We start from the raw sequence: 72,089 nt of genomic DNA, 5'->3' as shown, positions 1-72,089 counted from the left end.
CAGCAGTTTGTAAGTATCACATATATAGGTGTACCAAATTCTAGCCTGAGGATGTGATAGACAGGAATGAATAATGCTTGTTTTTCTCCCCTACAGCTGCAGCAGAGAGGGCTAGTAACATTGAACCCCATGCTGACAGACTACTGAGGCTGCGCTGACAGGCTAGTGAGTAAATATCTATTTTGCAGTATATTGTGCAAATAACTAAGAAGGAGCACATTGTTTTCTGCTAGTAGGTATATTGTTACTGTGTTAACTGAATAAATAAAGTTTGTCCAACTAATATTGATCTGTAATAAACATCTATAGCACAAACTGTTGTGTTTACTCTGGTATGTTGTTGTAGACTTAGAATGGAGCTGTAAAACAAGATATAAATGAAATGTGAAATATATACTGCACTAACCACTGAACCCTGCATCATAATGTGTAATGTATCAAAATGTGTTCCATGCAGCATTGCCATTTGTTAATCTTTGCTTTCCAGATTGTAGTAATCCAAAGGATTAATGCACAGTACATTAACTATCTGTCATGCATGCATCAAAGGATTACAAGTTCAAACTGGCTAACCAAGGGCTATTAGGCAGAAACCAGTGAAGCAAGACACAGCAGTTCCCCAGTAGCTCAGTGTGATTAGAAATATCTTAGTCGTTAATTTTGCACACCCAGACATGGTTCAGATCCAGGGAGTGGTACTAAGATGTGTGCATATCTACACACAAGGAATCAGGAATAAATGTAAAAACAGTCAGGTAGTGTTAACAGATATTTTCTCTACAAGTTTTACAAGTAAGGAAATGTTGGTAGTAGCTGTATGAAGGTTATACTAACAAACTGTGAACAACTGTTCAACTGTCCCACCACATGCTTGCAAATGACAGCAGGATAGGTTCATACAACATGCACTCTTCCCGATACATGACTCTCAAGTGTCACGCTGTCAAAGCTAGTGGTCATTGCTGCAATAACTCTGGACACAGCTAGGAAACTAGTTGAAGTATGCCAGTAGCACAGTCACACAAGAGCAGTTCAAGGTACCCCTTCTGTGCCAGATATGTAATCCTGACATGTATGAGTCCCATCTAATCATGTATCCAGAGGGTTTCACAGTTTGACCGATACCTTTCCAGGATGACAGTTTAATAGGTATGTTTGTGCTACAGAAGCTATGAGCCATAGGTAGATGTAAAGTGAGGGCAGACCCATAGAGCATTGAGCAGTACTGTTGTGGAAAATAGAAGCATAAACAGTTGTTAATAGACTTTTTGTCTCTCCCCTAACCCCTTATCTGGATCAATACTATCATTCATATACTACGGGTATGTTGCTCTCTAAACTTAATGTTCGGACTTGTGTTCTATTATTGTTCATATTATTGATTGGTTGTATGTTAACATACCTTGTTCAAATACCATTGTTGGTGGCCTGTTGCTGTCAATGTTACTGGCATGCTGTTGCAATGCATACTGTTGTTCCATTTATGCATGTGTTCTGTTTGCTATGCAACTGTTTCACATCTGTTTTATGGGGTTAATTGGGACACCAACAAATGCTGTTATAACTAATCTTGATACGTGTTGTTCATGACTAACATATTTTGTAAAATCTCAACACTATAGCATGTTTGAAAAGGCAGATCCCAGCAGATCTGCTTGTCTCGCCTCATCTGGCCATGACACCGGGCCCAAGCAAGTCTGAGACCCAACCCGGAACTTCCTTGTCCATTGGTCCTGCACTAACTTTGGGTGGAACTGCCTCAGGGGATAAGGCTCGTCCAGCCGGGAGTTGGCATGAACAGGAGACTGTCACCCACAGCCAGTTCCAGCATATGGTGCACAGCATTATCCGAACAGAGTTGGATGACCGGCTGCACCAGATGCAGAACCGCCTGGCATAGCTCCACCGGCAGGGTGCCCCTTCTGGCCAGCCCCCAGCACAGTCACCTTCAGGGCTGTGAAGGTGCAGTGGTGACTGCCCATGGATGGGTACCTCAGTTCCACTGTATCCATTTGGGGGCTCATGGGCTTCGGATTCCCAACCACCCTCCCAGTCAAAGTCATGTACTGCCCTTGTCTGCTGTCTTGTCTGTCTTGTCTGTCTGCAAATGCAACCTATCCTACACAACCTACCTCCCTAAACATACCTAAAGCTCTTCCCCAACATCCCACTCTCACCTTAAACACAAAAAAGGCATCTGTCCCACAAAAAGGCATTGCCCCATGTCCAGTGAAACAAATCAATCTACCCTCAGATTATTCTGCAAATGTCTGTCACCAACACCCCTCCCTGTAGGGTGTGAAACTGTAAATTCCAAATTCTACACATTATTCACAGCTGTTGCTGCATTAAAAATGTAGAGCTATGGTCCTTTCCTACACCCATCCTGCACATCCCTAGCTGGTTTTCCTAATGTTTTACACTCTGCTTTCACCCATTTCACCACTTACCTATCACCCTTTTTTCTTTTCTTTAATAAAAATGAGTACAGGTCTAAGTGGGAGTAAGCAGTGCTAAGCAAAGCAAAGACAAGGTAACCATCTGTTAGCATTGCTTAGCTTCATGCAAAACCACACAATCCCACTTACAACTGCATAAAAGTGCTTTAATCACTCTGTCTTCATCAGCCCTTGTACTACCCAGCAACAAAATAATCAGCCCCTCCCAAATCTTAAACCCAGGATGCTGTGCACTACAATCACAGTAACATTCCACTACACCATCTGAGTTGTGGGAAGCTGTAATGCTTTTACAAACATATCATGCATTCTGGCCATTCAACATTAATGAGGAAAGTCATAACTTCCAAGCCAGGACTCTGTGCACTACAATCACAGCAATGTACCTCTACAGCATCTGATCTGTAGTAATTTGCAACGTTTTAACAAACATATCATGCAGGACAGTCATTTAACATAAGGGAAAAATATATATCCGTAGTACTCTTATATACATATATATATATATATATATATATATATATATATATATATATATATATATACATACCAATATATATATATATATATATATATATATATATATATATATATATATATATATATATATATGTAGATGAGGAAATCAAGAAATCTGCAAAAAGCCCAAGAAAGTGGGGGGATAAAGGGCAAACTATAGTGGCATCTTTGAAATATGGCTATAATACATGATTTGCTTTAACATATAATTCCAGATAGATTCCAGGTCTGAAACACAAATGAATGTCATTATTTACTGATGTCAATGCTCACATCATCCCAGTGGTTTGTCAGAAACCCACAACTGTTATTCGCAACAGCCCAAACATATGAGCCACACATCTGAACAGTGTCTAAATGCCTGAACAGTGGAGAGGTATGACTGCCGTCATGTAACATAATAGAAAAACCCATGACAGCTGCCAATCATGTCACGCAGCACCTTCTGAACCACAGTAAGACCAACATGACACCACCCCAAATCAGCTCTGGGGAATTACCCATGTATATCCAAATATATCATGCAATACAGGGATGGAACTGTAAGAAATAGCAGATATTGGTGCAAAACTGTCCACCCACAACCATTTGCACCACAGTCACAGCAATATACCAGTACCCTAAATGAACCCTAGAGTAGTAGAATGACTGTTTGAGCAAACATATCCTGATTGTCAGTCACACAGTACACCAACATATACTGGCCAAACTCACAGTCTACTGGGAATTATGAGGTGTTACATGATATTTCTCTGTCTGCCCCTACAAACATATACATTTGAAAGACCATCAGCAACCATAGCAGCATGCACAGATAGAAAAAGGATCTATGACACTCACATCTGCTACCATCTCTACTCAGCCCAACAAACATTTACACAAAACACTGCTACATAATCTTGGCAATCTGTTAACAATGGCCAGACATACATAATTCTCAACAGTACAGATTTCTACAGAATGTCCAGGGTGTGGGACCATATTCATGACCACTGCTGCATACCAATTCCAGGAGTCTGCTAAGTCACTGGGATGATACCTGGAGTGCAGTCACTAAATAATGATATACCATACCTCTGAACCTCTTACTGAAAGACATCTGGATAAAGCATGACATACCTGGGGGCCAGGGGGCCAGAAAGAGGGACATATCTCACATAATGCTATTATAAACTGAAACAGTTGCTGGTGTTACCGGCTTTGTTGTAACATAACATCCCTGAAGGATATGATGTCTGAAACACCAATGGATGTCAACATTTACTGACTACAATCCTCACATTATCCTACTGATTTTGCAAAAACAGACGTTGTCTAAAGAATAGACCAAATATAACAGGCAAACCTCTGGGCAGTATGTGGACATCAGGACAGTTGATAGATATGTCAGAAACATATCACTGTCAGACATCAAGTGACACAGAAAATTCATATCCAGACAAGCCCGGTTAATCTAGCAATCCTCTATGTGTATAACAACACTACTTACCTACAATCTGTACCCAGTTCTGGAGCTTTGCCCCCCATGTTATGATGTCTCCACATGTCCTGTCCCGAAAGATATTCCCACCTACTGCCTGTGAAGCTGTAGCCCCCACACCTCCATAATGTCCTCCACACAGGCAAGGAAAAAGGGCAAGGCCCACATGAAGGACATAATTATAGCACTGTGTTGGTATGGCAATGGCTAATTGAAAGACAGCACAGCTGCTCTGTATGCAAGTGGCAAGTGTGAGATGCCGATTTGTGCACAGGCCATCACCTGCTCATTAGAAGTACCCACAAAAGGCAAGCTGCTGCCTATGCAACGCAGGTCTCAACCCATCTACACAAAGACAGACTGCGACTACAGAAACCTAATCATTTGCACTGTTGTGAGGAAACACTTCAGCACTATAACAGGTATGTCAATCATTTAATCTTGTAATGGAATGCAGAAGGGGGATGCAATAATATCAAATGGGACTTTAAACACTAGGCCATAACAAGATATGCAGGACCCACATGCTGCTGTCTGGCAGCTATGGCTGTTCCTGCTTGCCCTGTCTGCATTAACATGGAGCACATCTCTGGCCCCTGAGTCACCCCCACAAAGGTCAGCTCATGTATGACTACTAATGGAGTCTCTGTTTTCCAGTACTGAATGTATCACTGCTAGGCCAGCTACCTAGGATGTTGCAATTATTCATATGTCACCTGTAAATGTTACTCTGATACATATACTTGTCTTACAAATGGAAGACGCTTGTATAGGGTATGTGCATAGTACACAACAGGTGCAGATGTGTGTGTGTTGAACTATATGTGATATACTGAGCCCATACCTGACAACTGTCCAAAATTTTGCAGACTGACCACATGTCTGCCTCATATTTGTAGTCAATGCTTCATACATTTGTGTATTGTCTGGCACATTACTGGCAACTCATTAAAAATGGAAGTCATAACATATTAGCATACATTTGATTTTCAGATGTCATATCCTGCAGAGTAGACCTGTGAATGCAACACTGTCTTTGCTGGCAACTAAGTGTGTTTCAGCTAGATTCATAAAGTGACACAATTTACTGGCCTTTTCCCACCACTGATGTGTGCTGTTGTGCAGATGTCTTGCTCTAACCAGAGCTAAGTGTCTTACTATAAAACCCATGTCAATACAAGCGTGCCTTGTCCTGTAGGATGCTGACATTTGTGCAGTCACTGACACCTGCTTTGTAGCTGTGGATAGTTCACCAACTTTGCCAGGTCACTCAACCCATCATATGTTTAGACCCCAAATGGAGGTCTGCAAAGTCACAGGAGGTGGAATGTTCAACATTAGCATACACATACACAACTCCAGGGTGGGCAAACAGTATGACGCATGGGAGACATCCTGAGTGCAGTTAACAGCTGACAAAACACCTACTCAAATCATAGCTAGCTAGCTACAGGCCTCTAACCATGACCATGGACACCCACCACACCTATTGGGACCTGCTGCAATCTGTCAGGATTCAATCATCTACCCTGCACCTGGGTGACTTTAAATACCGAACCATAGTGTGCATGACATATGCCACCTGAACATGAACGCTCATAGATTCCTTTGATTTGTCAATAGCAATGCAGTGGATCAGCCAGTCAACATTCCTACAACAGATGGAAATATCCTGTACCTGGTCCTAACTAACATGTGTAGCCACGGTAGCATGTCTACAGTGCCATCTTCCTTTGCAATATCTGACCACATAGTCATCACAGTGCAGGTCATCATCTTCCCTGCCCCCCTTTACAGTGTCAAACAGAATTAACTGTACACAAATGACTATAACTCTCCTCAGAGCAGGTAGAAGTAGCTGTACAGCCAATGTCTCATTTGTTGGAACTAGCAGCAGTGTCCAGGCACACAGCACAATACTATGTGGGCACCTACATAGCTGTATGGACTCAGCAATACTTGACAGGACAACATTATCTCCCTCAAGGTAGGGTTAATGCCAATGGTGGACAGCGGCAATACACAAATGCCATAATAGGTGGAAATAATTGCTGGATGGGCCAAGGAAGAACATGTGCCTCATTGGAAGCAATGCCACCTTGGTCTGCACAAGCAGATAAGGTCACAGGTGATTTACCCTAAGGCTGTCTTTGAGTGCAAATTGGACACATCCACTAAGGCCAATCACTAGGCCTTCCACACATGTGTCTGCAATTCCAGACACAACACACAAATCTGCTCTGTAGTGGTGGTCAATAACACCACATACACATATGGAATAGATATAGGCAACCGGCTGCAGACAGATGAAGTGTACACAACACCCCCCTGACCCCCCCATTAGTACACATGTGTATTAACAGCACCTGCCCCCTCCCCTCATCACCAGGAAGCAGGTCTGTAATGCCTTCTCAAAGGAAACACACAGAGGTCTCCATAGGCCTGATGCCATCCCTGGCTGTAGCCTACATGAACACAGGCATGGGCTCTTATAGCCACTCTAAACTGTAGTCAAACACAGCCTGAACACTGGTGTCATCCCAATCTGCATAGAGGGCAACCACTGTCCTCCCAATACACAAAGGAGGAGGAATCCACTGACTCAGGTAATCATATGCACATCAGCCTAACTATCCTGTTCTGCAAGAGCATGTAAGGCAATATCAAGGACATTATGAACAGGGACATTGGCAACTTCAAAATGCCTGAGCCCACACAGCATGGTATTGTCAAAGGGAGATCAGGCCTGTTAAACCTGGTCAACCTCTCTGAAGTGGTCAATACACGCAAGGCAAAAGGCAGTTGGTGAACAATGCCTACCTTCACCTAGCCCAATTCTCTCAAAACAATCTCCAAGTGGCCAGGATACATACACCTACACAGCTAGGCACCAACCTGTATGTTACCAGATAGGTAGCTAACTGGTTCAATGATAGTACCACCTCAGCCAAAGTAGTGGAACCTACCTCTAGTAGTAGATCCTTCTAAAGTGGTGTACCCCAAGGATCAGTCTGTGTGCCTCTACTGTTTAAAATACACATATCTGAGGTACAGGACAAAAACAGTGGTCTTTAGCTGACCAGGTATACAGATGCTTGCAAGCTGGCCACTGTCTTACTTTCCCCTACTGATGTGAGCATCCTCCAAGAGGCACTCACCCAATTAATAACTGGTGCAAGAAGCATTACTGCAGAATGAATGCCAGGAGAGGCATCATTCTCCCTGCTGTGGCAGATGTCATCCACACTAAGTATGACAGTAATAATGTACTGAGCATGCAATCAGGTGTGAGGTGACATGTGCGCCAAGTTTGGTAGCAACCCAAGAGTTCCCACCATGTGGGCACTTTTGTACGGAAGGCTGTTTACATGGCACACCTCACAAATATGGATTTGTCATCCAGGAACCGGGAGGCAACAACATCCCTGTACTCCACCCTTATCAGACACATTACCAAGTAAAATGGCTCCTTTGGCATGTACTTTGCCATGCAAATGCAGCAGTTGCAGAACCCACAAAGGTTCCTGACCAGGCAATTCCAGGGTATGCAACACCTATCCTATACAGGTAGGCTGAAAGCCCTGTCCCTGCAGTCGGTCTCATACAGACTGATCATAGGTGACCTGTGTCTGGCATACAAGTCCATGTGCAAACCAGACATGATGGCATCTCTGCATATCTGTAAGACAAATTGCACTCATGCATCATACATGCAAGGCCCTCACCTGGTCTGTGAGATGTATAGTACTTGTTGGCAGGATAGTGTGGTGTCCCACACAATACATTGTCTGTAAAATACACACCCTCCCCATGTCCAGCAGTGTATATGTATAGCCCTCTGGAAGAGGAAGCTGGACGGCTGTATGGGAAATGGATGAGACACCCCTAGGATCCTGCGTGTGTTCCAGATGGACAGGGGGAAATAGGTGCTGCCTTGGAAGGGGCATGGGCGAACGTCTGGGCAAGGCTTAAGAGGCCGTCAGGGCCAAAAGCCTGGTATCATCTTATGAGTCTATGCACTTAGTACTTTACATGTGCCCTGTATGTATTGCAGACTGTCCTGCAATGTTGTCTGAAATGAATTCCTGTGAGTCTGAAGTGTATATGTATTGCAGTGATAGTGTATAGTCCTGTCCCCTCATCCATTATCATCACATATCGTTACACCTTGTCAGTGTGTGTGATCTGTATAGCAGTAAGTCAGCTCCTACATTAAGTGCATTTGCACATGGTGACACTGTATAGCTCACTCCAATAGCCTTGGTCTCTGCCACAATTACCATTCTGCTACTAGGCCCATCACACAGTAGGATTTTCACCCTTTGCTGTGGGCCGGACAGTAACAGTGATAGAGATGGATTGTAGCAGACAAAACTACCATAAGGTCTGCTCTGACAGGCCCATAGGTGTCACAGTTGTGTCTGACTGTACGAGGAGTGTGTGTGTGTGTGTGTGTGTGTGTGTGTGTGTGTGTGTGTGTGTGTGTGTGTGTGTGTGTGTGTGTGTGTGTGTGTGTGTGCGTGTGTGTGTGTGTGTGTGTGTGTGTGTGTGTGTGAATATATATCTCAGCAAACATAATACTGCAAGGTATTACTTTATATATGTTGTGTTCCCCTCACAGCTGAACACAGGGGGTTGGTGTTCCTCCCCTTCACAACCAGATGTCAGTGTCTTAGCAGACTCCCTTGATGATGGTGGTCATAGCAAAGCACAGGTGGGGTCATCGGTGCATGGAACCGTGCCATTGTTTTGCATCCCACTTTCACATACCATGTCTCCACAAACAGTCAGCTTGCCCACACATGCCCAGTCCCCAGCAGCCATGGATAGTGGACAGGGTAAGGGTGGTGGCATGGAAAGCCTAGTATGTTGAGTATGGTGAGTGTAGACAACAGGCATAGGCAGAGGGCAGGTGAGGTCACACACAGACAGATGGACAAGGGTGCTCAGCAGAGGACTGCTGGCCATCAAACCCCTGTCACAAGTGCCACGGCAGGTGTCACCAGATGCATGTTATGATCCATCATGGAGGCATAGGCGTGTACTGACTGCAACACCAGACAGATGCTCAGGGTCATGCATGCAGTGCTCCCCGCCATGCGTGGTGACCTCCACTGTAGTTGTGATTCCATACTTCATCCTGCCAATGTTGGGGATAGATAGTGGAGTGAGACATTGTCACTGCTTGACCGTACATTGTCTGTGCTCGAGCATGTGGTGGGAATAGGGCATTGGCCATGTGAACATAGGTCAGTGACATGATCAGCTGTGAGCCCAGATGGCCATGCACATTCGTAGTCCCATAGTGGCAGTACCAACAGCACTACTGAAGGAAGGGTGCTGTCCACACCACACTGGGGCAGGCCATACACATGTTTTCCTGTCAAGTCCCATCAGTGAAACAGGTCCACCAGACAGCAGTCACCATCTGGGAGTAGTACTGCATCTGTCCTTGGGCCTGGTGATGCCAGTGATTATCCTGGCAGAACCAGTTAACGCATCTGCAAGGGGATGGTGAGCCATACATCCTCCCATCTACGGCCCACAGCTGTCCAACATATACCTATGTCAGGCATCCAGATTGCTTGCAGGTGTGCAGACGAACACTCACACATCCCTATCCCAGGCCAGTCACCACCAGACATGCACAGCTCATCTGCATGGCCCAGGTAAACATCACCCCTCCAGACACACACACACACACACACACACACACACACACACACACACACACACACACACACACACACACACACAATGTCAGCAATATGGCTCAGCATAGGCATCTGGCAATCCAACACCACACCCTGTGCATGTGATGATATGTGTGCCACAACCCTGTTATCCATACCATCAATGCACAACCATGCTCATATGGGTCTAATTCACTGGTTGACTATGGTACAGTGTAGCAATGTCTTGCTGTGTAAGGTGCTGTCTGCTGGCAATAGTTATGGGTACACATTGAGGTGTATGTACCTTGTTAGCCATGATGCACTATTGCTGTTAGTACTGCTGACTGACTGAAGTGTCACATACTGTATTCTGGTTGTGTTCCAGGTGTCTGTGTGTCTGCAGGTTGTGGGCCTGCTGGCAGTAGCAATGTTGGGTAAGGCAGAGTGGTAACACAGTCATCTTGTCATAACCAAGGTACAGCTGTACATGTACATGTTTACCAGGTGTGTTTACATGTAATAGTGCGTGAGGGGTAATAGTGGTAGACAGTGTGACATTGCATAAATACCCTTGATGCAGCCACCTAGCCCACATACATGTCACCTGGATGTTCTGTAGATCCACAGGCTCACACATACAGAGGAGGTTACCTGAGTACTGGCACTAGGTCCGTCCCTGCCATTTCTGTCACATCCACTTAACCATCATGCAGTTGATGAGGGTTTGCCTGGTACTGTGTATGACAGGTTTGTGGTATGTATTCCTGGCACAGAACAGCCTGTGTTCGTCTATACTGACAACCACCAGCATGTGTGTCTGTTATCTGATATTCATGTCTGGCTTCTCATGCTGGTAGTGCACAAAGAGTCATAGTCCTGTACATGGGGCAGCTGATGAAGGGCTGAGCACAGCCCCTACCTGCACAGTCGTATGAATGATAGCACTAGATACATAACACAGATAGTGCAGCAGCACTGTAGTGTGGCAGTGTCTGCCACTACTATTGAAGTGGGTGACAATTGCAGGAACTGTTAGGATCGGTAATGGTGGGTTCAGAGAGGCCCTTAACATGTTAGAACCATCTCACACCCACACACACACACACACACACACACACACACACACACACACACACACACACACACACACACACACACATACCACTGCATGGGGACATGGATTGAGACACACATGCACATGGAGGTAACACTTAGAGTTGATGACCTACCCATCTATTAATGTACAATACACAGTGATATAACCATTGCACCACTGTGGCTTGGTGTTAGAAACTGTGTAACTGTGCTGGTACAGTGGATGACATCTGTATGGGCTGACACTAGTTTGCCAATGGGGGAGTTCACAGGGTGGAAGAGACACAAAACATGGTATAGCCATCACATACACACACTCAAGACAGCCACAGGGGCTGTGCATATGGAAGCCCATATACAGTTGCCAATAGACATATTAGTAACCTTACCTATCCACTTGTAGGTACTATAGTGCTGCATACATATTCCATGCTCCACATATTATACACACTATTACATGCCAGGGACATAACACACATCTTCTTACAACAGGTAATTTTGCAAATGCCTTCATGAATGCTGGGATAACCAACCAAACATAGTGATTGGTCTTGTCTACTTCTCCTATATACCTGCACAAGTGATAGTGTGACAGACTTTGTATCAGCATGATGTGTCAGTCAGGAATGATGTCTGATGCTGGCATGTCTGTCACTATGGTAACTGTGACATCTGTGGCAATGTTATCACAGGAATGATAATTATAAGGGGACACAGACAGCATATAGGTTGCAAACATGTGGATATCCCATGTACAACTGTACAGATTACTGGTATGGGCTGTATAGTGTTACATGGTGTATGTGAGGCAGATGCCATTAACAGGGTCTTTAAAGTAATGATATGGGTAGGGGGTCAACAGGCCTTAAAATGGTATAACCTATACACACAACAGCCACAGGGGATAATCTTCACACAATACTATAGTTGTCAGTATTGAGATTAAAACCCCTACCTATCTGACTATTTCCACTATAGTATTATGCAGTTATTGCACACGCCACAGAGCTTAGATGACTGACAGTTGTATACAGGTACATCTAGGTTGAAAGAAATCAGCAGGCCTTGTAAAGTAGGGCAATGGGACATGTACTGGGTGGTACACACCTCAAAATGGTATAGCCCACCCCCCAAAGGATATGATTCTCACAGACACACACACACACACACACACACACACACACACACACACACACACACACACACACACACACACACATACACACACACATACACACACACACACACACACACACACACACACACACACACACACACACACACACACACACACACACACACACACACACACACACACACACACACACACACACACACACACACACACACTCAGTTTTACAGTCGCCAGTATTGAGATTAGAATCCCTATATAGTTATGTATACTACAGTGTTACCCAGTTATCCCACGCACCATGGAGCTTATAGGATTTAACAGTGTCACAAGATATGTCTAAGGTGATTACATAAAGAGCCTTTGTAAAGTATGGCAATGGGAAATGTACTGGGTGAGAAGGATATCAAAATACATTACGCTACAAACATACACACTTACAAACACTTTACACACACACATTTGCAACAATGGTGTGTAGAACCCTTACCTATTTAGTTATCTATACTGTTACGTAGTTATTACACACACCGTGGAGCTTATACAGCTGAGTGCTGCCCAAAGGTACTTCTAAGGGCAATGACATCAGCAGGACTGCTAAAGTGGGGTACTGGGAAGTGTCATGGGTGGGAAAGTTCTCAAAATACTTCACCCTACAAACTCTTGCACATACACTTATACACCCACAAATTTGTCAGACCTGAGAGTAGAACCCCTGCCTATTTGGATATTTGTACTATATTGTTACACAGTTATCGCACATGCTAGAGCGCTTACATGGCTGACAAATGCAAAAAAAGGTGTTTCTAAGGGGAATGATATCAGCAGGACTGTTAAAGTAGGGCATTGGATGGGAAAGTCCTCAAAATACTTCATCCTACAAACATACACACGTACATATACACTAATACGCACATTTGCCGGACCTGAGAGTAGAACCCCTGCCGATCTAGTTATTTGAACTATAGTGTTACACGGTTATCACATGCACTACTGAGCTTACTGGGTTGATAATTGCCCAAAGGTGCTTCTAAGGGGAATGACATCAGCAGGACAGCTAAAGCAGGGCACTGGGTGGGAATGTCCTCAAAATACTTCATCCTACAAACATACGCATACACTTATACACATACAAAAACACATTAATGAGACCTGAGAGTAGAACCCCTGACTATCTATTTATTTGTACTATAGTGTTACAAAGTTATTGCACACTCTACAGAGCTTACTGGGCTGACACCTGCCGAAAGCTGCTTCTAAGGGGAATGACATCAGCAGGACTGCTAAAGTAGGGCACTGGGAAGTGTTGTGGGTGGGAATGTCCTCATAATACATCATCCTAAAAAGATGCAAACTTACACACATTTGTATACACACACACACACACACACACTCACACACACACACACACACACACACACACACACACACACACACACACACACACACACACACACACACACACACACACACACACACACACACACACTCAGTTTTACAGTTGCCAGTATTGGGATTAGAATCCCTATCTAGTTATGTATATTACAGTGGTACCCAGTTATCACATGCACCATGGAGCTTATAAGATTTAATAGTGTCACAAGGTATGTCTAAGGTGATTACATGAAAAGCCTTTGTAAAGTATGGCAATGGTAAATGTACTGGGTGAGAAGAGTATCAAAATACATTACTCTACAAACATACACACTTAGAAACACTTTACACACACACACACACACACACACACACACACACACACACACACACACACACACACATTTGCAACAACTGAGTGTAGAACCCCTGCCTATTTAGTTACCTATACTGTTATGTAGTTATTACACACACAATGGAGCTTATCCCGCTGAGAGTTGTCCAAAGGTACTTCTACGGGCAATGACATCAACAGGACTGCTAAAGTGGTTTACTGGGAAGTGTTGTGGGTGGGAAAGTCCTCAAAATACTTCACCCTACAAACTCTTGCACATACACTTGTACACCCACAAATTTTTCAGACCTGAGAGTAGAACCCCTGCCTATCTGGTTATTTGTACTATAGTGTTACACAGTTATTGCGCATGTTAGAGAGCTTACAGGGCTGACAACTGCAAAAAATGTGTTTCTAAGGGGAATGATATCAGCAGGACTGCTAAAGTAGGGCATTGGATGGGAAAGTCCTCAAAATACCTCATCCTACAAACATACACACTTACATATACACAACACAATTCCAGTATCACATAGTCCCACCACATCAGCGAACCAAACACATAAATACACAAAAACATACTCGGAGGCTCTAAATAAAAATCTACCTAAGCAACAGAGACCTCCAAAGCAGACATCCAAGCAAACGCTACCTCAAAACAAAACATCACAAGACATAACCCACAAAGTCAGTGTGCCAAGCAGCCACAGCCCTTAAGGCTGAATAACACACCTGATACTCTTGTAATAGGTGACTCTATTGTCAGACACACTGACGTCCCGCTCACCAGGCTGAATAAAGAGAAGGTCACGGTGAGCTGCCTGTCGGGTGCTAGGATGCGCCACATAATGCAAGCACTCAGGTCACTCCAAAGCAAATACAAATATGACTCAGTCATTGTACATGCTGGTGTGAATGACCTGAGACGGACCTCCCTGGACTACATGAAAAGAGACATAGAGGAGCTCTCTGATCATGTAGCCCAGACTGGTATGACCCTGACCTTGAGCAGCATCTTACCCTCACCTAGAATGATGCCACAGTACAAAGACAAAATGATCAATTTTAACAATTGGCTAAAATCTTGGTGTCATTCAAAGGGGATCCAGTGTCTGTCAGCCTGGGATGACATGCTCGACAAGCCACGGGGCTTTGCTAGGGACGGCTTGCACCTGTCACAACTGGGCTTTCGGATATTGGCAAAGGCTCTTGCCACCCCCATAGTGCCTTTTTTAGGCAAGGCTCAAAAGTCAAACCCACCCCATAGACAGCACAAGGAACAAGAAACTAAGGGTAATGCTGCTAAACGCCAGAAGTCTTAACCTCAAGATGCATGCACTCGAAGCTCTCCTCAGTATGGAGAACATCGATATCTGTGCAGTGACAGAAAGCTGGTTCAAGTCTCCAGAGAGCACCCCAGCACTACCAGGCTATACCTCATATCATGCTTTTCGGCCCCAAAACCCGGACCGAAACACAAAAGGAGGGGGAGTTTCCATATTTATCAGGGATATCCACACCTCCAGGTTAGTGGCATTGCACGAAGTTTCGGAGACCATCCATGTGCAACTAACAGTGGGCAAGACTGCTTTTCAGTTTATAGCATCCTACAGACCACCCTCTCAAAGTCAGGAATCCCACTCGGCTTTCCTGAAAACATTGGAGAACATGAAGATCTCTCCGAACACCATTATATTGGGCGACTTCAACTACCCAAACATTGACTGGGAGCACTACTCAAGCCCCAGCACCTTAGGCCAAAGGTTCCTGGAAATTATAAACTCAAATGCTATGGAACAACTAGTCACCATTCCCACAAGAGGGGACAACATACTAGACCTGATCATTACCAACATGGGGACTCTGTGCTCCACATCAGAAGTATATCCCTCATTGGTAAGATCAGACCATAAATTAATTTCACTGGATGTCCACATCCCAACCCCACCCCCAGCCCAGAAAACCACAGTGAAAAACTTCTCAAAAGCGAACTTCTCACTTCTCAAAACCGAAGTGGAATCCTTCAAGGCCCCAGGGCCAGTGGAAACTACAGCCCAAACTGCAGAATCCTATATAAACGCATTCTACGGACATTTCCAGGAATGCATGGATCATGCTATCCCAAACAAAACCAAGACCCAATCATCCAAAGGCAGGCATACAGTCTGGTGGACCCCTGCCATAAATAAACTGTACAACAGAAGGAGGAAGCTACTACGTGATAGAGCAAAATCCCTAGTAGGGAAGGCATCTCTGATCAGTACTAGCAAAAAATTACGATCCCTCATAAAATCCTCCAAGGCCAGCTTCGAGAGAAAAATTGCACAGGACACCAAAGACAATCATAAGGCTTTTTTCAGTTATGTTAGAAACCTGGGATGCAACTCCCAGACTTGTTCTGAGTTGATTCTAAATGACAAAAAATACACTGAACCCACAGACATCGCCAATATCCTGGCAGACAGGTTCAGTGCAAACTTCTCCACCCCCCAAAAGAGCAAGTATCTATCCCGGCAGAGGGCTGCCTCCCAAACATCTCTGATGCTCAGGTGAAGGCTGCCCTCTCCAAAGCAAAAAACACTGCTTCCATGGGACCAGATGGCGTCCCAGGTTGCGTCCTACATGAACTCCAAGAGGAACTAATCCCTCAAATAAAACAGCTATACAATCTCAGCCTCAATACAGGATATGTGCCCACAGAATGGCGTACAGCAACAGTGGTCCCACTCCACAAAGGTGGAGCCTCTACGGACCCTGGAAACTATCGCCCCATAAGCCTGACTAGCTTAGTCTGCAAGGCTATGGAGAGGATCATCATGAAACTCATAAACAAAGACTTTGGGGACCTACAGACACTAGATCCTACCCAGTTTGGCTTTGTCAAGGGCAAATCCTGCCTTTTGAACCTGGTTGACTTCTTCGAAACAGTCACCAAAGCCATAGATGAAGGGAAGGTGGTCCACACAGCCTATCTGGACCTTGCAAAGGCATCTGACACAATACCCCTCTCGGGCATCATAGATAAGCTATCCAGCTTAAATATAACCCCCTATTTCACAAGATGGGTTGCAAACTGGCTCAAAGACAGAACCCACAGAGTGAGAGTTGCTGGAGCCATGTCCGACTCGAAACCAGTCACAAGTGGCATCCCACAGGGTTCTGTCCTGGGACCACTCTTGTTCAGTATATACTTTTCCGAGGTACAGGCAAACGTGGGAGGACTATGGCTCACCAAGTTCACAGACGACTGCAAACTGGGCGCCATAATCAACTCTCCAGCTGACACAAACATCCTTCAAAAAGGTCTGACAGAGACAGATAACTGGTGCCAGCGCCATGGTTTAAAGCTAAATGCCAAAAAATATATAGTCATACCCTTTGGCAAAAACAATGTGCCCACAAATTACCACATAGGCGGAAACCCATTAAGTACAGAGAAAGTTATTAGAGACCTGGGGACCCAAGTTGATAGCAATCTCTCCTTTGAAAACCACATTGCCAAAGTGGTTAGAAAGACCTTCTACATAGCCCACTTCATCAAGAAGGGTTTCACATCTAGATCAAGAGAGGTAATCGTGCCCCTTTATTCATCCCTCATCAGGCCCATCATAGAATACAATGCCCCTTTTGAGATGTACCTTACCCGACACCTGCAGCAATTAGAAAGACCCCAAAAGTATCTCACCAAGAGGATCAAGGGTCTCAAACAGATGCCATATGCTGCTCGGTTAAAAAAACTCCAGCTCTACTCAGTTGCATACCGCCTACTTCGAGGCGATCTATGCCTGACATACAAAGCTATTTCATATCCAGAATTAATGGACATGCTCCACCTCAGTAAATCTAAATCCCTTAGAGCCACACGCTCGAGGGACTTGAACCTCAACACAGAAATAAATAGAACTTGCTGGAGGGACAGGTTCATAACCCAGAGGCTCCCTTCGCTCTGGAATAGAATTCCAATTCATGTGAGGCAGAGCACCTCACTGAATCTCTTCAAGAAGAATCTCGATAGGTGGATGGGGGATCATAGGTTTGTCCCAGGGATTACACCCATGTCACTATTAGACAGAGGCACAGTAAACTAAACCTTAAAAAGGGCACAGTATACTCGAATCAAGGGGTGGTGTAAGCCATACAGAATCGGGCTAGGCTTATAATTGCCCCAGGGCAGATAGCCTAGTATGAACCTATGAACCTATGAATATGCACATTTGCCGGACCTGAGAGTAGAACCCCCTGCTGATCTAGTTTTTTGAACTATAGTGTTATGCGTTTATCACATGCGCTACAGAGCTTACTGGGTTGATAATTGCCCAAAGGTGCTTCTAAGGGGAATGACATCAGCAGGACTGCTAAAGCAGGGCACTGGGTGGAAATGTCCTCAAAATACTTCATCCTACAAACATACGCATACACTTATACACATACAAAAACACATTAGCCAGACCTGAGAGTAGAACCCCTGCCTATCTATTTATTTGTACTATAATATTACAAAGTTATTGCACACTCTACAGAGCTTACTGGGCTGACACCTGCCCAAAGGTGATTCTAAGGGGAATGACATCAGCAGGACTGCTAAAGTAGGGCACTGGGAAGTGTTGTGGGTGGGAATGTCCTCATAATACATCATCCTAAAAAGATGCAAACTTACACACATTTGTATATACACACACACACACACACACACACACACACACACACACACACACACACACACACACACACACACACACACACACACACATATATACACACACATACACACACACACACACACACACACACACACACACACACACACACACACACACACACACACACACACACACACACACACACACACACACACACACACACACACACACACACACACACACACACACACACACACACACACACACACATATTTGCCAGAACTGAGAATGAAACCTCTGCCTATCTAGTTGTTTGTGGTATATTGTTACATAGTCATTGCATGCACCACAGAGCTTATAGGTTGGGGTTCTTCAAAGGTACTTCTAAGGGGAATGACATCAGCAGGACTGCTAAAGTATGGCACTGGGAAGTGTTGTGGGTGGGAATGACCTAAAACTATTTCACCTACAAACAAACAAACACACACTCCCTCACTCTGACACACACACACTTACATTTGGCAAGACTGACATTAGAACCCTTACCTATCTAGTTATTTGTACTACAGTGTTATGTAGTTATTGCACATGCTACAGAGCTTATAGGGCTAATAGGTGTTCACTGGTATTTCTAAAGTGAATAACAGCAGCAGATCTTGTGAAGTAGGGCAATGGGAAGTGTACTGAGTGGGAACAGTCTCCTAATACTTAGACCTATGGACACACACACACACACACACACACACACACACACACACACACACACACACACACACACACGCAGGTGATGGGATATTGTAATCCTCACCTCAGTACTACTACACAGTGGGGCTCTCCTTTTATGCTGGCATGTGCGTCTGGTTACAACTGGTATGGTACTGTCCACAGCAGGACATCACTCTATGCCATTCAGGGTATCCGTGTGTGTGACTCACTCTGTGTTTATCCCCCCGTGTCTCTCTCTCTCTTTCTCTATCACTGTCTGTTTCTCACTTCCCTACATCTATGTGTGTGTATGCTTGACATATTGTTATCTTTTGCCCACATATATGTGCGTGTATCACACGCAATGGATGCAGATATATCACATATGGGCCACTTACAGCTAGCTGGGGGTAATCCTGTCTGATGGGTGTGTGTAGGGACAATTAAGGTGAACATAGCTGTCTGCATGCACAGACATATATACACAATACAGTCATATAGTCCGATGTGGTGTCCAACATTTCCTGTGATTCCCTTAGTGTAGTAACATGCCCAATATGATCTTCTATGGTGAGAGTGGGACTCCATTCCAGAGATAATTGCACTCTGGTCCGGGGTTTTGTGTGCTACAGTCATACGTCTCAGGAGTAACCAGGTCTTTCCTAGGGGTACTGGGTTTGTTTAGAAGACATTTTCTGACATATCTGTAGTCTGACACTGCAATGTATTGTGTCATTACCTAGTGACAGACATCCTCAGATCATCACAGTACTTTACCAGAGGAATACAAGATGTATGATGTACAGACCAATATTGTAAGCCCAGCTGTGTACATTTTTGCCCAACAAGGCAAGTTGGGAGGTGTGGCTACAGCCAATTGACTGATAATGTTGTGTAAACAGTCCAGCAACTTGGTGATATACTGGTTGGGGATCACCTGTTTGTGTGGTAACTTTCTTACCTGAGATGTCATATCCTGGTATGGCCATACTTTTCAACTGTATATTTTTTGGCAGATTGTCCAGGTGTTTGCTTAGAGGTTTCATCCAGTCTACATAAATTTGCATTTTTAGTTAGTTGCATATAATTAAAAACTGATGTTGCAAAATAATGACAGACATTACTGTTTCAGACTACATAACCTTCAGACAATTCCCGCTAAAACAAACCTTATAACACATGCCTATCACTGTGACTCTGTCCCACTTTTATTTCTGACCTTGTCCAGATGTCTTGCTGTCAGAGGTTGGGCGGTATGGGTGTGGGTACAGAGTGCGAACCTACTGTGCAGACATGTCCATTATATGTGTAGTATATTTCACATAGCACTGTGACTTCCAGGTATGTCAGTGGCAGAGCAGTAGGTGTAGCTGATATGCATAATAGGTGGCACTGCAGTTATCTGCACATGGCCCTGTTAAATATAGCACTGTACCTAGACCACTACAACACAACAGCCAGGAGTAAGTGCTGGCCAGATGCTGACAGCATTAACCACATATACACATAGCTCATTTACCCCTGCATATTGTGGACATGCAACATGTTTTCATGTGTATTGTGACAGCCCTGGCAATGTGTGCTCTGCTGCTATTTCCCTGAAAACATACATGTTACTCCATTTCTTTGGGAATATGGGGAGCACACCTGTCAACTGTACACATTTGCACAGACTGTGCTGATATTTGCTTTACATTTTGGTTCCATTTAGCATACTATTGTGCCCTGTCTTGGGGACTAGAGGCATATCACTAAAGTCCACAGGTCAGACTGTAATGGCATACATTTAAGTTTCAGACTTCTTAACCTTCAGAGCCTTACTGCAACTGCAAGACCTGCTGTGTTATCACTCTGTAAGTCTGTAGGGGGGGGAGGGGGTAATTCAACATTGTTGTCATTTGTGGGCCTTTGCCAGACATTTCTTTATGGTTTTCTACAGCTGACATGCTCGGTGAGGCTGAGGGGTAAGTATGGGAGCCCCACACTGACATCCATGCCTGTGACCTATGACTCCCCAGTTAGTTGGCCCTCCACATATACTGCATTGGTAATTGTCACCTTGGCTTCTACTGCATGGTGTGAGGAGGCCAGTATTGGTCAGTCAGTTCCTGGTGTCCCACATAGCTGTCAGCTGTCTGCTTCTATGCCAGTAAGCCACCCCATTCCCTTGCATGCATGCAGCAATACCATAGATATGCTACCAGAACATACTGATGCATTCACTTATTGTTAAGAAGACTAACTTACCTTGTGCCTGTGGCAGTTGTGTGGACAGTGCTTGAGGACTGCCTATGTCAGATGCATGCAGTACACTGCCTATACTTGGTAAGTTACAGGTAGCATGATGTGTGTGTCATCCATTTTTACAATGTATGCATGTCAGAGAGAGGTGTCAGTTCCTGGGTGCCTACAGTGTCAGTGTGTGTGCTATGCATTGCCTTTTTGCCAAGGCCGGGCCATATTGGGCACACCTCCGTCTGCCTACAGGGGCTGGCTCAGGGGGTTCCTCCTCCGAGTACCTCTGTGCCTTTGGGGACCTTGGCAATAGTGGGGGGCTGTGTGGCCCTTCCCCGTGCTGTTCCTGCTGCAGCTGTTTCTACAAGATCATGTTGTGTAGTATGACACATACTATGAACATGTGTGCATGTGACTGTAGAGTACTGCAAGGCTTCGCCAGATATATCAAGGCAATGGAACCGTAATTTGAGCATCCTGAACACATGCTCTATAATGCTCCTGGTTTGTTGATGTGCATCATTATGGCATTCTTGAGTGTGTGTGTGTGCGTTTCTAATGGGTGTTATCATCCACGGCTCCAGTGCATAGCCAGGTAGGTTACCCTGGGTCTGAATACTCTTCTCCTCCTCCTCTTCAGTCTTGGGCAGTTGCAAGCATTATACTCCTCACTGCCACCAGCCTCCAGCACATACTGATGTATCAAAGCAACAGCAGACCCTAACATTTTGTTAAAATTCCCCCCCGGGTGTGTACACCAATGGTGCAGAGTTTGTGGGAAAATCCAGACTGAAAAGTGTTTGCACAATTTATAATATACTGCTGTGCTACAGATGCTGCCTGTATGATTGCTTTTATTCTGTTAATTCCCTTTATTTTCCCCTTCCCATTTCCACCCCTTTTAAGCCCTGAGGCGTGCCATGCAAGCTCTGTGCCCAGATGTAAACAGTTCTGCTACTTCCTGCTATTTCCTGGCTTTTTCTTTTTGTTTTGCTTTGTTTTAGACCTGGTGCATGCCATGCAAACCCATTTAGCTAAGATAAACAATGAGAAATGGCCCTCCCCTGGATATGAACATGCTCTTCATTTCATGGAATAAGTCAATACAACCTCAGACACACCCCCCTTGCTTAGCTGTGCTTAGCTAAGCTCAAATGGGAGCCATGGAGCTCCAATGTGCTTACACCAAGCATGACACATACCCTTTTCATGTTAGCTGCTTCTCCTGCTTACACCGTTGCCTTATAGCTCCTACATGGTTAGGTGCAGCCAAAGAATGGTCTCCCATTTAGTGATTCAGTAAAATTTGCTCATTTGCATACCCCACTGACTTAGTCCCTGGTTACACCACAGCCTTCCTCCTTACAAACCAGTGTTACCTGTTATTGTTTTGATTCTGCATGCCATCACTTAAAATTACTTTCTCACATTTTTTTTTTAAATTTCCGGCACAATCCCATTTGTGCACCGCTGCCCTATGCTTAAACAGCTGAAATTGGCCAAAAAAATAAACTTTGATTTTTATAATTTTGCCACACTTTTACATGCCAATGGCCATATATTTGGCCATTGGCATGCCTAAGGATTATAATACATGGTTTACTTTGAGCTGTCATGCCTCTGTTTTGATTTTTGCAGAAATGTATGCAGCTAGCAGGTAAATACATTTCTGCACCTCACACTGTTCTTGCACGGATACCTGCTTGCTTACTGAATCACTAATTCACCTCATTTGCATGGTTTTCACCAGCAAATGAGGTAATTAGCATTATTCAATGGTGTCCATGCAGGAATAGTTCAGGCAGGCTTCTTCATGCTCCCAGCCTTTTTATTGGATAGGTTGGCGGCCATATTCCGTGCAGGAGCTGCTACACTATTCCTGAATGAAGAAAACAGGTTATTGAATCCTGGGGATAGTCTGTTTAGTCAAACAAGATTCAAATTGTTAACCTGTAAAATAAAATAAATTAAAGGTAAGCAAACATGTTAACATTCTTTCCCTTGTATATGCACTCAACCATAACAATAATTCAGCATAATACAGAATGTATAATCACTGACCAGACAACTCATCATACTGTCTAATAACATCTAACATAAAAAAAAGTCATACTTTTCAATTAAATTTCTGTATGGCACTCTTCTTGAAATTATATATGATATTTCCCAGAACAGGATACATATTACTTAAACACATCTGCTAAAGTCGACATCTGTGTTCAAGTGAAAAGAATTTATCTTGCCTAACATTGTTTATTACACACAAAGGACTGAGACACTAGGGGTCCGAATGGAGAGATGATAAGTTAGCAAGCAAAGGAGACTACTATTGCTGAAATTGAATTCATCCTCAAGTCTTGATGAGTACCTTCATGAGGTGCACCCTGTTTTTTTCACAAAATATCACCAAGATGACACTGATATATAGAGTAGATATAGACACATATGTCCAAACCTACACCAAAGTACTATATGAGCATTTATATAGCTGCATAAAATCAAAAATACCAGACAGGAAGAAATCCTCCTCCTCAAGTGAAGAGTAAACCTGTATGCTGGACATCTATAATAAATAAACTCTATAATAAAAGGAAAAAATTGCTGTCCAGGACCAAGAAGGAACAGGTGCCTAATTGGAAGCAATCTCTCCTTCGCCTAAACAAGCAAATAAGTGCACTAGTGAAATCCTCCAAAGCAAATTTCAAGTCCAAATTGGCCACATCTTTTAAAGACAATCAAAAGGCCTTTTTCACATATGTCTGCAGTCACAAGAGAAGCACCCAGATCTGCTCAGAACTGGTGGTCAAGGACACCACATACACAAACCCTGTAGATATAGCCAAACTGCTGGCAGACAGGTTCGGTGAAAACTTCACTCTTTGTCCCCTCACCAGTAAAACAGGACATACCCAGTACCTGCCCCCACCACTTATCTCTAGGGAGCAAGTCATCACTGCCCTATCAAAGGCAAAAAAATACAGCCTCCATGGGACCTGATAACATTCCAGGCTGCATCCTATATGAACTCAGGCAGGAACTTGCAGCACCATTAGGCACCCTATTCGACCAAAGCCTGAGTACCGGCTTCATCCCAGCTGAGTGGAGGACAGCTACTGTCATCCCTTTGCACAAAGGTGGAGCATCCACCAATCCAGGAAATTATAAACCCATCAGCCTAACTAGCCTGACCTGCAAAGCCATGGACTGAATTGTCATGAACCTCATTAACAAGGACATTGACAATCTCGAGACACTTGATGCCATACATTTGGTTTTGTCAAGGGGAGGTCATGCCAGTTAAATTTGGCCGACTTCTTTGAGACAGTCACCAAGGTCATAGACGAGGGGAAGACGGTGCACAACACCTAACTTGACCTGGCCAAAGCCTTCAATACTATTCCCCATTCAGGTATAATAGATAAACTCTCTCAACTAGTCATCAATCCATATGTTACCAGATGGGTATCAACTGGTTCACTGATAGTCCCCACCAAGTCAAAACAGGGGAAACCAGTCCACCTCAGGTAGTTCATAGGTTCATAGGTAGGTACTAGGCTATCGGCCCTAGGGCCTATACAAGCCTAGCCAAAAGGTACCCTGGCTTTCACCACCCAAGAAAATTATTTTCCTGTACCCCTATCGAGCAGAGACACAGAGGTGATCCCCAGGGTGAATTTCCTATTTCCCATCCAATTATCAAGATTTTTCTTGAAGAGTGCTAAGGAGGAGCTTTGTTTGATATAGATGGGTAGTTTGTTCCAGAGTATGGGAAGTCTCTGGGACAGGGATCTATCCCTCCAGCATATTCTGTTTATTGTGGTGACAAGGTTTAGGTCCCTAGAGCATATAGCTTGGAGGGATTGGGATTTCTTTAAGTGGAGCATGTCCAACAGCTCTGGGTTTGACTTAGCTTTGTATGTTAGGCAGAGATCACCTCTGAGTAGGCGATATACGATGAGTAAAGCTGGAGTTTTTTTGAGACAGTCTGCATAGCGCATCTGTTTGAGGCCGGTAATCATCTTTGTGAGGTATTTCTGTGGCCTTTCCAGTTGTTGTAGATGTCCTGTGAGGAACATACCAAAAGGGGCATTGTACTCTATAATGGGTCTAATGAGTGACAAGTAGAGGGGAACAATTACCTCTTTTTTTCCAGGATAAGAAACCTTTTGTGATGATGTGTGCCACTTAGAAGGATTTCCTGACTACTGTGGTGATGTAATTATCAAAAGAGAGAATACTGTCCACCTGCATCCCAAGGTCTCTTATCACACTTTAGGTGTTAAGTGGACTACCACCTATGTGGTAGCTCATGGATACAGAGTTTTTACCAAAGGGGATGACAGTGCACATTTTGACATTGAGCTTGAGGCCATGGCTTTGACACCAGGCATCTGTCTCAGTGAGGCCCTTTTGTAGGATGGCCACATTGTTAGGAGTTTCAGTTATGGCTCCTAGTTTGCAGTCATCTACGAACTTCATTAGCCAAATACCTTCGGTGTTAGCCTGTACTTCAGAAAAGTAGATACCAAACTGGAGAGGACCCAGGACTGAACCCTGTGGTACTCCACTTCTCACTGGTCTGAAGTTAGATTTGGAGTCTTCTACTTTCACAGCGTGGGTTCGGTCAGTGAGCCAGTTGGCAGCCCATATTGTGACATAGGGATTTATACCTAGTTTAGTATGTTTATCTATAATTCCAGAGTGGGGGATGGTGTCAAAAGCCTTGGCAAGATCTATGTAGGCTGTGTAAACCACCTTACTCTCATCTACGGCTTTGGTGATTGCTTCAAAGAAGTCAATCAGGTTTAGGAGACATAATCTGCCTTTTAAAAACCTGAAATGGGTGGGGTCCAGAGTTTGGAATTTATCAATGTCTTTGTTTATAAGTTCCATGATGACACATTCCATGGCCTTACTGACAAGGCTCATTAGGCTAATTGAGCAGTAGCTCCAGGGGTCCGTGGTGGCTCCCCCCTTTGTGGAGTGGGATAACCATAGATGTGTGCCATTCAGTGGGCACAAAGCCTGAAGCAAGGCTATGATTGAACATGGTGCTTAGGTGGGGTGCCAGTTAATTCTGTAGTTCATGTAGAACGCAGCCTGGGATGTTGTCAGGTCCCATGGATGCTGTGTTCTTGGCTTTGGAAAATGTGGTTTTTACCTGTGCAGCTGTGATTACAGGAACTTTGCATTCTTCCGATATAGAGATGGGCCCTTTAGGGGGTGAGGGGGGGTAAAGTTAGCACTGATCCTTTCTGCCAGGATGTTGGCAATATCAGTTGGTTCTATATATTTAATGCCATTGTGCTGTAACTCAGGGCAGATCTGAGTATTGCCATTGAGATTCTTGACATAGCTATAGAACGCTTTGTGGTTGTCTTCAGAATCAGTGGCAATTTTGTTTCCATAACTAGCTTTAGTGGATTTTATGATTATATAGTAGACCTGTAACAAGCAGTGTACCCCAGGGATTGGTCTTGGAGCCTCTGCTGTTTTATAGTAGACCTGTAACAAGCAGTGTACCCCAGGGATTAGTCTTGGGGCCTCTGCTGTTTAGGATATACTTCTTGGAGGTGCAGGCCAGATCTAGTGGGCTATGGCTGACCAAGTTTGCAGATGACTGCAGGCTGGGTGCTGTCCTCAATTCCTCTAGTGATGTGGACATCCTCCAAGAGGTTAACACCCAAACAAATGACTGGTGCCAGAAACATGGCCTCAAACTGAATGCCAAAAAAATGCATCGTCATCCCTTTTGGGGAGAGTGACGTCCCCACCAATTATCTAATTGATAATAAGGCACTAAGCACGCAATCAGTTGTGAGGGACTTGGGCACCCAGGTTGATAGAAAACTGACTTTTGACCATCATACTGCCTCCGCTGTATGGGAAGCTTTCTATATGGCCCACCTCATTAGTAAGGGTATCCCATCCACGGATAAGATGGTCATAACATCCCTGTATTCTGCCCTTAAAAGACCCATTATTGAGTACAATTCCCCTTTTGGCATGTACCTCACAAAGCACATGCAGCAGATGGAGATACCACAGAAGTTCCTCACCCAGAGAATCAAGGGCCTCAAACATCTACCCTACAAAGATAAACTAAAAGCTCTGTCCCTCTGCTCAGTCTCCTATACACTCCTCAGAGGTGACCTCTGTCTGGCATGGGTGTACTTTTGAAGAACGAAAGTTCACTACTTCGAACTTCAAAAGTACACCCACACTAACGCAAAAGTGCACTTTCATGAAAGTGCACTCTCAAGAACCCGCTAGACTGAACAGGCTAGCAGTCACGGACCTTAGGGTTAGAGCATGGGTTACGGTAAGGGGATAGTTAGTAGGGCTATCCCCTTACCTTGACCCGTGCCCTAACCCTGAGGTCCGTGATTATCACACCAAAGTGGAAGACATTCCAAATCGGGCTATGTCCTCCACTATGGTGCAATAGTCATGGACCTTAGGGTTAGGGCACAGATTAGGGTAAGGGGATAGTTAGTAAGCTATCCCCTTACCTTGACCAGTGCCCTAACCCTAAGGTCTGTGACTATTGCACCACAGTGGAGGACATCGCCCATTTTTCAATGTCCTCCATTGTGGTGTGGTAGGTTTGGTCTAGTGAGCTTAAGCAAAACTGCACTTTCGTTAAAGTGCACTTTCGCTTATGTGGGGATGTACTTTCCCATTTTGAAAAAAGTGAATTGTGAATTTTCGTTGTAGGAAAGTACACCCGTCTGGCATACAGAACTATCTCAGACCCCACTCTGATAGGACTGCTGCATATCCGCAAGTCAAGCTCCACTTGATTAACCTGCACATGTGACTCAACCTGGTCTGTGACATAAGCAGGACTTGTTGGTGGGAAAGATTTGTGTCCCAGAGACTCCCCCTTTTGTTAAATAGACTCACTCTTCATGTAAAGTAGAGTACCTTATTAAATCTTTTTAAGTGCAACCTGGATAACTGGATGGGGAACAGAAAATGCACCCCTGGGATTCTACCTGTGTCCCTGCTGGGTAGTGGGATAGGGTGCTGACTTGTTGGAACAAGAGCTAAATTCTTGGCTAGGCTTGTAAGGGCCTCAGGGCAAATAGCTTAGTAACTTCTAATGATTGTATGATATTTATATAGCATGTATCATGGACAGAAGTAGGTCAAAAATTAAAAAAGACAGCTGGGTGCACAAAAACCAGGATAAAAAAGTGCCCAATCATAGTAGGTGCAGTGTTGCCAGGAATGGAAAAAAATGACAGTATAGAATGCTCAAAATACAGAAACATTCCTGCAATGGGACCTGGCCAGACCCAGCGGGAGGATGGCCCCCCTGTTGTAGAAGGAAGTAGTAGTCCACAAAAATCACAAAAACTAATAGGCCAAAGAAGAGTCATAAAGACGACAGAGTAGACTATTGATATGGATAAGAAAGAAATTATGTATTGTTACTATTATACAAAAAGCCCATAATTTACAAGACACAAGATATACAAAAAGATTAAGAAAGAAAATAGAGGAAAGAAGTACACTTCCATAAAGAAAAAACTGTGAGAAGCCTCAAATAACAATGTGTGGCCATTAATACAACAGATTTGTGAAAAACAGTATATAGACCAAGAAACTTTGATCTGTTTGGAAAAAGAAGCATCTGAGGAAGTGTGAAAATATAAACAAAACCTAGAGATTTTTGAAAAGTACAAAAAACAAATATGGACATGGGAAAGAAAAAGAGATTTGATATGGTGCAATATTTATGCAAAGGTAAAAGCCAAATTAATCAATATAAAGAAAGCAGCCCCAAATATATTTGAAGAGAAATACAGGCAGAGGTATCCAGATATGGAAAATGTCACATTAAAAAAATTATATCACAAAAGGGGGAATGCAGAAAAAAAGATTATTAAAGTAGAAGTTAAAAAAATAGAAGTTGAAGTTATGGAGTGGCTGTGAAGTGAAATATTTGGTATAGAAGGCCTAACACAGGTTACATCACAGCATGATGGAACCAGTCCCCAAAGTAAAAAGAAACAGGAAGATCAGGAGATTTCTGAAGAAGATATAGAGACATGGGAAAGAAAAAGAGATTTAATATGGTGCAGTATCTATGCAAATGAGAAAGCAAAACTAATAAATACAAAGAGCAGTGCCAAAGATATTTGAAGAGAAATACTGGCAAAGGCATCCAGACATGGAAAACTTTACAACACAAAAAGTAAGAAGACAAAGAGGAAAAGTAGAAAAGGAGATTAGTAATGGAGAAGTTAAAGAAACAGAAACTGTGGTTATGGAGTACCTGCAAAGTGAAAGATTCAGTGTAGAAAATCTAATTTAGAAAGCACTGCAACAGGATAGAGCAATGGACATCCAAATTAAGTGTAAACAAGTGGAATGGGAAGCAATTGGTCAGGTGCCATATGAAGATATTTTGGAGCCTTCCACAGGAAACCAGTATAAACACTGACTTGAAGCTGGGCAGCAAGGGAAGGAACAGGAAACTGTGGAAACTCTGACACAGTCAATGTTGAGGAGTGACAGGACAGTGAGTTCCCATATGACAGATCAATGGATGGCACAGGGTTAAATTGAAGAGAATGTGCCACATGAAGCTGCTATAGAACTTTCCATAGAAAGGCCTCAGGAAATGGAAAACAAAAAATGTGCCCTCAGTTTAGAAGAAAATGAGCTAAGAGAAGAGTTGCTTGATTTAACATAGATAGATAGATAGATATATTAAGATCAATGAAAGAAATCGACTGCAGAAGGTCAATAAAATCCAAAATGTCAGAGGTCTGATAAAATAAATAATTAGTAGTGTCTATAGAGATCTATGCGATATACCAGAAGTAAACAGGATATATTACTGTGCAGCTAAATTAATATAGCAATAACCCACGCCTGGGTGTGGGTAATGCGGGATTTACCCACGGTTGGCGTGGTTTGGTCCCGAGGGCGAAGCCCGAAGGACCAAATAAAGACAACCGTGGGTAAATCCCGCATTACCCACACCCAGAAGTGGGTTATTGCTATTATACTATGACATTATTTAAGAAAAGAAATAATTACTTTTCTTAAATAATGGCATTGTATAATGCCTCTTTGCTGCCCTTCCGCAGCCGTCTGGTATCCGCGGCAGTTCTGATGTACTGCGCATGCCTACGCAGTACATCAGAGCTGTGGCCGAAAGCAAGATCTCCGTTGCTTTTTACTGTTTTGCTATGTTAAATGGGTTTAACATAGCGAGACAGCTTTAAAATAAGCAACAGAGATGTCCGTTGCTTATTTTAAAGCTGTCTCGCTATGTTAAACCCATTTAACATAGCGAAAAAGGAAAAAGCAATGGAGATCTTGCTTTTTCCATTGCTTTTTTTTAAAACCTGTCTCGCTATGTTAAATGGGTATAACATAGCGAGACAACTTTAAAATAAGCAACTGAGATCTCTGTTGCTTATTTTAAAGCTGTCTCGCTATGTTAAACCCATTTAACATAGCGAGACAGGTTTAAAAAGAAAGCAACGGAGAAAGCAAGATCTCTGTTGCTTTTTACACACTGTGTCGCTATGTTAAAGGAGTTTAACATAGCGAGACAGCTTTAAAAAAAGCAACGGAGATCTCCGTTGCTTTTTTTAAACCTGTGTCGCTATGTTAAACTCTTTTAACATAGCGAGACAGTGCTTTAAGAGAATTATACTAATGGAAAAAGTCCGGGCGACCGGACCTTTTTCCATTAGTATAAGTCGATTTACAATGTGCATGCTGGCCAATCAGCGTGCACGTTTTGGAATATTAATGGGGGGTCATGGTATAATAACTGATAACGTTCTACCACAAGAACACAGGATAGTGAGGGAAAGGAAGGGGAAAAATCAAATACCATCATGGAAGTATTGAATAGAGAAAACTTTAAAGCAATTAGGACAAGAAGTGTCACTGTTAGAAGAGTATAGAAGAGGGAACAGATCAACAAAAATACTTAGGAAGATAAACGTGATAAAAGCAATGCTCAGTATTAGAACAGTTCAGGATCTATTATGCACTGTTACAAATAAGAAAATAAAAATCTCAGCACAGGCTGAAAAACTTAGAAGATAACATAGATAAATATAAAGGAAAAGTACAAAATAAGCAATTTATTGATGATCCAAAAAAGTTTTATAAAGAACTGGCAAACAAGGTAAAAGAAATTGAAAGACCACCAAAAAAAAGAAGACATAAATATATTTTGGAGAAGCATTTATGAAGATCCTGTGGAACATAACAAAGATGCTAAATGGATAGAAGAAGCAAAAGAAAGAATAAGAAGTTTAAAGGTACAGGATATGAAAAAGGATGAAGTAACAGTCAGAGAGACTGAAACAACAGCCAGAGAGAAACAATGTTAAGAAAAGCCTCTAACTGGAAAACCCCATCCCCAGGTGCAGTACCTAACTTCTGGTTAAAAGTATTGACAGCACCAAGATTTAGCGATGAGTAAGAACTATTTATATGTGCACCACATACAGACACCATCCTTGTTAACAACAGGAAAAACAATGCTCCTACTTAAGAGTGAACCTGCAAGCTACCCTAAAAATTGTAGACCAATAACTTGCCTTCTGACGACATATAAACTATACACTGGAATTGATGCGGACAGAGTTAATTAGCCATTTAGAAAAAAAACTCAATTGTGGCGATAGAACAAAAGGGCAATAAAAGAAAGTTATCTGGTACAAAGGATCATTTGTTGTTAAATAAAGTCATAGTGGAGAAATGTAAAAAGGGGAAGAATCGTATGGCATGGACTGACTACAAAAAAGCATTTAATAGTATCCTACATTCATGGATTAAAGAGTGCTTAAACATGTATAATATATACCCTACCTGATTGACTACATTACAGTAACCAAGAAACAGTGGCAGACCACTTTGCAATTACGTGATAATAAAGGACAATTTATTATACAAGAGATAAAAATTCAAAGGGGGATATTTCAGGGTGACTCTTTGTCACCTCTGCTATTCTGTCCTACCCTTAACCCAGTAAGCTGTCTACTTAACCCCTAAGGCCATGGCTATAATTTGGCTCCTAGAAAACAACAAAGCGTAAAGACTTCTCATCTTCTCTTTGTCAATGATTTAAAACTGTATAGCTCATCAGATTAGGAACTAAAAGCACAACTGCAAATTGTCAAAACTTTTTCAGATGATGTAAGAAAGTCATTTGGTCTTGATAAATGTTCAAATGCAACCTCTAAAGCAGCAACACTGTAGCACCAAGAAAACACCACTTTAGGACAAGAATGTGATATAAAAGAACTTGAGCAAGAAGGAGTGTATAAATATTTGGGAAATGATGAAGGATCAACAATAAAACATGAACAAATGCGAATAAAACTTAGTAAGGAATACTTTAGAAAACTTAAATTAATCCTGAAAACAGCATTGATATCTAGGAAAAAAATCAAGCTTCAATACAGTTTTGGAGTTATTGACTGGCTCCAAAATGGGTTGGCTAGATTAGACAGGAAAACAAGAAGGATGCTTCATGCTTACCAAATAAAAATCAGTGCATATCAAGATTATATATTCCCCGTTACAAAGGAGGGATGGGCCTCCTTGAAATTGATTACATGTTTAGATCTGCAGTTGTGGGACTGCACACATATCTGCTGACCTCACAAGACTCAATCATAGTGAAAGTTTTGAAACATGAGGAGAATAAATCTAAGATGACTTCTCTGCTTAATCTACCATAAACATATCAGTGTCAAGCAGGAATAGAAATCAAACCAGAAGTAGATAAAAATCAGGCAGCAACTGAATGTGTCAAAAAAAAAAGAAATAATAAAAGGTGAAGGACCAGATGAGAAGGCAAGAAATGTGGAAAATGCATAAATATAGTTGCAAGTATAGAAAACTTCTAGAAGAACCTGATGTTGATCAGGGTTGAACTCAGGAATGATTAAGGAGAGGTGAATTCAAACTTAGAGATGAAAGGTTAATAATGGCAGCCCAAGATAGTGCGCTACGTACACATTGGTTTACAAAGTCCATTGAACATGTGAGAGAAACAGACAAATGTAGGTATTGTAAAACAGAATTGGAAATAGTTATACACCTTTTTGCTGGTTGTGACATACTAATGAAAGAAGGAATCTATACTGAAAGGCATAATAATGTGGCAAGACTGTTGCACTGAGGATTGTGCAAACATTATGGTACTGAAGTGGCTGAAAAACACTAGAAACATGATCCACAAAGGATCATAGAAACCAATGAAGTCTATATCACATGGGATCAATGATTATCAACAGTTCAAAAGACAGATGCAAGAAAGCCAAATATAATGGTCCATGAAAAGAAGACAAAAGTAGCATTGTTCATTGAAATTGCTACACCCAGTGAATACATGTCTTGTGTACAGAGTGACACAAAGTCATAAGATATCAGGATTTGAAGGCAGAAATGAGAGCAACATGGAAAAAAGATATCCAGGCAGTTCCACTAGTAGTAGGAGCAACGGGTCTTATAACAATCATATTTAGATATGTTACTGATTCATGTAACTCCGTACGAATTGCAGGAATCATTACTGGGCACATTGCGGGTGCTGGAAAGAGCACTTCTTGCCAAAATAAAAGATTGAAACAATACTAATTTCATGAACCTTAATCATACTTTCACTTAGGAATGGGGTCCATTCCCATCATGGTATTAGAAACCCAAAGGATATGAAGAAATTAAAAAAAAGAGCTAAAATCAGTTGAAAACCCATTGAATCTAAAGGGTTATGTGCAGTAATTTGTTGACAATATTCTTCCCTCAGTTCTGCAAGGGATGTTGTCAGAAAACAGCCTCACCTCCTCCTCCCCTCAATCATAGGAAATGATTTCCTCATCTCCATCAGAGATGTCACACCTTTCTTATGTGCTCTCTGTGAACCTTCAACTCTCCCACCTTGAGGAGAGGTGAGTGGGTTATGGCCCTTCAGTCTTCTTCTCCCTTGCTTAGCTTCTCCAATATCAGGGTCAATATTTGAACCCTTGACACCTGGTTTAAAGTAAGAGCTCCATTCCTCTTAGTCATAAAAGCAAGGCTCATACTATATGTTCTAGAAATGTGTGTTCACATAAACTGTTCTGACTGATTCGCATTCATAATGTGGCAGAGACTGAGAAAAAGTTAGTTAAATGAAAGTGCTTTGAATTTATATCTTATAGAATGCTTTTGTTTTCAAGAATTTTATTACTCCATTGCTGGTTTATTTGGTTGTAGTTTAACACTACAACTTGACGGTACATTGTATATTCCTGTCTTTTCAGACTTTGTAGAGTTTTTAATCATATATTGTTAAATGGAACATGATATAGCAGGCAAAGCACTGATGATGGATGAGCGGTCAAGCATTGTTAAAGTCTGAAGATTTGAATATACTTGTTTAAAATGCAAAGTTCTTTTTGTGAACTTTTCTGAAATGTATAAAAGAGCCATGAATTACTGAGAGTGGAATGTTTTAATACATTACTTTTTTCCCAGTCTAAGAAGATATTTTAAGAGGTATATTGCTTGTAATTATTTTTTGTTTTAAAAAGATAAGTCTAATGAGATTGAGAGAAGGCATTTTTTTTGCCATGATGTAACAAAAACAAAACTGATGCAACTGAAAAAAAGCATCCGTGAACGAATACTAACGTCTGACCTGCAAATAGGAATCATATCAAACTCCCTTATTGTTCATAACCATATCTTCACAATTAGCACACATTAAAAGGGAAAAATATTACATAGGATATTGAGAGGAATAAGACAAAACTGAACACAAACTATCATCACACTAGAGCACTGTAGTTTGAAATTATTAAGAAGCCCACAAATAAATGAAGTATTTAATTGCTTTAGGATAACATACCTCAATGCTTTATAAATTCATTACTCCATTTCAAAGAAAAAAAGTTAAATATATACCCACTCCTCAAATTAAAAATAATTCATCACAAATTCTTATAGCATGCCAGCTCATTTCTCATTGTATGAACGTAGGGTATAAACACTCTAAACTGAATGTTGCTATAAAATGGTACAGCCTTCTCATGCCTTATATTGGCCTACAACAGCTTGGTATAGTTTTTATACAAGACCAGCTATTAGCTCTATTCTAATCTAGTGAATCTATGTTAGATTATCAAAGTTCTGAAACTTTCGAAATTCACATGGCCGAGACCATATGATCGAATTTTCAGAACTTCGAACATAAAAAATAAATAAATAAATAAAAAGCAAAAAAAAAAAATCTATTTTTAATGTTTTTGCTGAGGGGGCAAGCCCCCCTGCACCCCCTTGTGGATAGCTGTGCGCCAAACACCCCCTACTATTTAAAAATACTAACTCTGAGATAGCAATACATTGCAGAAAAGGGTAAATATCCTGTTCTGCACTATACTGCGATCTCCATTCAAAACATTTGAAGTTTCAAAACCTTGATCATATGATTCCAACCATATAACTTTCAAAGTTTTGAAACTTTGATAATCTGATAGGGATCCATTCTAGTATAGTTCCTGCAGGTAATTATGAATTCAATATCAAAAGCTTGTCCCAGCACCTTAACCACACAACCATTATGGCAATTCTTCTTTTGTGATATACAGCCCATCTCTGAAGCTCCTTCTTAACCACGTTAAGACAAATTACTCACCCTAAACACTTAAAAAGTCTGGTAAAATCACATATAACAAAACTGAATATGCATAACCTATTCTAATCTTTATATTAAATAAAGCTTCCCTCTCATATAACTTCTCAGAGTTCATTTTATATATATATATATATATATATATATATATATATAGGTCTACTTGAAAAGACTAAAAACCCACTTACCCGAAGATGATAAGATCACGACGACAAAACCAAATCACTAGTTAACTGACTCCATGCAACACAGAGAATTTACAAAGGGAAAGGAAGCAGTCGGCAAACAATCACAAAAAAACCACACAGAAGATCAAACCCACACACCCCCAGTCCCCCAGTGTAGGCAGCTGAACCACCACACCCCCCTAACTAATTATACCAACTCTGAGATTTAATTATAGTGGGGAAAAGGGCAAAATTCCAAATGTTGGCCGACTGCCTACTTTCCCTGGGTAAATTGTTCGTTATGTGAGGAGTTTTTTAAATGAAGATTCAGTGCTGTTGTCTCATTCTTTTTATTTTAATGTATGTGGAACCTTTCTCCCTGGGCCTCTACTGAAAATGGACTCATCTAGGCCCAGTGGACTTTAAATACATATAGATAGATAGATAGATAGATAGATAGATAGATAGATAGATAGATAGATGATATATAGATAGATAGATGTCTCTGTCTCTCTCTCTCTCTCTCTCATGGTGGTGCTGCGGTAGCATTGTCACCTCACAGAAAGACATTGTCCTGTTCGATTCTCCACTAGAGTGTCTTCTGTGTGGAGACATGTGTGAATGGGCGTACCTTCATTGAAGGTTGTGCATCAGGGCCGGCAACTCAGCACGTAAAAATCTACTGCCAATCATTAGTGGACCGAAGTTCCACTGTGGCGACCCCTAACCGGGAAAAGCCGAAAGACACACAACAATATATATATATATATATATATATATATATATATATATATATATATATATATATATAGGTTCATAGGTTCATAGGTTCATAGCTAGGTACTAGGCTATCAGCCCAAGGGCCTAAGTAAGCCTAGCCAACAAGGTTCCCTGGCTTATTTTTATTTATTTATTTATTTTACATTTGTTTACCAGGTTAGTGTAACTGGATACATGTCCATTTTCAGTAGAGATACGGGGAGAAAAGCTCCACATAAAAGACAAGAAACAAAAATAGAACATAACATAACATTATAGTAAGTTACAGGTTGCTTGTCAGACAAAAAAAAGTTAACAATAATGATAGAGAAAAAAATATATATACAATAAAACACAAACAGAAAAATTTCACCTTATAACCAGTACAATCTACAAAATTCAGGTATCAAAGTTGATTTACAGATACATTTTAAAGTTTCAACATTAGGACATATAGGCGCAAGGTAGGGTTAATCTGGATTAGAACAGGGACATAGCCAATGTGTTTTAAGATAGTATTTAAGGTTTTTCTTAAACAGTGTAAAGGAGGACAATGATGTTAGTTCATTAGGGAGTTGGTCCAATTTTTGCCCACTGCATTAGAGAACAGGGCACTTCCTGCCATGTTGTTAGATTTGCAGGTAGCAACATGAAGTTTCCTTGATGATCGTAAAGTGTCAAGATTTCTATATTGGGTGATAAGGCTAGAGAGTATTGGGGTATTTGTGGGGTAATAGAGGATCTTATGAGCAATAGTCAATTGGTTAAATTGGATCCGATTCTGAAATTCTAACCAATCTAACTACTTCGGGTTGTTACAATGATGAGTCTTGAAAGGAGAAGCAGTAGCAAATCTGGCAATGTTGTTAGAAGAGGTTTCCAGTTTGTGTAGATTGTTTTTAGACAGGTTTGTATATATTGATGAAGCATAGAGAAGAGTGGAGATGAGATGGGAAAGGGCAATAGTGGCCCTGGCTAAAGGAGAGAGGAAAGGCCTTATTTTGTAAAGAGATCCTAGTTTCTTATTAACAGTTTTTATGGTATTATTGATATGGGTATCAAAGTTTAGGTTATTATCTATAGTTACCCCTAGAAGTTTAGTAGTAGGATCAGGGTCATTATTAGTATGCCATTATTGGAAGAGACCAAGAAATTGATTGGGGGTGTCTTCCTTGTAGGAGAAAAAAGGAGGAGTTTAGTTTTTTTAGGGTTCAGAAGGAGGCAATGTTGTAGGAACCAGTTCTCTGTTACATTAAACATGTTTTGGGTTAGAGACTGCAGTTGAGTTTGTGATTTGGAGGAGCAGATTATTGTTGAGTCATCTGCGTATTGCACACATATTGCTTGGGGAATAGCTTGGTTAAGGTCATTGATGAATATTGAGAAGAGAAGTGGTCCCAGTATGGACCCTTGAGGGACACCAAGGGTAACAGGGAGATGGGATGATAGGTGGTTTTCCCATAGGACAGCCTGTTGACGATTATCTAAATAGGACTGAAACCATGTTATAACCATTGTATCAAGAGAAAAGGATTGTAGAATTTTAATAAGTAGATTATGGTTGACCATACCAAGTGCTTTAGAGAGGTCGATAAAAATAGCAGAGGAGAGAGTGTTGTTATTGCGGTTGAAATAATTCAGTGAAAGTTAATAGGACAGAAGTTGTGCTATGAAAGGGTCTAAAACCATGTTGACAGTTAGCCAGAAGATTATTCTGGAGAAGATGTTCCAGTAATTGTTTATGGATACACTTTTCCATTATTTTAGCCAGGGGGAGAGAAGCGCAATAGGACAATAGTTAGATAATTCAATGGCATTTCCACCCTTGTGTAGAGGAATGATGTGGGAGATATTCCGGGTAGTTGGTATGGTGCTTTCTTGTATGGTTCTATTTATCATTAGTGATACAGGGTATGCTATAGCTTTGGCTGCTTTTTGCAGATATTCAGAGAGTAGTAGGTCTGTTGAAGAGGTACATGGTTTTAGATTGTGTAAGAGCTTGAAGATCAGGGAAGTAGGAACTGGTTGAAAGTGGAGTGTTGGAAGAGAGTTTGTGGCATGAGCTGGGAGAGAAGAACTGTCAGCTGTGAGCTGATTTGCCAGTATTTGGATGGTTTCCGTAATGTAGGAATTAAAGGCATTAGCAGTTTGCTTTGGATTGTCAGGATTTGCACCACTAGGAGCTGGTGTGCAGGATTGGCCTGGTCTAAGTAGTCTGTTTACTTCAGACCAAAAATTTTTTTGGATTGTTTAGGTTTGATTGCTGGAGGTGGCTGTAATAGTTTATTTTTATCATCAAGTATGGCTTTTTTGTCTTATTTCTAATTTCTTTGAATACTTGTTGGTCTAAGGGGTTTCTAGTAGTTCTCCATCTGTTCCAGATTTTATTTCTATACTGAATTTTTTCTTTGGTTTCCTTTGTAAGCCAAGGGGCTGTTATAAATTTAATTTTGATAGAGCGCTTAGGAGCATAGCGGTCAAGGATTGCTAGAAAGTTAGAGTTGAAATAGGTAACTGTTTCATCCAGTGGGAGATATTTTAAGGGTGACCAATTAGCTGCTTGTTGTTCTGTTTAAAAATGGTCAGGGTTGAAGTTTTTGTTGCTTCTGATAGTTCTAAATATGATTCTGTTTAATAAACATGTTTTTTGCCTGATGATATAAGTAAGAGAATGATCACTTATATCATCAGGGAGGATTCCAACATTATACAGTTGTTGATGATTGTTTATTAGAATCCAGTCTAGGATGGATTCTCTGTTGTTGGGTTTATTAATTCTAGTTGGGGATTTAATGGTTTGAGAGAAACCGTGAAGGTTAATATGGGAGGTAGGTGTTTCCATGGATCAGTACTTCCAGTCAATATTGACGTCACCTAGAATTATTGTCTCCTGAGGAAATTCTGATGAGAGCTGTGCAAGGATATTTTCCAGGGCGTTAATGTTTTTACCAGGGGGTAAGTAGATGCATATTACATTTAGGGATTTACTGGAGTTAAGTTGTATTCTAGTGCAGATTATTTCTACATGGGCTTCAGGAGGGTGGGTAAGGTTAAATCTAGATATTTGAAACCCTTGTTTGTAAAGAATGGCTACACCACCTCCCTTTTTGGCTATACGGTCCTGTCTCAAGATATTGTACCCAAGTGAAATGACTGCTGTATCTTGAGTCGATGGTTTTTGCCAGGTTTCAGTTAAACAAAGGATATCAAAAGAATGGAAGTCAAGGAGAGCATGCAAGTGGGTAACTTTGTTGCCTGTACTATGAATATTTAGGTGACCAATAAGGAGAGAGTTATGAGATTTAGATGTGATTGAAGGGGTAATAGGGGCATGGGGTTCTGGTTCTGTGTTTATTTTGTGCCTTGGTCCAGGATTAGGGTGGATGTCTCCAGCTGTTAAGGAGATGTAAAATAGTTTATTTAGTGGATTTTGAAGATTATCAAAGTGGTATAGAGGCTTTCTGGCTCTTAGATAGTTATATTTGATATTAGCCAATCTATGATATTTGAGAAGTAAGTAGTTAATGTGAAATGTAATATTTATGTGCTCAGGAAAGTTATTTAGAAGTAAAGTACTTGTTATCCTATTAGGGGGATGAAGATGAAAATAGTTTGGCTGTTCATAGGAGGTTATTCGATAGGCTGCGGTTAAAGATGGTAGGAGTAAGAGAGTGACTAGAAAATTTAGTTGAATTTGGGAGGTAAGTGTGTACATTATGATTGTTAAGTGTTAGTGGATGTTATTTGGAGGGATGATGATGAGCTAGGGTTGGTTGGAACAGTGATAGTAGTGATGTAAGGGGACGTTACTTAGGGGATAGATGTGAGTGGTTGGGAAAGAAAGAGGGTGTGGTTTGTGTGTATAAGGTTAGGGGCCCTGGGGGTGGGTGAGATTTGGGGGTAGGGTAGGGGAGCGGAGTGAGCCCGCAGGACGAACTGAGCGGGTAGAGCCAAGAGAGGTAAGGCAGAAAAGAACAATCAGTAGCAGTGCAGCAGGCTATAGTGGGTAAGTAGCCAAGAGTATTCTACTGAATGTAAAAAACAGTAAGATAGGTATAGTTCTAGGAGTGTATCTGAAGCTAAACAGAAAATAGGTGTTGGACGTTAATATGGGCTATACTTTATGACCAATTCTTTGGCCTAGGAAGCAGAGGACAGTGTCTATTGCAGGTTGTGAAAACAAAAAGGCTAGCATGACCTGTAGGGAGCAGGCTGCCACCTAGTGGATAGAGGTAATTAGGGCAAGTAAGGTAAGAGTGGGAGTGAGTGTCCTTGTTTAGAGGAAAGAGTAAGAGTTCAGGTATCATTGGCCAGTAGGTGAAGAAAAAAGGGAATTAAGAGTACAGAAAGGAGAGTGGTAGGCTGCTGGTTTTCCTGGCAGAGCACTTTGAGCCACCAAAATGCAATAAAAATAAACAGGTATAGGGAACTATTGGTATTGTTATTAATTACACATACTTTCACTCTCGCTGTACTTGAGATAAAGCAGGGATAAGTAGCCCAAGCTCTGAGATTGGAGGGAGTTAGACGTGGTCCTTGTTCCATGGGTGGGAAAAAAAACTCTGTTCTCCAATGCAGTATAGACAGGTTTGAGAGCTAGGTCTGTTACAGGAATAGAATGAGGGAGAGAAAAGACAGAGATAGAAATGCAATGTTAAGTATACTTCTTTAAGCAGTAAATTTAAACAGGCCTAAACATATCATATTAATCCACTACATTTAATAAGATATAAAACAAATTAAATCTAGAAGCAACAGTAACCAGAGTAAGATTAGTACAATGCCTGGGTCCTTAACTTAATCCTAAAAACAAAAAAAACTCCAGTAAGGTTGCAGCAATTAAAATCAGAAATTACAAAGGTTATATATTATTAGTAGTCGTGGCCAGGAACAGGCCTATAAGTAACATATCCCTGGGCTCAGCCATGTGAAAATAGAAAATAGCATAGTCTGGTAAATGAGTAGAGTAAGAGTAACTCAAAGGCTTTTTTTTTTTAAATATAAAATAGTATATGTTTAAAGAAATATAGTAAGTAGTATAGGCAGGTAAATGCGTAGAATAAGAGAATCCCAAGGCTTATAGCCGTTAATAGAACAAATAGAGGAGTTTAGGTGTTAGATACGCACTAGGGTAAACAGACCTAATTAGGCTGACAAACGAGTCTTCAAATCATGGGTAAGGGTACATCCACCCTCTTCCCAAGAGAGTTATCAGGGGTGGGGTAGAGTAGCTAATAATGCCTCGTAGTTTATAGTATGCCTTATTAATTCCATTTCCATCAAATAGAAATACTATTAACAACCTCTCATAAGTAGCAACTATGAGTCGCTGAGAGGCAGCTGAGGCCAGTAAATAGACCCAGCAGTCCTAGATGTCCCTTAAGATAGCACCAAAAAAATAATTTGTAAGATTATAAAAAGTAAGTTAGGCTTACGTGCAAACAACCACAATTGCAGTAATAAATAAAAAAAATTGAACAAATTGTAGCGAATTACTTAAGATAGCACCATATCAAGCTATGGTGGTCTATGGCAGTAAGCAGCGGTAGTGGAAAATCACAATAAACTATTTGTGTAAGACTGGTGGTATATAGCAGTAAGCAGCAGTAGTGAAAAACAACAAAAGAGCTATTAATGTAAGATTGCTGACATACAAGGTGCTTAAATAAAAGGGGTCCTAGCATTAAGAAAATGCCTTTGAGTAGAGTAAAGTAAGTCGTTGGGTATAATACCTTACATGGGGTTAATTCGCTATGCCACCCAAGAAAGTTAATTTCCTGTGCCCCTGTCAAGCAGAGCCACAGAAGTGATCCCCGGGGTGTATTTCTATTTCCCATTCACTCATCAAGATTTTTCTAGAAGAATGCTGAGGAATTTTGCTTGACAGAGAGTCATGTTCCAGAGTGTATGTGTGTGTGTATATATATATATATATATATATATATATATATATATATATATATATATATATATGTATATATATATATGTATATACACACACACACACACACACACACACACACACACACACACACACACACACACACACACACACACACACACACACACACATAGTATACGCTATTGTGTTTTCAGTAGTATTGTTTCCACAGCAGTTTTACCTTGCCTCCCTGGACGTGTTTTATTTACTGGTTGGACTTTTCTTTTTGTTTTATTGGCTGTGTTCCTGTCTATGGCGGAGGCTAGTGAAGATCCCTTGCTAAATGTAAGCATTCATGCAACTCCATCGATGGAAGCTGGGAATTTCAACATGCTTTTGTTTGTGACTCTTGTTGAGATAAAGAACTCACTAAAGGTCTTGTCTTCACGAGCTCATGACCCGGAAGCTACCATTAGGGCTTCTAGTCCGGTAGGACTCCATTTCGAACCGGAGGTAGCAGTTCATTCGGAAGGAGTATTATGTGATTCTAATTCAGCGGCTCCAGTTCGTCAACGCATTATTGGTCGGGCGACGTTTCAGGAGTTCATCGACCGTGCGGACAATCCATTCAAGGAGCTGGGCACAGTGGAAGAGACGCCAAATGTGTTTTTCAATGAGGACTATAATTCAAAACGGGAGCAGTTACTAAGACTTCTCAAAAGGTACGATGCCATTCATATTGAAAATTGTTACTTTGCCCGTTGTTTGGAGCTTCAAATAGTTCCGAAGGGGCTAAGATTTTTTAAGTGCCCCAACGGGGTTCAAACCGGTGATGCATTCTTTGGTGCTCTTGTTTGTTTTTTTAATGATGCAGGACTTCGGTTCCTAAAGTTACTTTATGACAATAATTTGACAAAAAAAGAAGTCCTTAAGAAGGAAATTATGGAGCTAGAGTCCTTTTTTAAACAGACTCTAGGAAACGCTAAGTTTTGTGACTTTTTTGATTCCATTTCTAAAGAAACGGAACAGTTTTCCATTGACAACATTAATAGAAAGCACTTGAAACTGCTGCGTGATGTGGATTCTTACAAAAACAACTCCGCTTATGCCAATTTTGGTATTCCTAATAAAACAACTAAATCTGTTAACAACAAAGGACAAGGACATCAAAAAGTTGATAATGGACTTTATTCTAAAGTTGTGGGTCAAATAGGTAGTGACCGCTGGTCAAATAATAATTTTTCAAGGAGGATTGAGTCCTCCGATCGCTTTAAAACTAATATGAGCGACCGAACGGCCTCTAAGACACCTTTCAGTAACAACATTCCCCTGGACGATGGTCAAGGTGAACAAAATCCGTTCATAGACAATGAGAACTTTCCACCTTTGCCCTCTACGGACACTTTAAACAAGAATAATGTCGCTATTCCTACTGTAGCGACAGGAACATTAAATTCTGTTCCTTTATCATCTTCTGGTACAGTGTCTAATTGGAAAAATCAAGTTGCAACCAAAACTGTTTCAACAAGAAGCAGAACTTTTTTGAGCTCCCAGTCGTCAGGGGACGAGACATAGTAGCTACTAATGAACATTTCAGTATTATAAATTTAACTGAACATGTTTTTTGTAAAGAGGAACTTGAAGTGTTAAAATTAGGCTTAAATTTTGTTCCAGATAGTAGGGCCAACTATGTGAGAACTGTTGTGGATATTAAAAAATATTCTAGGAAGTTAAATTTGCATTTTTTATTACATGAGCTCCCTTCTACCCAAAGTACTTTTGTTAAACCTTCTTTCTATTGCCCTAAGTTACATCACACCTTAAAGGTGTTTGAAGAAACTTGTATCCAGGAAGTAGATAGTCTTTTGAGTAATTACTCTAATTTAAATGGTAACTTGTCAAGGGAAGAAAGGTTGGCTTTGAACAATTTACAACATATGACTGGTGAATTCCGTTTTATGAAAAGTGACAAAGGGAACAATATAGTTATTATGAAAAAGGAGATGTATGAAAAGGGTATGTTGGACCTCTTGGGTAACAAGGATGAATATGAAATTATCCCACTTTTTGAAATTAAACGGTGTTACCGTTTAGTTCAGACCTTTTTATACGATGCCCTTATGAACGGGGAAATTTCTTTAGAACTATATGAATTTTGTGACATTGATTACCCTAGGATTGGGGTACTTTTTGGGATTCCCAAAGTACATAAATCTGCTACAAAGCCACCTTTCAGACCAATAGTTTCAGCCCCCCATTCAGCCACCGAGGGAATTTCTTTGGTCCTTGACGCTATTCTCGGACCTGTGGTTTCAGGGCAACCTTCCTTCATTCAGGACTCTTGGCATTTTCTTAGGAGAATAAATCAATTTATTTGTATGCATGGGTTTAATCCTGAACTGCAGATCATGTTTACCCTGGATGTAGTTTCCCTCTTCACCTGTATCCCTCATTATGAGGGAGTGGAGGCTATTCGGGGTTTTTTATCTACTAGTTGCCCCAATTTCAACAATGATATAATTTCCCTTTTGTGTCGGTTATTGGAGGTTACCTTAGAAAATAATTTTTTTCTTTTTGGAAAAACATACTACCGACAGAAAAGAGGGGTGGCTATGGGTTCTTCAGCAGCTCCAGCATTTGCTAATTTGGTTATGGCCTGGTGGGAAAAACAATTTCTGCCCACCTTGACGGATAAATTTAACATCCGCTTTTTCTGTCGATTTATGGATGATTTATTTTTCATCATTGATGGGGATAGTACTACCACTGACCAATTTTTTATGGAAATTAATACTCTGTCCGACTATTTAAAATTTACCAAAGGGTGCCAGGGGTCCATGGTGAATTTTTTGTATGTCACCTTAAAATGGGATTTTATAGAAAATCGAATGCATAGTTCTATTTTTCGTAAAAAGACCTTTAACAACGGATATTTACACTACAAAAGTGGTCACCCTAAATATATTACCAATAATATTCCTAGGGGGCAATTCATACGGGCCAGCCGTATGACTTCTAAAGATACTGACTTGGCCGTTGAATTTGCCTTCATATCATCTTTATTTATTAAAAGAGGTTATGAAGCAATTATTTTGGACCGGACTAAGGAGGATATTTGGTTGAATAGGGAAAGTAAATATTTTCCATTGTTAAATCTTACAAATAATGAGGTGGACATTACATGTAGTAAGGGGACGGTAAATAAGATGGAGGCCAATTTGATTTGTTCCTTGGAAATGAGTTCTGATTGTAGGGAGATTCAAAATATTATAAGGAGAAATTGGGGTATTATCAAAGGTAATAAGGACATTTTCCAGGTTTTAGGTGAGAAGCCAGTTTTTGTTCAAAAGAGTGGTTTAAATTTAAAAAGAATTTTTGAGAATCAGCAAAATAGTGTTCCTAAGCTAGTTACCCAGAAAAGGGGAATGCACTCTTGCAATAATTGTAATTTTTGTCGTTTTATTTTTACTGGACCTTATATTCCGGTCAGCACCCTTAATAGAACCCTGGAGGTCCCAGGTTTTGTGAATTGCGGAACCAGGGGAGTTGTTTATATTGCCCTGTGTTCAACATGTGACACTTTTTACGTCGGGATGACCACCAGGGAATTTAGAATTCGAATAAGGGAGCACATTTACAGTATTAAGTCCAGGGACGAAAGGAATGCCCTGTTTAAACATTCATTGAATTGTCCATTTTTTAAAAAATTTTTATTTTCTATACTTGAAGTGGGGCGGAAGGATTTGAGGGAAGGTGATTACAAGAATTTTCTTTTACAAAGAGAAACCTACTGGCAAATAAAATTAAAGTCAGATACCCCCCCTGGACTTAATGAGACCATCAATATTAAATGTTTTTTGAACAAGCGTAGATTAAATGTAAATAAAACAGGATATTCTATTTTTTCTCATTTTTTTTAAGTTTTTTTAAAAGGGTTCATTAAGACTGTTTAGGAGTTTTTAAATGGATTTATGCAACTTTTGTATCAATTTTTGTCTTAATTGTTTAATTAGTCACATGATTTTTATATGGTATTTAAGAGGTTAGCTGTTCTAATGTTATTATTCTGAAGAAGTTTTTGTACGAAAGCGGCTAATAAAATAGTATACGCTATTGTGTTTTCAGTAGTATTGTTTCCACAGCAGTTTTACCTTGCCTCCCTGGACGTGTTTTATTTACTGGTTGGACTTTTCTTTTTGTTTTATAGGCCTAAACATATCATATTAATCCACTACATTTAATAAGATATAAAACAAATTAAATCTAGAAGCAACAGTAACCAGAGTAAGATTAGTACAATGCCTGGGTCCTTAACTTAATCCTAAAAACAAAAAAAACTCCAGTAAGGTTGCAGCAATTAAAATCAGAAATTACAAAGGTTATATATTATTAGTAGTCGTGGCCAGGAACAGGCCTATAAGTAACATATCCCTGGGCTCAGCCATGTGAAAATAGAAAATAGCATAGTCTGGTAAATGAGTAGAGTAAGAGTATCTCAAAGGCTTTTTTTTTTTAAATATAAAATAGTATATGTTTAAAGAAATATAGTAAGTAGTATAGGCAGGTAAATGCGTAGAATAAGAGAATCCCAAGGCTTATAGCCGTTAATAGAACAAATAGAGGAGTTTAGGTGTTAGATACGCACTAGGGTAAACAGACCTAATTAGGCTGACAAACGAGTCTTCAAATCATGGGTAAGGGTACATCCACCCTCTTCCCAAGAGAGTTATCAGGGGTGGAGTAGAGTAGCTAATAATGCCTCGTAGTTTATAGTATGCCTTATTAATTCCATTTCCATCAAATAGAAATACTATTAACAACCTCTCATAAGTAGTAACTATGAGTCGCTGAGAGGCAGCTGAGGCCAGTAAATAGACCCAGCAGTCCTAGATGTCCCTTAAGATAGCACCAAAAAAATAATTTGTAAGATTATAAAAAGTAAGTTAGGCTTACGTGCAAACAACCACAATTGCAGTAATAAATAAAAAAAATTGAACAAATTGTAGCGAATTACTTAAGATAGCACCATATCAAGCTATGGTGGTCTATGGCAGTAAGCAGCGGTAGTGGAAAATCACAATAAACTATTTGTGTAAGACTGGTGGTATATAGCAGTAAGCAGCAGTAGTGAAAAACAACAAAAGAGCTATTAATGTAAGATTGCTGACATACAAGGTGCTTAAATAAAAAGGGTCCTAGCATTAAGAAAATGCCTTTGAGTAGAGTAAAGTAAGTCATTGGGTATAATACCTTACATGGGGTTAATTCGCTATGCCACCCAAGAAAGTTAATTTCCTGTGCCCCTGTCAAGCAGAGCCACAGAAGTGATCCCTGGGGTGTATTTCTATTTCCCATTCACTCATCAAGATTTTTCTAGAAGAATGCTGAGGAATTTTGCTTGACAGAGAGTCATGTTCCAGAGTGTGTGTGTGTGTATATATATATATATATATATATATATATATATATATATATATATATATATATATATATGTATATATCTGCACACACACACACACACACACACACACACACACACACACACACACACACACACACACACACACACACACACACACATGCTGGAGCTTGAACTGCTTTTTGTTGAACCTGCAGGATTCTTCCCAGCCAATGCTTTCCTCCTTATCTTTTGTGATTGATTTTCTTTCAGGTTCTCTAAATTTCTTCTTTGCTGGCATCCAAGCAGTGCACTTACTAACCAATAACTGAAATTTACCCAAAAAGAGAAATTCACTGGCTGTCTTTTCTGTGTTTTGTTTTCACACTGACAGAACTAAAATTAAGCTGTTCATCTTGGAAGTTTGGAGCTTTATCTTTTCGTGGCAGGATTCACTGGAACTTTATTTTTGCTGTCTGTTTACATTGCTGCTGAGTAAGTCACTCAGTAACAAAAAACAAAACTCAGCAGGAGAATCCATATTTTCATGTACCATATCTAAACTTTCGAACAATCTTCCACCCTCTATAACTACTTTACCTTCCAGCAGCCTTTTCAAGACTGTGCTCAAATTCCTCTTAAATTTGCACTGGCTTTCTCCTTGTTCTAATCAAGACTAACACCCCCTCCCTTACCTTCCCTCACCCACCTAGACTCTTAACCCAACTATACTACCGCAACTACTAACCCCAGTCAGAATTAGCTAGTTGTCTTTACATACTTTAAAATCTTGTCTGACAACTTTGTTACTAATATTATAAATGACAAGAAACAATCTTAACTTAAAACATTTACTGTACATATTGTTGATAATTACTATCTTGTTAATGTATTAAAGCCAACAACCTGTAATGTTGTTTACTATTGCTGCAACTTTGTATCTCTATTTATTTATTTATTTCCAGTTTGATGACCGGGGAGGTCCACTGGGCTCAAAGAGCCCATTTTCAGTGGAGGCCCGTGGAGAAAAGCTCCAATAATACATAGTACAAGCTCCAAAATATGAAGTACAATACATAGTGCAAACAGAAACAAACTAAGCAAATTTTACATAAAAATAGCAAAAACTAAACAGCAGCTTGGAGAAGGATGTAAAGCATATTTACATGTTTAGTTGTTGAGAACAGTAGTACAAGGTGAAATTAATACAGAGGTTTAAATCATCTGAGAATGATATAGAAGTAACATTAGCATGGATGAGTTCTTTATGCATGAATATTAGCTAGAGTTAAATTAATACAGAGGTTTAAATCCTCTGAGGGTGGTATAGAGGTAGCATTAGCATGAAGGCAGTACATAGGGTTAATCAATAGTGTGTAAGGAAGAAAAAACTTTGTGTGTTATAAAGTATTTATGTACTAAGCAGATTAGGTAGGTGAAATGCAATTGCATTTCCATTTTTGGGAGAGGTAAGAATGCAGCTGGGTTTTGAAGTGTTCAGAGTTCTCAGAAATTCTTAGAGATGGAGGGAGAGAATTCCATTTTTTTGCAACGGAAATGAATAGGAGAAGCTGACAAGTTGGACGGTTTGATTTATAAACAGAGATTAGATTTTGGTGGCTAGATCTTAGAGTTCTGTTTAGGGGTGTATAATGTTAAGATGTTTGCTAGTGCTGGGCATATAGTTGGTTTGAAAATAAGCTTGTGAGTGGTGATGAGTTGGAGGTAGTCAAGGTAGTTTGGGAGTTCTAGCCATTGCAGCTGGTGGAGAGGCTTACAGTGGTGAGTGGAGTATTTGGAAGTGGTGGCGAACTTTGAGATTTTATTGTAACAGGATTCTAGTTTAGAAGAGATGGAGGAAGATAGGTTGGTTGGTTAGTAGGGAAGCACCATACATTAGTGAAGGTAGTAAGAAGGTAGTGGCAAGGGTCTGTCTTGTTGAGGGGGAGAGGAAGTGGGAGTTTCTGTACAGCATGCTAAGTTTCTGATGGGTTTTCTTTATATTTAGCTGAATATGGGTATCAAATTTTAGGTGTTCGTCAATAGTAACTACAAGACGTTTAGCAAAAGGAACAACTTCTATAGTGCAGTTGGCAAGGCTTGTAATTTTGAAAGAGGTTTTGTCTAGGCGGATAGATTTTGAGGGAGAGAACAGAAGGATCTTTGATTTGTTGGCATTCAAAGAGAGGTGATTTTGGAGCATCCATTTCTCAGTAGTTGAGAAGGCAGTTTGAGTTTTTGTTTAGAGCTCAGGGAGGTTTGATGCAGAACAAACTAAAGTTGAGTCATCTGCATATTGTACTATCTTAGTGTTAGGAATAGCTGCATGGAAATTATTAATGAAGATATTGAAGAACATAGGGCCAAGAATGAATCCCTGGGGTACCCCTGTTGGGGTGGGAAGGAAGGCTGAGGTGTCAGTCTTCCATTTTACTGCCTGAGATCTGTCAGAGAGGTAGCTCCTGAACCAGGTAATGGTGTTTTGTGAGAGGTTAAGATTGGAAAGGTAGTGAAGAAGGTATGTATGGCAGACTGTGTTGAAAGCCTTGGAGAGGTCAAGGAGGACTGTGGATACAAGTTTTCTGGAGTCACAGGCATGGTTTACAATGTCTAGAAAAGAGAAAAGAGCTGCTATTGTGCTATGGCCAGGATGGAACCCATGTTGTGTTGGGGTGCGGAGTTGGTTATGTGTAATGAATGGCAAGAGCTGGAGGGGGAAGCATTTTTCAAGAATTTTTGAAATAGGAGAGAGAATCGCTATGGGTCAGAAGTTGGAGATGTTATTATTTTTGCCTCCTTTATGGAGGGGTAGGATAAAGGCTGCACGCCACAGTTTGGGGACATATGAGTCTTGTATGAATCTGTTGATGAGTATGCTAATGGGGATGGCGATGCTGTTTGCTGCAATTCTTAAAAAGAGTGAAGGGATACTGTCAGGGGCATTGGAGCAAGGTTTAAGCTTAGAGAGAAGTTTTGTGATATATGAGGTGGGGATGGGTTTGAGGTGGAATATGGGAGGTTAGTTTGGGGTGAAAGGTTGGGCATAGGGTTTGATTTGGGGGGAGGCACTGTTGTTTGGGAATGTAGTTAGTTCTGCTATAGATTTAGTAAAGAAGGAGTTGAACAGAATAGCTATTTCTGGGTAAGAGTTACTAGTGTCAGGGCAAGGGTTGTTTTAGGTGCCTGGGTTGAGACGTTGATGGATTTCCAGAATTGTTTGGGGTTAGAGGAGTGGTTAGACTGGAGTTTGATATAGTATGCTTTTGTGTCTTGTATGATACATTTTTTGGCTAAATTGTGGAGTTGTTTATGTTTAAGAAGGGTGTCAGGGTGCCTATTATGATGGTAGAGTTTCCAGGTCTTATCCCTTTGTTGCATGAGTGTTTTGGTATCTTTACTAAACCAAGGAGTGGAATTGGTTTTTATATGTTTTATTCTTGGAGGGGATTTGGAGTTAAGAGTGTCTAAGAAGGTTGAGTTGAAGAATTCAACAGCATTGTCCAGAGGAAGAGTTTTTAGAGTGCCCCAATTTATCAGTTTGAGAGAAATGGAAAAAGTTGTAGGGTTAAAGTTGTTAAGATTCCGAGTATGGATATATTGGTGTAGATGAGAAGAGGAGAGGTTGCTCTATGGATGAAGGCTGGTAAGTGATCACTGATAAAGTCTGGTAAGGTGCCAGTGTGAGAGATTTTGTTTGGGTGGGAGATAAGGATCCAATTCAGTATGGAGCCTGGGGGGTTATTTTTATTAGGTCTGGTTACAACATTTGTGAGTTGAGTGAAATTACATAGATTGATTGAAATAGTGGGGTTATTGGCAGTAATTTTGTTTCAGTCAATGTTCACATCTCCTAGGATGTATGTCTCAAGCTTGATATTATAGGAGGCTCATAGAAGAATTTCCTCAAGTGTGTTAATGTTGTTTCCAGGGGGAATATAGAGGGCTATAACACAAATGCTTTTCTGGTTATTTAGTTTGAGATTTCCTATGACTAGTTCAGCATTGTTGAACTATGGAATAGGATTTTGGTAGGGCGTGATGGAAAGTAGGCTAGAGTAGATTAAGGCTACTCTTCCACCCTTCTTTTTTATGTGGTCTTGTCTAAGTACTTGAAACCCAGAGGGTAGTATTTCAGAGTCTGAAATGTTGGGTTTTAGCCATGTCTCAGAGACAGCTGCTATGTCAGGTTAGGTATGGGATAGCCAAGTGTGGAAGTGGGCTAATTTTTTTTCTTAGACTCTGGGTATTGATGGTCAAGATCTTCAGGTATTTAGGGTTGGTAGTATGGGTGGTAATGGGAGGAGATGGATTGCTGCTGGTAATAGGTCCTGGTTTGGGGTGTATGTCTCCTCCAAGGCATAGGCAGTTATATGGGAATGAGAGCAGGGTTTTGGATTTGCTCCTAGAGTTTGGTGGGAGGAACCATAGCACTTTGGGAATATGACGTTTCATTGTGAAGGATAGGAGTTTTAGTTTAAAGCAGATAAGTGGGTTTGGAAGCACTAGGGGGGAGGATATAGTGTGGAAATGAGATTTGGCAGAGTTATGATGTGTGTTAGGGGTGATGATGGGGAGAAGAGGGGATAGGAAAGAAGGGGTAGCTTGTAAGAGGAATAGGAGGTAGCATGGTATAGAGTCCTTAGGAGTAGTAGGCTAAGGGAAAGGATGAGAATGGTTTGAAGAGACATGGTGTGGTTTATGTACAATGGAATAGTTGGGGGTTAGGTGTTGAGGATGTAATAGGATTATTGGTGACAGTGTAGGAGGGAGGAGTATGCAAGTGTATCTAGAGCTTCAAAGATTAGGGATGGGGAGGGGTGAGGGAGTATTGGAGGATGGGAGGGAGGGAATAGTGAGGAATGAGAGTGGATTGGGTGAGACAGGGGGGGGACTTATGGCTAGAATAAGCATAGGAGCACTGGGGGTGGTTGGGAATTAGTGGTAGTGTAGTGGAGCAGAGTAAGTCCGCAGGGCGAACAGAGCAGGTAGAGCCAAGGAGAAGTAAGAAGGCAAGACTGTGAAGAACAATCAGTGGTTAGGTAGGTAAACTCAGAGGTAAGGAAAGTATGGAGAATGTAGTACTTGTTTACTGTAGTTGTATGCATTACATAACACAAGTCTCCAGCCAAATTCCTTGTAAGCATAACAGCATATTTTCAAAATGAAAAAATAGAAAACACCACTCACAGGGATGAAGTGCCCCAAATAAAGCACATAGTAGTCAATTCAAAAAGAAAACTCCTTGAGGCACACCACGGCAAACAAAAGCGAACTGTTAATTAGACTAAAACACTGACATGAAGAAAAAAGTAAAAACTATCAGGTTCAACATGAAGAACAGTTAGCGCTTTCACATTTATCAAAATGCTTCCTCAGACTGTTAACTAAACATCAAAAATCTAGCATTTTAAACCTCAGCTGAATTACTCACTAGCCAATCACTGTGATAAAACAATTTGATAAAATAATTTATTTAAAGCGGTCAACCACAGAAAATTGGTTGCTTTGCTAATGAATGCCTGATTGAATTTATTTATGTATTTAACATTTGTTAACTGGGAAAGTCTGACTTGGAACGAAGACAGTTTTCAGTGGAGGCCTGGGGAGAAAGACTCCATATGCATGTCTTTGTAATATGGGAGGAAACCAGAGCACCCGGAGGAAACCCACATGAATGCAGGGAGGACACGCAGACTCCACACAGAAGGCACCCCAGCCAAGAATTGAACCGGAGAACCTCTTGCTGTGAGGCGACAACCCTACCACTGCACCACTGCGTCGTCTGACTTTATAGAGACAACTGTAGAATTATATTATTTTGCTACATATGGACTAATAAATGTACTTATAAAAGGGACCTCTAAGAATAAGATCTATAAAGATATACTTATACAAAAAATTAAAAATATATTTAAAAAACACTTAAATGCTTAAAATATATGTATATAAGTTGACATATAGAGCAATATATAAAAGTCTCACTAAAACACTTTTGATAAAGTGAGTTAATTTCAAAACCTGAAAGTCTAAGAACTTATCTGCCAGCTATATAAAAAAAACAAGTATATCAACACCATGATCTAAAACCTAATGCTCTCATCACTGTTTAGTGTTTATAATCTCTAGCTGCTAAGAAGGGTTTCAGAGAGACTCTGTCATTTAAGCCAGATGACCTATTGGCCTGTAACTTCATGATCCATCTGGCTTCTCTCTGTTCTGTGTAATTTTTACGATTTCCTAACCTATTGTTTTTACATACTATCTCTAGCACTGTGAATCTAAAACTATGTTTAGTGCCTAAAGTGATAACATGTTTTGCTAAAGCATTGCTCTCGTCTTTTTTGCTAACAGCATATATGTGCTCCTGAACACATTCACATAGGGTCCTGTTGGTCTTACCAGCATAGAAGCAACTGCATGCCATGCAAGTTGCTATATATACCACATCCCGGGTCTTACAATCAGCATATAGATCAAAATTATATCTCCATCCAGTATCAGGATGTGTGAAATGATCACAATTGGACATATAGCCACATTGGTTGCATGATCTACATGTGAAAGTTCCTTTCCTATCAGAGATACTTGATGATGGTCTGGCATTCTCATAGCATAACAGTCTTTTCAGAGTTTCAGTATTTCTGTAGGTATACCCTGGGGTAGGTCCTACCACTTACTGAATTTTGGTATCTACTGTGAGAATGCTGCAATTCTTGGAGAAAATAGCTCTAATTTTCACATTATTATTAGTATAAGGTATAACTATTTTATTGAACATATCTCTATTGTCTGGTCTACTATGGACAATGTCACTACCATTCCTCCTATGTATGACTGGCCTCCCTGTTGTATTTTGAGCTATATGCTGATTGTAAGACCCGGGATGTGGTATATATAGCAACTTGCATGGCATGCAGTTGCTTCCATGTTGGTAAGAACAACAGGACCCTACGTGAACGTGTTCAGGAACACATATATGCTGTTAGCAAAGAAGACGGGAGCAATTCTTTAACAAAACATGTTATCACTTTAGGCACTAAACATAGTTTTAGATTCACAGTGCTAGAGATAATATGTAAGAACAATAGGTTAGGAAATCATAAAAATTACACAGCCAGATGGATCATGATGTTACAGGCAGATAGATCATCTGGCTTAAATGACAGAGTCTATCTGAAGCCCTTCTTGGCAGCTAGAGATTCTAAACACTAAACAGTGATGGGATCATTAGGTTTTAGATCATGGTGTTGATATACTTGCTTTTTTAATATAGTTGGCAGATAAGTTCATAGGTTCATAGGTTCATAGGTAGGTACTAGGCTATCAGCCCTGGGGCCTATACAAGCCCAGTCAAAAAGGTACCCTGGCCTTTGCCACCCAAGAAAATTATTTTCCTGTGCCACTGTTGAGCAGAGCCACAGAGGTGATCCCTGGGATGAATTTCCTATTTCCCATCCAGTCATCAAGATTTTTCGTGAAGAGTGCTAATGAGGAGCTTTGTTTGATATAGACAGGTAGTTTATTCCAGAGTATGGAAAGTCTCTGGGACAGGAATCTATCCCTCTGGCATGTTCTGTTTATTGTGGTGACAAGGTTTAGGTCCTTAGAGCATGTAGTTCTTAGACTTTCAGGTTTTGAAATTAACTCTCTTTATCAAAAATGATTTAGTGACTCTTTTATATATGGTTCTATATGTCAACTTATATACATATATATTTTTAAGCATCTTTAAGTGTTTTTTAAACATATTTTTAATTGTTTTTGCATAATTATATCTTTATAGATCTTATTCTTAGAGGTTCCTTTTATAAGTACCTTTATTAGTCCATATGTAACTAAATAATATAATTCTACAGTTGTCTCTAAGAATTCAATCAGGCGTTCATTAGCAAAGCAACCAATTTGCTGTTGTTGACCCCTTTAAATAAATTGTTTTATCAAATTGTTTTATCACAGTGATTGGCTAGTGAGTAATTGAGCTGAGGTTTAAAATGCTAAATTTTTGATGTTTAGTTAACAGTCTGAGAAAGCATTTTGATAAATGTGAAAGCGCTAACTGTTCTTCATGTTGAACCCGATAGTTTTTACTTTTTTCTTCATGTCAGTGTTTTAGTCTAATTAACGGTTCGCTTTTGTTTGCCATGGTGTGCCTTGAGGAGTTTTCTTTTTGGAATAACAGCATATTTAACAGCAAACAGTTTATGTAGTAAAAGCAGTCACAACTTCAGTTAGTCCCTTAGACTTTTGTGAGCATAACAGCATATGTAACAGTAAACATTTTCTGTAGTAAAAACAATCACTACATCAGTTAGATCCCTAGACTACATAAAGTTAGCTAAGTACTTCAGTTGGAAAACATAAACATGCCTGTTAAACCAGGTGCACCACAAACATTTGAGAAGAGCTTAAACACTTGCAGGAACTTACTTGCAGGTGTGCACACTGAAAAGGGTCTGGGGAATCTTCCTCATCAAAAGCAGACCAAAAGATAACTTTCAAAATGGCGCAGCTCAAGGAGACTCATTAATATAGACTAGTTAATGTGCATGGGGACGAAGGGAGATACAAAATGGAGGAAGGTATAAACAGAGAAAGCAGGTGGAGATTTGGCCTGCCCCCTCACAGAAGACTGTAAAGTAAAGCAATCAGCATAAGAAGTGGAGGCCTTGGAGCTGTAATCTAAGTGTAAGCAAGGAAGATGTAGAAGCAGGAAATTAGGAGTGTAAGCAGTTAGTTGCAGAAACAATACTTTATAGCCTTGGTGTGCAACTAATACAAAGGAAGGTAAATCTATCTGGGGGACAAAATACACCAAGTAAATGGTACTTGCCTTACTTTACAAGTATTCAGTGTGGAGGCAGATCTATTTGGGACAAGATACAGCAAGTATATTGTTAAGTTATGCCACCCAGTGACAATAGACAAAGCTATAGTTGCCTGGGGGGAGCCCTTGCAAGTGTGCACACCGGCCAAAACAATGTTTAAAAAATAACTAGTAAAATTAACAAATGTGCTGTAAAATGAAATGTAAATAACCAGTCACAATGTTTAAAACATAACTGTTAAGGACTACATCTGCTAATAACAAGAACTGTAAATATCCAGTCACCTATGCAGACTTGTTTGATAGGTATCCTTATTAAAAAGTGTTATTCTTGGCATGCAATATCTGTAGGGAGAAACGGGACCATAACAGTGGTTTTATCTGGCAATGTTGCACTTGCTGGGTGTGGGGACCCGAGCTGCGATGATGCAGGTAGACCATGTGTGCAATGCAGACTTGTCTGGTAGGTATCCTTATTAAAAAGTGTTATTCTTGGCCTGCAATAACTGTAGGGAGAAACCGGACCATAGCAGTGGTTTTATCTGGCAATGTTGCAGTTGTTGGGGGGGGGGGTAACCCGAGCTGCGATGATGCAGGTAGACCAAGTGTGCTATGCAGACTTGTCTGATAGGTATCCTTATTAAAAAGTGTTATTCTTGGCTTGCAATAACTGTAGGGAGAAACTGGATCATAGCAGTGGTTTTATCTGGCAATGTTGCAGTTGCTGGGGGGGGGGGCAAGCTGTGATGTTGCAGGTAGACCAAGTGTGCTACGCAGACTTGTCTAGTAGGTATCCTTATTAAAAAGTGTTATTCTTGGCTTGCAATGACTGTAGGGAGAAACTGGACTGTAGCAGTGGTTTTATCTGGCAATGCTGCAGTTGCTGGTGGGGGGGGGGGGGCACGAGCTGCGATGATGCAGGTAGACCAAGTGTGTGTTGCAGGTGTGCAGACTGAAAAAGGTCTGGGGAGGCTTCCTCACCACAAGTAGGCCAAAAGATTTGTTATGTACATGATGTGGAGCTTTTCTCCCTGGGCATCTGCTGAAAAAGGACCTGCATCCAGTAGGAATTTACTGGTAAACAAATGTAAATAAATAAAATGAAAAAAAATAAAATAAATGGGGTGCTTAGTTGTTGATGTCAAGATTTTACCACATCTTTTTCTTGGGACAGCTCAGTTGAATTCCTGCCCATGTTCTGATGTGAACTTCAGGATGTCACCAAAGGTATGGGCTGTAGGTGGTGTTCTGCAGCTTGATTCCTCTTATGCAAGTTACCTTCCTTTACTCATATATTTCAGTGTAGCCACCTTAGTTAAAAGTAATGTTTTTAAAGCATAAGTTTTTGGGTTCTAATCCTAACACTGTACTATCCCATTGCCCATGGGAAACATAAAAAAGAGAGGGGGAGACAGAGACAGAGTCAGAAAGAAATTAATCAAGGGAGCATAGTCATGACAACAGTAGGTGTGCATCTGAATAAATGTAGTAGCCTGTTGTTAGGCAGATCTTTACTAACCTTCTAGCTAATAGCTTACTTACCTAAACTGCTGAATAGTCAGGTTTGTAAATAATGCAGAATAGAAATTATTTTCTATCCAGTTTTGCCAGCTAAACAGTTTTGTTTTCTGGGTAATGTGTGTGGTAAGCATTATACTTGCTGGCAGCAGGTATTTGTCATTCGTTATCCCACCCCTTTCCCAGGGCCCTAGTAAGGGCAACTCTAGGAACTATATATAATGCTGGCTTAGGTTCAGTAGTCAGACAGAAGGGGTTGTAGGTCAGGTGAAGTAGGGCTCCTTGATATTGACATATTTTTTTTTTACTTTTTTCTTTCAGATACTATGGCATCAGTCAAAGACTTGAGCACCAGTCTGCCAACAGACAGGAGTTACTTGACTCACAAGCCATGATAATATTCAAGGAATGTGTTAGTCTAGCATCCCATGTAGATCCTGCTCCCAGCCCGAACCATAGACTTTGGTTCTGTGAGGGGAAAAAGAAGCCCAGTGCTTGTCAAGACTAACCAAGAAACCAAGGCATAGGGGATGCAGGGAAATGAATGAACACTCATCAGAAGAACCAGCTTAAGAATAGACCCTTCACAAACAGACTTCAGGTAATAATGGACCATTGATCGAAATGGGTGATATAATAATGCAGTGACAGTCAGTGCAGAAGTACTTAACTGGTATTCTGGATACTTTGTTTGGAGAAAGCAAATCAATCTGTTTAACATGCTTATTAAGAAAGGTTTGAGTTCAGCTCAGCTAATAACAGGCACTTTGGGGCTTTTGAACAAAATGCATTTGGTGACCCATATTCATTAACTTTTAGGAGTTGTTGCACTTTCTCAATCAACAGAGCAGCTTGGATAGTGTGAGGTTGTTGCCACCAGCTTTTCCCAGACTTAGTCAGGATGTGTCATTTGAAGTATGGCTTGGACATCCCAGGGCTGTGATAACAGTGCACATACACCTGCCAATTACGGACAGGAAAACCAGGGGCAAATAAGTCCATATGTTCTTAGATTCATAGGTAAGTACTATGCTAGCTGCCCTTGTGTGTCATTTTATGCTTAGCCAGTTTCACTTTTTGTACCTAAATTAGCCTATCCCATTTGGTTAGCGACTGGCCTTACCCATCCATTGGTCAAAAATTATATATTTCCCCAAAGAGAATAATTAAGATGGGTTCCTATTAGATGACCGAAGATGCATTCTATCCAATGCGCCTTGGTCAAACTTAAAACAACAAAAAGGCAAAATAGCGAAGTGGCTTTTAAGCAAATTCTTTCCCAGGGAAAGAATTTGCTTGGCCGCCCCCATTACTTTGTTGTTTTCGGCACTGTAGTGCGATCACAGAGTTGGTATATTTAAGTGGGGGGGGTGAAGCCCCCCATTTTATGTATTTCTTTCTTTTTTTTTTTTTGGAACAGCGATTTTTTTTTTCCCTTTTGAAAAAAATCACTGGTCTGAGCTTTCGAGATTGTAAGCTTTTGCTTACATGGGGTCGATTATTCATCATTCGCTTTTTTAATCATTTGATGATATACTATAGACCCATTAAGATCATAACATATAGAATTTGAGGGGACCCATGCAATGGATAAAGCATTTAGGTGCTGCATCTGAGCACTAGTATTACAGGCAGCCCTGGGGTAAATTTTCTGTTTCCCATCCATCTAGCCAAGTTGCACTTGAATGCATTTAGAGATGAACTTTGTTTTATGTGGCTGGGTTGACTGTTCAACAGCAGTGGTATCTTCTGTGAGATATACTTGTCTCTCCAAACTGTTCTGTTGGTATTACAGAAGAGGTTTAGATCCCTAGACTGAGCATTTCTTATGCCATTTGACTTGCTGATGTACAATAAATCCTTCAGTACTGGGTTAGAGGATGTCTTGTATGCCAGACACAGGTCTCCTCTTAGCAGTATGTAGGATAATTGAGTATAGTTACAGGGCTTTGATGTGGTCCATGTAGGACATGTTTAGGCCCTGTATCCTTTTAGTAAAGTATCTGTGTAGGCATTCCAGTTGTTGTATGTCTGGACAGATACATGCCAAAAGTAGCATTATATTCAACGATTGGCCTAGTAAAGACGGAGTAAAGGGGCATAATGAGATCTCAAGATCTAGACACAATCCTTTTGTTTATAAGTTGTGCAGTATAGAAGGACTTTCTTACAACAATGGACACATGTTGGTCAAAAGTTAGGTCACTGCCCAGGTAAGTTGCCAAATCCTGAACATCTGGGTGAACTCTGAGGAGCATATTGTCAATGTGGTAGTTCTCTGGGGTAGATGATTTCCCAAAGGATACAATAATGCATTTTTGGCACTTAGTTTCATTCATGATTTTGGCACCAGTTATTTATTTGGGACAAATGTTCTTGCAGGATGACTATGTTATATTTGAGGATTCAATGACTGCTCCTAGGTTGTCAGCTGGAGTCCTGTGGCACTGGCTTTTACTTCAGAAAAGTAGATGTCAAACAGGAGAGGTCCCACCACAGAATATTGGGGGAATCAGCTGGTGACTGGTCTCTTTGTGGAAGAAACCTCCACTATTTTGATTTCCTATGTCCTATCAGCTGGCAACCCAGTGGGTGACACAGGGTTAATTCCCAGCTTATTTAGCTTTTCTACTATGCCTGAGTAGGGAATTATATTAAAAGCTTTGACCAGGTTGAGGTATGTGGTATGTATCATTTTTCCTTCATCCATTGCTTTGGTGAAATTTTCAAAGAAACCCACGAGGCTGAGTAAGCATGGCATGCCCTTGATGAATTTGGTCTGAGACTGACACAAATATTTGGAGGTTCCCTATGTCCTGATTGATAAGTTCCATGCTAAGTCTTTCCATGGCTTTGCATAAAAAGCTGGTCAGACTTATGGGTCTGATATTGCCTGGGTCTGTTGAAAGTCATCCCTTATATAGGAAAATGACTGCAGCTGTTTTTCATTCACCTGGTACACAACCTGTATGGAGGTTGAGATTGAACAGTGTTGTTGGGGTGTGGCTAAATCATGCTTCATGCTGTTTAAGATGCATCCAACGATATTGTGAGGACCCATTAATGCAGTATTTTTAGCTTTTGATAGCACTTTTAGGACTTATTCTTGTGTGATAGCTGGAGGCAAGCCAGTTTCGAGAATACCTTCAGGGCAGATGGGAGGAGTGGGGTAAAGTTAGAGCTAAATTTATCAGCCAGTAGGTTTACTGTATATTCAGCTTCAGTGTAGATAACATTGTTCACAATCAGTTGTGCTTTTAAGATTACAAACATAACTAAAAAGTGCCTTGTGATTGTCTTCGGCTTGGGTAAGCTATTTGCTTTGGTAGATTTTATAAAGCTCCTCAATTGTTTGCTTATTTCAGTGACAAGGGCTCTAACATCCGAGAATTACTCTTCTTACCTTTGGTCCAAATTATTTTCCTTTTATTATAAAGGAATATATTTATATTATAAATATGCTGATGTTTTCAAATTAGCGAATGTGGAAGGAATTTACCATCACATAGAGGTGGAGTTCCTTGTTAGTGGCCTTAGGCAAGAGACAATAAGTAAGCTTACGGTGAACAATTTCGCCAACTGGATTTTGGGTATTCTTTCCTTGGTAGTCATTCTAGGAAAAAGATCCCCAGCAAGTCCTTTCCCTACTGAAATAGTTCTTCAGCAGTCAGGAGGTGCAATGATTCTGGAATAGATGTCTGTGGATTTTGGGATAATCAGAAATTCAGAAAGCTGAGGCATTGAACAGGTGCTACAAATGGTAAGTGCAATGCTGATACTTAGGTCTGGGTGATGATAGATAGGCATGACAGTTCAGCCCTGAAGGTAAGAAGAAAATCATAGCTTCCATTAAGGCCTTTAGTAGGGGGACCTGCACATGACCATCATGCTAGTTTGTGCATATCTACTCAAGGTGCAGGAAGGGGCATCTTCTGCTGAAGTGCCAGGTCAAAGGTAAAGTCATGTTATGTAGTTCTTTGGTTACTACCAACCTGAGTCAGCATCCTCCCTTTGTGAAGACCGCTAGCAGGGAAATCTATCCTTTGTGGCTTCATTCACAAGTTGCCCCACACACTGTCTCATCAAAGTGAGTGAACTGGCCACTTTGCTGACTGATCACCTGGACCGTCAAACAAAGAGATTTTGCTAGGCTTTACCAAAAAAAAAAAAAAAAAAAAAAAATGTAATAACTACTAGGTTTTACCAAAAAAAAAAAAAAATTCAATAAAGTCCAAGGCCACCACAGCTTTTGTGTTTTACACTAATTTACTTTCAGTTTCAAGGAGCAAGCATATGGTTGAGATCCTTCCTGAAAGGAGATGGTGGTGGTTAGGATCACAGGTCTTTTTGAAAATCCCTTTTCACATCTTTCAGAATTTTACCATTAAGGTTAATACCAAACAAAAGGGAGGGACAGTTCATATTCATTCACCAACTCTATTTCCCAGCAGGGACCTCTTTCAATAATGGCATTTGCAAAGCATAATTTAAGGTTCACTGTTCCTGACTGGATGATGCCATCTGGACAACTGAGAATTTCCCAGACCCATGGCTGGCAAAATGCAGTATTAAATCAGCATTTTGACTGCTACCAGTGTTGTAGGCAGGTTGCCCATAGCCAGGTATTTATTTTCAGGGACAGTTTTATTCTAATGCAACCACTGGTAGAGTAAAAAACTGAAGACCTGTTCAAAGCCTTGGTTTTCTTGGGGCTAAAATTTGATGTGATTTCATCAACATTTAAGTTTTATTCGAACAAGTTAACATACCTCCTCTGCAATTGTTTGTGTCTTTCAGCTTTTTCCAGTTAGGGGTCACCACAGCGGAACTCCGGTCTGCTAATGATTGGCAGTAGAGTTTTACGTGCTGGCTTGCCGGGCCTAATGCACAACCTTCAATGAAGGAACACCCGTTCATGCATGTTGCCACACAAAAAACGCTCTAACTGAGAATTGAACGGGCAACATGTAACTGTGAGGTGACAACGCTACCGCAGCACCACCACCGCAGGAGCCAAATTCATTTCCACCAAAAATAGACAAAATAGATGAGATCATTCATCTCATAGGGCAGTGGCTCCAGTTGGTACCTTTACAAGAGGCCTCCCCAACCTGCTGAAGGCTGGGTGGTGCAAACACCACTTGTGTTAGGGTGTCTGGCATATTCAAAGAAGATTTGTGCATTTTGTATGTTTTTCTAGCAATGTATAATGGTGTTTTCTTTTGGCAACAAGCTTTGCTCTTCCCAGCAGCTCTCCATTTACTTCAGGATGAGGGATGGTGTGATGAAGGGGGCCTTTTTCTAAGTCTGATGATTTTCATTCACCTGGCCTTCATCATGGTCCACAGAACTTTGATATGATATCACCTGTCTTGAGCTACTGCAACCAGAGTGGCCAAACCAGTTGGGCAAGAACAGTTACACGACAAAAGAGTGATTTTCCCATTCAGACAATCAGGTTGTAGTGCAAGTTTTATGCAAAAAGATGGTCAAATACAGATAGATCAAGTCACTTCTCAGCTTGTTAATTTTGTATCCTTTGCCAATAAGCCTTTCTTTCTCAGGCAGGTACATTGCAGGAATACACATTTACATAGTAAAACAGTCTCTCTAACCTCCATTTCACCAGATTTTGCAGACTGGTCCCAAATCCTCATGAAGCTCTTACTGTAATTCTGTCCCACTTTGGATGACTGACAAGCACTAATCCACTGTCTAGTTAGCAAATCCAATGCACACAACACCATGAAAGCTTAAGGGACAGCTATTCATTCTTTCCCCTGATTGTTGTCAAGGTCTACCACAAAAGACAACATCTGGTCCCCTCTCCTTATCAGCTGCTACATAGCTTCTCATTCCTTATTTAATGACACTGCAAGACCATGCATATTCATTTGGCAGCTCTCAGCCTTTAAGGAGATTTATTGAGAATGCTAAATGTTTCCAAATCTTGGGTTTTATACAGATTTCTTCTAGATTTGGAAAAAGTCTCCTTCAGGGACTGCAGGAGGCCCATTGGCAGGGACCTGCTTGTCAGTGTACTCAAGGGTGCACACTTCATCCAAGAGAACTATAACTCTTACATGGTCTGGGCTACTCTTCTCTGTTTGATGTATACAAGGGCCTTTTGGGTAAACAAGCTTCTAGGGTCTTTGTCATGATGGGAGGGTGTATCTTTATTGCAGGATTCTGTGATTGTTTGGCTGAGCAGATCCAAGGCCAATCAACCAACCTATGGTCATTAAATGGTTTTAGACAAATGTGTTTGTCCCATACTTTGTCTAGTCAAATAGGGTCTAGCAATGCTAAGGTTAAACAGCAATATGAATCAAAGGGATTTAGATATTAAAGTTCCTATAGGGAAGCTGATTGGTCCCAAGGACTTGGCGAACTTTCTGCACAGAGTACTAGCTGCATAGGAGCTGCCATCAATAGGCTACTCCACCCACTCACTCTGCATAGGCAGTGCCTCTGACCTCCCAGGCAAAGATGATATGTAGAAGTTATTAAGAGAATGGGGCAATGGTCATCTTCCACCTTCCTCAGCTATATTAGTTAGTTCTTTGTCATTCTAACATTAAGTCCAGTGTGTGTTTGTTTTGCAGGTTTAACTTGCATTATTATGTTGTGATATTTGTTCATTACCATAACAGCCATGAGGTGACAAATATATGATCAGGCCTAATTTGGGCATGGACCCAGATTCTGTGGAAGTAGGATGGAAAGGAGACACCAGCATGTGATGAGACCAGCTGATGTCTTCCTTCAGTGCTGTAATCTTCTAGACTGGACAACCATACCTGTTATTGTTGCACCTGGGAGGCAACTATATAGACTGGGCTCCCAAGTGCCACCTGTTAGACAGCATTTCCAAGGAACTTATTCCAGCTCAGCAGCAGTTGGTGAATACTTCTATGGCTTGGTCTGCCATTATTACTCTTATTTATTAGCATGTGGTGGGTATTCCTGCAGTGGCTGAATTGACCTGCTACTCTTTACTTGGGATTTTTTGTGATTGAGCACTGGGACTTATGGGACAAGCTTCCTGTTGGTTTTGCCAAGAAAGGGTCCATCTTTTAAAAGTATTGATTTGGTTTGGGCCTGTTTAACTTGAATTTGAATATGAGTGTCAAAGATATCTTGAGGATCAAACAACACTTGTAACTGTTTTCTTGCCAGTGATAGATATAATCCATAATTATTAAGTAGGTTAAGTATGCATTCACATTGTATTCTGGAGTTAGGTGACATGGTCAGGAAAGGGGAGCAGAAGTGAGCAGTCTGGTGTGTAGTCAAAAGGCAAACTGTCCTCTGTCTTTGTGAGTGAGTGGACCTTAAGCTGCTGTTTTAATGTTATGGAGCTGAGGGACAGTTTAGGTGGTCTAGCCAACACAGTGTGGTTTGGCACACTACCTGGCCATAGCAGTCCACTTCATGGAAGTTAATTCTGGTTTCACTGTAATCAGCTAATGGTTGCTGAAATTTTGTCTGTTGCAGCAGTTATCTGTCTCCTGTCATATCTGCCATAGGGCATAGGGGTCAACCGCTGTCATTCCAGCAGAGTGGCACAGATCCTCCTCTCTTAATAGGTGCTGGAGCAGGCACAGGGTGGACTGTCCCACTTTGCATTCCCTCTTTTTTCCTGGGTCAATAGACCTGTATCCCTGGTGGCATAAATGAGAGGTCCTTACACTGATGTGGTAATGTTATGGTGTGAGGAATACTTTGAGAAGATTAGCCACCAGGGGAACAGGATAGCATACCACCTGACCATAGCAGTCTACTTCAAGGAAGATCAATTTAGTTTCATTGTAATTAGCCAATTGTTGGTGAAATTATTGTCACACTGTGTGTTTTTTTTTTGTGGAGAACAGGCCACAATGACAATTCTATCTAACCTAACAGATCATCATCATCATCATCATCTTCTTTCGGCTGTTCCTGTTAGGGGTCACCACAGCAGGTCACCTGTTTCCATTTCTTCCTGTCCTCTGCATCTTGCTCTGTCACACCAACCACCTGCATGTCCTCTCTCACCACATCCATAAACCTTATCTTAGGCCTTCCTCTTTTCCTGTTACCTGGTAGCTTCATTCTTAGCATCTTTTTCCCAATATACTCAGCATCCCTACTCAGTACATGTCCAAACCAATGTAATAGTGCCTCTCTGGCTTTGTTTCCAAACCTTCCAACCTGGGCTGACCCTCTAATATACTTATTCCTAATCCTGTCCACCCTCATCACACCCAGTGCAAATCTTAACATCTTTAATTCTGCCACATCCAGCTCAAACTCCTGCCTTTTTGTCAATGCCACTGTCTCCAACCCATATAACATAGCTGGTCTCACTACCCTCTTGTAGACCTTCCCTTTCACTCTTACAGGTACTCATCTGTCACAAATCACTCCTGACACTCTTCTCCACCCACTTCATCCTGCCTGTACTCTCTTCTTCACCTCTCTTCCACACTCACCGTTACTCTGAACTATTGACCCCAAGTATTTAAACTCATCCACCTTCGCCACCTTTACTCCTTGCATCCTCACCATTCCTCTATCCTCCCTCTCATTCACACACATATATTCTGTCTTAGTCCTGCTGACCTTCATTCCTCTTCTCTCTAGAGCATATCTCCATCTCTCCAGGGTCTCCTCCACCTGTTCCCTACTTTCACTACAGATCACAATGTCATCTGCAAACATCATAGTCCACAGGGACTCCTGTCTGATCTCGTCTGTCAACCTGTCCATCACCATTGCAAATAAGAAAGGGCTCAGAGCTGATCGTTGATGTAACCCCACCTCCACCTTAAACGCATCCATCTCTCCCACCACAGACCACACACCTGTCACACTACCCTTATCTAACCTAACAGATAATTAACTAAAAAGTTATAATTATAGAATAAACTAATTTAATATAACCATCGCTACATTACTAAAATACATCAGAAATTAACTGCTGCATTAAAACTAAACTAGAGTAGAAGGCCTTCCATGAGACATTACCTATAAACATGTATGGAGTGAATGTCTCATGGCAAGTCTTCTACTTTAGTTATGTGTTATTCTGCAGGATCCTAACAAGCTAATGTAATCCACTGAACACAAGAGAGGAAGCACTATTATAAACACTATACAGCAATGGATAAATGCAGTTCATAGGGGAATGGCTTGCATGATACATGTATTATATTCTATGTTAGGATTATAGAACTTTTATAATGACTTGAGGCTTTACCACTCATCAGGAAGCTTGTTCTATAAACCTATAGTTCAAGGTGTTGTATGTATCGTACACCAAGTTCCCATGTATTCCTTTGTGCATCTTTCATTTATGATAGCATTAAACTGTTATCATAATAACATGCTTGATTAATGCAAATTTTGTTTAATGTTTGGAATGCTTTCTACATGTCCTTTCATCTCAAAGGTATAGAATATGCCACTGCTACTGCTCCATTCAATCCATAATAAAAATAAATAAACAATAAAAAGTAACATGTACAGGTTACCAATTGTGGGGAACCTACTTGAATGCTACACTCTAAACATGGTGAAACTGGTCAATAAAATTGTAATCCTATTAAAAAACAGCTGAATATACCTACCTTAAGAAAAAAGTACTAGATTCATATATGCGGACCAAAATAGTTGAAGCAAGTTTTACAACTTTAGTGATGTCTGCTTTACAATAGAAGACATACAGCACCATTCTCTCTCTCTATATATATATATACATATATATATATATATATATATATATATATATATATATATATATATATATATATATATATGATTTACCATGATAAGGTCAAATGCACTAACATCAAACGTGCATTCGACCAAAAAATAACATCTAAACCTAAAACATCAAAAGAGAGGAATGTCGAAAATAGTTTGCACGATAAAGTGCATTCCATAATTTTGACATTCCCCTCTTCCAGACACAGCAGTTAGCTCACCTCTACTATTTTGCAGAGGACCCCCACATCCCCCTACTTAAATATACCAACTCCAAAATCGCACTACAGTGAGGAAATGGGCTACTTCCCTGTTCCTCACTGAAACACGACCTCCATCCACAGTCTCTGTATGTCACTTTTCCAACTAACCTCTTAACTCTCGACTAACCTTGTTCGACCACTTGTCATTCGACTTCCTGCCCCTTAGGAACCTTGAGTTTGCACATCAGCCATTCAACATCCTGTAGTTCGGGTTAGTGATATCAATCCTCCCTCTCTCTCTCTCTCTCTATATATATATATATATATATATATATATATATATACATACACACACACGCGCACACACACACACACACACACACACACACACATATATATATATATATATATACATACACACACACATACATATATATATATGTATATTTATATATATATATATATATATATATATATATATATATATATATATATATATATATATACACACACACACACACACACACACACACACATACATCTATCTGTTTATCTGTGTGTGTGTGTGTGTGTGTGTGTGTGTGTGTGTGTGTGTGTGTGTGTGTGTGTACATTAAATCACAAATTAAGTGGAATCCTTCTCCTTATTCACACCACCACAGTCTGAAGCTGAAGGACATTTTCAGTATACTGGATGCTGGACAGGAGATGAGATGGTATGGTTACCTGTACATGAGCAAGTTACTAAATGTAATATGTTGCAGGTAAAAACAATGTTATACTACTTGTTTTCTTATAGAGCTTTTTGCGTAGACTTTGTGTTGCTTTTAAGGCAGTGATGGCTAACAGTTGATGACAAAAGGATATACTATATGTTCTGTGATTTAATGAATTTTTAAACATGCTGTCTTGATCTGTGACAAGATAGAAAAAATGCATATATTGCAAAACAAAGAGAAACTAAGTTCCTCAGGGCTGTTCTAATATGTAAACAATATTTCATTTAAATTTTAATTGTCAGCATGTTAAATATGAAAAGAACAAGAAAGTCAGCAAAGAGGAATACTGTCTAGGTTGTCAGAAACTGGCAGAGGCAAACCTCAGAAATGATGAAGGAGTTGTGCTAGGTAATTCAAACATAGGAAATCAATTTAGCAAGGCCACACTAAAAGTAACCTGTATCCTTGGCAGTATAATCAGTGGTATTTTGCTAGCAAAAGCCATCAATTAATCGTTTAACTTGTTTTCTTACTTATGCATGATGAATGGTAAACACATGCAAAAGAATTTACCACGTGAGTCCGTTTTAGGCATAACTAAACACAGAGCATGTAACCAAGCTGTCAGATGGAATCAACACATACAGTGTAAAAATATACATAGATGTGTGTCTGTTTGCATCTGTTCACACACACACACACACACACACACACACACACACACACACACACACACACACACACACACACACACACAGATATGGGCACATGAGTATATCTTTATTGGATGTAAATAGCAGGAGACACAGCATCAAAACTTAACATCAACCTCAGAAAGGTCGACATATAAAGAGAAATGGGAAACCTAGAGTGTGTGATCATTGTATAACGGGGTTAGGGGTATTGGCTTTTTCCCCACTGTAATGAGATCTCAGAATTAGTATATGTAATTAGTAGGAGATGTAAGAAAAACTTTTTTTTTTAGATTTGAAGTTCTGACTGTGTTATGGCACTCGACATTCACAGCATTCAATCTGAAGACAAGAATCTATACAGATAGTAAAGAATATATTTAAAATCCAAAACGACAAAAACACTAACACCAGAAACACTGACCACAGAAGGTTAAATGACAGAACACTGAATGCATTTACTACCAGCTTTTTATATGCTGTAAAAAGCTGGTAGCTTGTGTGAGATCATGGCACAGAGGGGACTGTGTTTTTGCCCTTTCCACATTATGGAGAGATCACTGACTTGGTATAAATAACTAGCAGAGAGTATATTGGTGCATCTCTCCACATAGTGGGAGCCCCCCCCCCCCCCCCCCCGCATAGCACTTGTTTTTAGATCATTCAGGAGTTTGTGTTTTGGCCTTCTATGGTAAATGTTTTTGGTGTTAGTGCTTTTGTCCTTTGGGATTTTAAATGTATTTTACAGACACACACACACACACACACACACACACACACACACACACACACACACACACACACACACACGCGCACACTCACTTATGAGTGAGTATGTGTGTGTATATCTGTGGTGGGGATATAGTAAACCCTACACAGTTATTTTTCACAGTGTGAGCATCACTGCACAAATCACATATCGCCATGAATATTTTTAGATTCAGTAAACTCCATGTAGTAGAGCACACTCACGTGCAAACAACGTAAATAGAGTGGCATGCTAATTACAGCATAAGTAGCTGAATTGTATGGTAATCAAGCAAACCAACATGGTGGAGTGATTCAACAAGCTCTAAAGCAACTATGTAGACTCTGTTCGGGTGTTCCCCGTGTATGAGAAAGCATTTTGAATACAGCCACGGATAGGAGTCTACATTGACAGAAGAGCAAGTAAACATTGTTAGATTTGTACAGAACTGACTTAACATGTGACAACAGAAAATTTAGTTCCGCTGACCAGCACTATAAAGGTTGTCCTCCTCCAAATTCCCAATAATAATCGGGAATTGGTTTTAGATTGAAAAGTTATAGTTATTCCAGCTGCTATACCAAAGGAGTGGTATACCTCGCATATTGTAAAACTTGCTGGGCCTATTATGTGGGGAAAACAGAAAGGAATTTAAGAACCCGAATCTATGAACATATAAGAGACATTAACAATAAGAATGAAAATAATGCACTTTTCAGGTATACACTAAAATGTAAAAACACAAATATAAAATTTTGGGTGTTAGAAGAAGTGAAGAAAAGGGAGTGGGGTGGAGATTGGGAGACTTTTTTAGAATATCGTGAAATTATATGGCAAATTAGATTGGATTCATGCTCTTATTTGGGCATGAATGACCATATTTCTCTAAAGCCTGCCTTGAAAACATTGGCATTGGATCCCAAATATTTTTTAAATGTATTCATTTATACACTTACAACCAAAATATACTTACGAATAAATTTTATAATTCAAATTATTTATAATTAAAATAAAATATTCTATTTTATTTTTTCTTTTTATACAGTATTTAAACTGTTCATTTTATATGTATTTGTGTTGTTATTATATTTATATGCACATTTTACACTTTTTAGTCTGTAGGG

The sequence above is a fragment of the Protopterus annectens genome, chromosome 8.part0, assembly GCF_019279795.1.
Source record: "Protopterus annectens isolate FY-2018-M chromosome 8.part0, PAN1.0, whole genome shotgun sequence".
Lineage (NCBI taxonomy): Eukaryota > Metazoa > Chordata > Ceratodontiformes > Protopteridae > Protopterus > Protopterus annectens.
Note: the sequence above shows the minus strand (reverse complement) of the source record.